This window comes from Benincasa hispida, chromosome 9, assembly GCF_027475165.1.
Source record: "Benincasa hispida cultivar pf3 chromosome 9, pf3_genome.v1.1, whole genome shotgun sequence".
Lineage (NCBI taxonomy): Eukaryota > Viridiplantae > Streptophyta > Magnoliopsida > Cucurbitales > Cucurbitaceae > Benincasa > Benincasa hispida.
In genome coordinates, this window is record NC_143486.1 from 85,900,644 (window position 1) to 85,972,732 (window position 72,089).

A 72,089-nucleotide genomic window follows, 5' to 3' on the forward strand; every position below is an offset into this window, starting at 1 on the left:
AGTAAGAAAACATGCAACGAAAGTATCAAGGATCCATAAGCATTCAATTTCACTAATTTTGGCAGAAACTAAAGCATGCACTTCTAAAAATGGGTTTTAAGATCATACCTTTGAAAAACTCTTCAATAACTTGATCGATCTGCAACAGTCTTCACCAAAGATCACCGTGAACCACCTCAAAATCTTCCCCACTATCCTTTTGGATCTTTAGACCAAGTTGTGGGACTCAAGAATAGCTTGAAACGATAAATAACAGAGAGATACACACAGCAACTCACTTTGAAGAACTCTTTCTTCTCACTGAAATTTTCTCTCAAAATTTCCTTATTATGCATCTCTTCAATTCACTCCAATCTTCTTTATTTATTGCAGATGAATATATAAAGAAGAGAAATGTATGGCTTGCATCTCATGCTTGGAGTATTAATGAAGAGAAGGAAGTGGGTTTTGTGTGAGCGTGAAGAAGATGATATTGGAAAATCAACATTTTCCATTTTGTCAATGCAAAACAAATTTCCAATTTTCTTTTAAAATCAAATTTTGATTTCAAAAACCATTTTGATTTATAAAACTAAAAAATAATTTTCTAAAATTAATTTAAAATATTAATTAATTTAATATTAAATATTAAATTAATTTTTTGCACAATAACCATCTTCATATACTTAAATCATATTTAAATATATATTCTCCTATTCCGTCTAATTTGAACGTTTTAAATTAATTTCTCAAGCTGCTCTAAAGCTTAACCATTTACGAGCTAGTAGGAGGACCTCATAGACCTATAGATCATGGACTCCAACGATTCGAGATTAATCGACTAAACTCATTAGTCCAATCTAACTCCCATTCGTTAATTAATGGAACACTCCACTATAGCCCATAGTTGAAATCCCCTCACTCTAGATATATTATGTCCATTTAATAACCATAATCAGTAAGTTGATCCTTCACAAGTTGTTCGTAATCACAGCTAGGTCAGTTGATCCTTCACAAGTTGTTCGTAATCACAGCTAGGTCAAAATTACCGTTTTACCCCTGTGAATACATATTGTTCCTTAAGTTCTTACTGACCCTCAAATGAATAATTCTGATTCATAATCTTTATGAATCAAATCCTTTCTCTATCATGAGAAGGCGGGGCCCTGATTATTCAAGATTCGGAATCAGTACTTTAGAGAACAATCTATCTACTAACCCTAAATAGGGTAGGAGTGAATTTCATCTTGCAAGGCGTCTCCAGCTATTCATACAGTATTATCCCAAAATGGGAAGCTTATTGAGCAGTGCTGTTGAACTACTCTCACCGTTTGTAGATCAAAGAATAATCCCAAATAAACAGGAATTCATAGCCAACTCAAGATTAAGATTGGGTTAACCTAGGTTATTTGATAAATGAAATAGTCAGTTTTAACAATCGAAAAGTGACTATTTTCATGGTCCAGTCTATATGCAAACTCATTGCATAGGATGCCTCCACTCACATGTCTCAATATGAACGATTTGTGGATCACATCGTTTGTAGCACTTTACAACTTCTTGTAACAATTACAAAGTGGGTCGCATCCAATAGTGTTATCGGGATGACATACCAAAATTCATCCATATACTTATTAGACCATTTAGGCTATATACTGTCAAGTTGATCCTATTTATGTCACTACATAAAGTTACAGTACTCAGACTATAGCCAAGGATACGTTTATTGGATTTTCATAATAAGATGCTAATTCAACAAGATTGATAAATAGAATGTTTAACACGAACTGAGAGTTCTAAGACATTCCCAACAGTCAATACTAGATCTGTCGCCCATAACCATTCCGCTTTGCTGCTTGTCACTCCTTTTGTCGAACCTCTACCAAATCTACATCTATCTATTGTCGATTAGAATCCCTCATTGGTACCTGCCTTCCCTCTGCCGCTGGTAACAGATCCACCATCATGGATCTTCATTGCTCATTGTTGAGAAAATACCCGAAATTTGATGTGAAGGGTGTGGGATCCCGTCTTCACGCACGTAAAGGTCCTCTAAAACAAGCATCTTTTATCTGTAGGAAAACAGAAAGAGCTTAAAAAGAGAAAGAATGGGAGAAAGGGGGAAAGAAAGACGGAAAATCGAAAGGTAAGAGAGAAGGAAGTAAAATAAACTAAATAAAAAGGGGAATACGTTTTTTTAGATTGCCATCGTCGTCTCTTTCGGTTGCCTGCCTTTTCAAATTTAGTATTTTTTTTTTCTTTCGATTTCATATATTCAAAGGCTATAAAAAGACCTTTTTCTTGTAGTGTTAGTTCAAGTGTATCAAGTGTGTATCAGATGTATCAATTGTGTATCAAATGTGTCACATGTATCAGATGTATCACGTGTATAAAGTATGTATTGGGTGTATCAGTTATATTCGTACATTTTCTATATTTTCTGTTTTAAATTATGGGTTGAACTTCTTTTTTTTGCTATTTTTGCAAAACTAAAAAGTCTGGTTACGGACCTAATATTAAGAACTTAAATTGTTCATTTCATAGCTAGTCCATATACATAATATATGAATACAAGGATGAAGAATATTTATATATGAGTACACACTACATAGGTAGCACTAGCACTCAATTATATGTTGCAACCATTTGATTCCATAATTGAATTTCAAGCCCACCCTCACATTTTGTATGTTTTTTTTATTACAATAGGATAAGAGAGAATCAAATCACTAACCTTTTAATTGTTAACATATAATATATATCAAGTTATGTTTACTTTAACTTTTTCTCGATACACGTTAGTCTACATAAAAATATGACTCGATTTATACTATTTTAAATTTTAGCTATATAAATTAACTTCATAAAAACATTACCATAACATTAATAATTAGAAAAGTGAATGGGATTGAGCTAAAGATGCCTTGCAAGGTTAGAGAGCCACTCGAGTCAATCTTTGTCGTCCCCTCCCCTAGGATCTTGGAAGTTAAATTAGACGTTTGGTTTTAAGATTATAATAGCGGTAGTATCAGTTTGGAGGACTCAAATAGATCTCCTATATGCATCGGGTTTAAAAGAAGATATTCAAATTGACTGATCAAATAGTTGGAGCTGTGAATGTGGGTTTTCATTAATGTATTTTCACTCTTGTGATATGGCGAGCAAATTTGTGTTGGGAATGTAATCAAAGTCTTACATTGGTTAAATAAAGAGATTATCATGGATATAAAAGTGAAGACAATTATCTTCAATGGTAATGAGACCTTTTGAGGTGATACAAAAAATAAAGTCACGCGGGTTTATGTCAAATATGAACAATATCATACTCTTGTTTGTGTGAAAGACAATGAAGACTCTTTTTTTTTTTTTTTTTTGGCACTTCTTCGAATTGGATTTCTTTCTTCTTCTTTTTTTGGCAATGAGAACTTTAGGTGTTTTTATTGTAGTGGTTGACCGTTATATCGAAAATGTGAATCTCCCACCTATCCCTTGTTCGCTACTTTCTTTGAAAATATTTTTTTTGTCCAATCCACCAATTTTCTTATTCCTAGCTATAAAACACGTACAATACACATAACTAAATATCATGAAATTTCAGTAACAAACTAATATAAATTTTATTAAATCTATATAATAAATATCTTACATAAAAATTAAAAATAATAAAATAGTTAATAGCCAATACCATATATATATGGAAAAGTACAAAATTAGGAAAGAAAAGTTAAAAAATATCAAAAAAAAAACTCTAAATAGTACAAATAAAATGGTTTTTTTAATTATAGATGAGTATGAGTATAATTTATACTTAAATTTAAAAAGAAAAAGGCATACATACTTAATGGGAAGGATATAATGGATATTTAATTTTTTTTAAAAAATGACAAAATGGAGAGCGAAAGATTCCCCAAAACAGAGAGAAATAGAGATAATTGGTAAACTTTTTTTAATTATTTATCTTAAATATTTTTTAGTTTTAAAGTATAATGCAGAAAGACGATAAATAAAGCACAAAATGTACCAATCCTTGTTTCTTTTCTGTTCTTCCAAAATGAACTATTTGGCCTTGGCCCCATCCATAGCGAGTCTCCATGACCTTATTAAAAAGAATAATATAATAACAATTAAGTTAATTTTAAATAATAACTTAAAATTGAAATTTCTAGATTATATTAATACTCCACTTGGTACAATCCTAACAAAAATCATATTCATCAAAATCTAATAGTGAGTATTGATTTTGTCACTCAAATTCGATATTAATTTTTTTAAAAAAAATGAAAAACTTCCAAACTTCGAGGATTGGTTGTTTTGATTCCATTCATTTATTACGTTTGAAGAATCTTCAATCCGAAAAATGAGTTTCGTCACAAATTCTTTTCCTCAATTTCGTCGTTGCTCAAAGTCTGCCGTTGATCCTCCTTCCCATTCTCTAACAACCGCGGCGTTCCCGGAGCCTTTTCTACCTCCGTCGCCGCCGCCATCTCAATCTGAGAAACCCTAATGGCGCCGATTAATCTCTCCGGCAACTCATCCTCCGTCACTGCTTCCACCACAAATCCCATGTCGATCGTAACGGAATCTACGTAATGCAATGTCAATCGCAAAATCGCGCTCGCCAAAGCCGAGCTTCCGATGTCCACGTCGATCTCAAAGTAATTTGAACCTCTGTGATAACTACACGTTAATGATTTTCCGAGCAAACAGGCGCTGTAATTTCCGACGGTTTTCTTCACAATCCACGGTCCTTTTTCGATCCGGTTCACGATCTTGAAGCGCTGGTTTCTGAAGGAATCATCGCCATGAATAAACCGGTGGAGAAGAGAACCGGCCGGGATCGGATCTTCCGCAGCGAAATAGATCACGGCGCTGTATTGATCCTTGTTAGGGATTTGAAGATTAACGGCGAAAACAAAGCTCTTCGACGATTTTCCTGCGGATTGTGCTTTACGGAGAGATGAAGAGACGCGATTGTCTTCACGCGCCATAACGTTTTCAAGTTTAGAAGTGGATTTCAGCCAGTCCATACCGGCGGGGAAAAGCAAGTAATCGCCAGCGGGAGATTTCTGATGTTTCGTGAAATACTCTGTGGAACGGACGGAGAAAAGGTCGCCGGGGGGTGAAGCCCAGCCGTTGGTTCCGGTTTGAAGATCGACGTGGCGTAAGGATCCGCCATTGATGGATTCGGAGATCCAATCGTCGGCGGAGGAGAGTTCTGTCCGGTGGTTCTGAGAAACGGGAAGCATTTTGTTTTAATAGAAATGGGTGAAATGGATTTTGTTGTGAAGAGGAAAAGGCAAAATAGGAGAAACGAAGGAAGCCTTGGCTTCAAGCAAAAAACGGGATTCTGATTTTCTTTTCTTTCTTTCTTTTTCCATTTTTTTTTTTTTTTTTTTAAATATCCCTCGGCTTTTTATCTCCATTTTTCCTTTATTTATTTATTTATTTATTATTTTTGTTTTTATTTAATTATGATGGATTATTTTACTTAGTAATTGTAGGTAGATTAGAGCTGTAATTAAGAGTTGGATAGCCAAAGTAATGTAGTATTTATGGGAAATTAAATGTGATTTGAACAGCTCTTGCTAATTTACAAATTGGTCAAGTTTAGAAGCATTAGCTTTAACCCTCCACACAAGAAAAAGAAAAAAATAGAAAAGAAAAGAAAGAAACAAAGTTATAAGGTTTCAAATCGTTCTTTATTTATAATACTATATATGAAAAAGAAAAATCGTTTAAACCTAATTTAAGTGATTATCTAATGTATTTAACTTGTTCAAGAAGTTATAATTTTTTTAAGTTAAATCAGTACCACTTAGCTAAATTCTCTTTGATCAAGAGATTATAATTTTAATGTAAAAATAAATAAATAAAATGCTACATTCTTAAAAAATTAAATTGTTAATATTAACTCCCATTAAATATTTTGTAAAAATGTTGCCATAATTGTTTTTATTTGAAAGATCTTAGAAAACACTTTTCCTTTCTATACTTTCATAAAAGTAGCAATTAAGCCTTTAAACTTTGATTTGTAAATATTCAAATCAAATATTTTTATTCTGGTAACAATTTAATTTTCATCATGAAAAATCAAATCACAATCATGCCAATCTTTTTGAGAAAATTGCAACTTATACCCTAATGTATGGGGATAATTTTAATTACACTCTCAAATTTTTAATTGTAAAAATTGAACTATCAAACTTGTGCAAGTGTCGAAATTAGATTTTGTCAAGTCCATGTATCTTCTTACCGAAATGAAATTGGTTTAGTGGTATTGGCATGACTTCTGTTCCAAGAGGTCAGATGTTTAATCTCCCTCTTATTTCCAATTTCCCTTCATCCCATATCAGTACTTGTTGTTCATTCATGATTTTTATATTAAACATAGTTTGAGTACTTATTTTTTACATCTTTAAATGTTTGAAGTTCTATTTTTTACAACTAAAAGTTTAATGGTGTAATTGTTACCATCATCATAATTTATGGGTTTTTTTTTTTTTTTTTTTTTTTTTTTTGCAATTTTCCCATTTTTTATGAGGTAAGATCTCATTCTTGTACAAACCAATTTATCAATGATCCCATCAAAAATTAATAGTGCATTTTCACATAATCTAAATCAAGACAAATTTTGAATGCATACTAAATTGTTACAAAATTGAATATGTGTGGATTTCTTTGGCTTAACTTTCTAAGTGCAAGTTTATAACTTTCTAGGAATAATACGCATATCTTAAATACTTAAAAAGTTAATCCAAACAGATGTTAAATCATTACAAATTAAAATTAAAATTTAAGAACAAAAAATGTTTTCTGACTTTAATTTTATTTTCAAAGTAATGCATGACATGATCTTGTTCATTGTCTTTTGCTTGTTAAATTTGAGATGCCAATGAATGTTGGAAATTTATGCGAGATATAAATAAGTGCGGAATAAACTAAATTATATCTCAAACTCCCACTTCATATATTAGAATCAAATAAGTAATTAATCATAAAATTGTAAATAAAATTGTAAATAAAAAGGATGGAAAAAGAGAACGAGACCAAAATATATTGGTTCACTCTAAATTCAGGACTCCGTCCAGTTTTCTACAATTGGAGGTTCTACTATGATGGAGATTGTAAAATACCCAATACTCATGTTACAAATCTCTCCAACAAGCACTATTTGAATACACAAATCGGTAACTTAGTATAAATAATATGAGAAACCTTCAACCTAAACAAAAAATAATATTTTCTGTATTTTTTCTTTTCTCACTGCCACACTAAAATGAGACACTGGAATCCTTCGGGTGTATTTTGTTCTCTTCATCGGGAAGAAGACCCCACGACCACCTTCAGTGCAATCTTTTCTTAATATATAAATACATATATGTGTGTTTCTGCCAACTAATGGGCCAAGCCCATGAACCTTCAAGAAAAAATAAGGATTTTTATATAAGAAGTTGGCCATATATTTTCATAAATATTTTAAATTTGATTTTTTATTTTTAGACAGATTTACCCTTTTTATATTTATTTATATTTTTTCCTTATTTTCGAAGCTATTTAATGATAGAGAGAAAATACATTTATTATAAAGAGAAAAAATGTATTTAATATAACTTTTCTCATTTATCAATTGGAGAGAGAAAATTCGTTTATTTTAATTTTTTCTATTTCTTAATTTGAAAAAAATGTATTTAATAAAGTTTTATTTTCTATTTACGTTGGTTTTCAAATATCTATTTATATGATTTTTTTTAACGGATTAATGGTTATTTTAAATATACCTCAAAACATTGTTAGATATTTTAAAATATCTAACCAATATATGAAATATACTACAATTTATAAATTAGAGATTGACTCGGTGTTTGACATAAATCACAATATAAACCAATATGTAAAATATACACAGTATATATCATAAATTTCATTTACACCCGTATATATATCATAATACAATAAGTCTAAATAAAAAATACTTGTTTATATTAAATAAAGGAATACATATACCACAGTATATATCAAATTTCTTACAAAAGTTAAAAAAAAGTACATATATATCACAGTATATATTAAAAAAATGATAAAAATGAAGTCCATCTTCATATGGGAGCTTATAATACATAATTCTCCATCTTCATCTCTTCTCCTTCCTCAGCCATAGCCACCATAGATCTCTCTCCCATCGTCGTCGATCGGATTTGCTCACCCTATCATGTTGTCGATTGAATCTACTCAATCCGTCACCATCGATTCGTCCAACGCCGTCCGCACCATCAATTCATCCTAAGCCATTTGTGTAATCTCGTGTCAAACCATCAATTCGCCCCACACCGTCATCTACCTCCTACAACTCACATTGCCAAAAGGAGAAAAAAGAGGGAAGAGGAAGAAATGGTTGTGAATTATGAGGGGAGAATATATAAAATATATTATTGAGAAGAAAGAATATATGTATGAAAGAGAGAGAATATGTATGGGAGAGAGAATAAATATATATATAAAATGTAGGTGAGAACTTTAAATATTCAAGTGATATAGTGAAAATAGGAGGACCAATCATTTTTTTTAAAAAAAAATAAACGTTCAAGAAGACCTCCAATTTTATCTTCCACCGACTCATTTTCTTCTTTACAAAAACACCTCCAATTTTAACCAATCAAAAACCATCTTACTCACCTCTATAATTACCCAATTAAATTATTTCTTATGGCTTAAGTAAAAATGAAGAAATGGGCTTTTGGAATTTGGGTTTTGTCTCCATTTTTCTAACAATGAATGCAATATCTATTAAATTATGATTTAGTAATATCGTTTATCATTGTTATCATGAAATATGGCATTGAGAATTAATAGTTGAGTGAATATATTTATACAACTTTAGGTTGGCAACCCTATTGTAAGCTAAGGATATAAAAACTAAAATTCCACGAAATCTAAATATACAATCAATCCTAAGGGAATTCTTACGTATTTAATGTGAACTTTGTCGATTTGGACCGAAATTAATCCTCTAAATAATTACTTGTATTATTATGTATTTTATTTTCCACTTACACAATGGCCACAATTTGCATTTTCATTCCTTGAATAAACAAATCATAGAACTTAAGAACGTGAATATTAAATAAATCATAAGCAGTTAATTATATAACTAATATGCAACCAATCCAAAGACATCCTTGTGTTAATTACTATGAATCCATTAACATTCAACATAAACTTGAATTATAAAAAGTTTAAATCATTAAACTCTAGTCGAAACAATATTTAATGGGCAAACCTAACTTAATGTAATTGGTCAAGACATTAATGCATCTACTATCTAGCATGTTTGAAACCCCACCTACACATCATTGATTAAAAACATAAATAAATAAATTCTCACCTCCAATATTGATTTGATTTTGTATTCCTAAAAAGCTCGATTGGATCAACATTTGATAAGAATTTTATCATTGACATTCGTAAAAACAATGCTTAAAGCATAAAATTGATAATCCAATGGTATGGATATACTTGTGTAGTATTGAATGGATGCTACTCATCCACTGAACTTAAAATAACCACTTTGATTCAATTGCCTATTGCAGGTTTTGGGGCCATCAATAAGTCAGCTAATGAAAATTAAAGCCACAACAGAGAGAATCAACCCAGAGGCTTGGAATTACAAAAATTTGATTATATATAGCTAACACAAAGCAAAAGATTACATGTTAAAAGTCATTTAAGGCCTTAGTTTGGTAGGTAACCATTTGATTTTTTGTTTTTGATATTTGTGTAGAAGAAAGAAAAGTCCAAGAAGCATACTCCCAAATTTACACTTGTGGTGGGGGCTCGTTGTTGGGAGGTTGCGGTGTTGCTGGTAGCGCCTCTTGAAAGTACGACTGATGCAAATGATTGGGTACCATGGGCCCATGAAGGTAAGCAGTCGGGAAGTTGAAGTATTCATGGTTGCATTCAGTTAGTTGTTGTTGGTTCTGGCGAATGGAGAAAATGTTGCGTTGTATATTGACACCATTGCCTGGCGCAGAACATCATTGCTAGCGTGCAACTCCGCAAGCGATTGGTGGAAGGAGGAAAGTTCATGGGAGAGGAGGCCTCGCATCTTATCGACTGTAGCAACTAGGGATGTGATGGATGAGTGATGGGGGAAGATGCCTTCGATGTCTCACCAACGTCGTTTTGGGGCTGATTTGAGGGGTCATCAGCACGAGACAAGGTACGCGATAAAGAATGGGTTGGTGATTGTTGGCTGGATGAAGTTGCTGGTGATGGGGGATCCGAGTCTGTGATGAGGAGGAGATTTGTAAGAGTTTCAGGGAGAAGGGAAGGAGGGATAATGGGGTTGGGAGGGAGGATGACCAAAGGTGAAGGCTAATCAATGGGCTCATCAGGTTGATTGCAATAAGAGCAACCCTACACAACTTCCTTCCCTTTGTCATTTCTGCGCTGCCTTTTAGGTTGAGGAGGTTGCAACGCATTCAAATCAATGTTGGGTCGTTTTGGTGGAGGTTATGGGCAGTGTGGCGAATCTTTCAACAAAATCCTTAGAATCTTAATGTTGATCAGGTCGTGGACCTCTGCCATGGGCTCGTCTTCAATACCATAGCCCACTGAAGGGCGTAGACTGGAGACTGTCCACGGGAAGAAGAATTGTCCTCGAATCCTACCAACATAGCCCCTTATCTACCTTGCAATCAATTTTCCAACATCGATAAGAATGTCGCGCACAATACAATATGCGGCCATAACTCTATCCCTTGAGATGGTTTTATCGTGTGTTGTCGGGAGGAGTCTCTTCTTCACTAGATAAACCCAAAGGCACGCTTCAGGCAGCAAACGATTGGAGGCAAGTGTTAAAATGCCGGCCAGGGAGACGGTCCATGTGGTGCCCGATTGCGCCAATATTTTCAAAGCATCCTCCAAATGCTCATCTTCTGGCTTATCGATCAACATGTTGCCTGGTGCCTCTGGAAAGTCTTTTAACTTGTAAAGTTGGTGGCACCTTTTGAAAGTACAACGACTGATGCAAATGATTGGGTACCATGGACCCATGAAGGTAAGCAGTCAGGAAGTTGAAGTATTCATGGTTGTGTTCAACTAGTTGTCGTCGGTTCTGGCGAATGGAGAAAATGTTGCGTTGTATATTGATCATTGCCTGGCGCAGCACATCATTGCTAGCGTGCAACTCCGCAAGCGATTGGCGGGAGGAAAGCTCATGGGAGAGGAGGCCTCACATCTCATCGACTACAGCAACTAGGGATGCGATGGATGAGTGATGGAGGGAAGATGCCTTCGATGTCTCACCAGCATCGTTTTGGGGCTGATTTGAAGGGTCAGCACCCAAATCGTGTAGGTCATCAACACGAGGTAAGGTACACGGTGAAGAATGGGTTGGTGATTGTAGGCTGGATGAAGTTGTTGGTGATGGGGGATCCGAGTTTGGGATGAGGAGGAGATTTGTAAGAGTTTCAGGAAGAGGGGATAGAGGGATAATGGGGTTGGGAGGGAGGATGACCAAAGGTGAAGGCTATTCAATGGGCTCATCAAGTTGATTGCATTCAGAGCAGCCGTGCACAACTTCCTTCCCTTTGTCATTTCTGCACTACCTTTTCGAGGTTGCAACGCATTCAAATCAATGTTGGGTCGTTTTGGGCAGTGTGGCGAATCTTTCAACAAAATCCTTAGAATCTTTATGTTGATCAATTCGGGGACCTCCGGCATGGGGTCGTCTTCAATACCATAGCCCATTGAAAGGCATAGACTGGAGACTGTCCACAGGAAGAAGAATTGTCCTCGAATCCTACCAATATAGCCCCTTATCTATCTTGCAATCAATCTTCCAACATCGATGGGAATGTTGCACGCAATACAATATGCGGCCATGACTCTATCCCTTGAGATGGTTTTATCATGCGTTGTCGGGAGGAGTCTCTTCTTCACCAGATAAACCCAAAGGCGCGCTTCAGGCAGCAAACAGTTAGAGGCAAGTGTTCAAATACCGGTCAGGGAGACGCTCTATGTGGTGCCCGGTTGTGCCAATATTCTCAAAGCATCTTCCAAATGCTCGTCTTCGGGCTTATCAATCAACATGTTGTCTGGTGCCTTTGGAAAGTCTTTTAACTTGTAAAATTAGTTGATATCCTAGACGCTGAACGATACGACCCTCCCGTCGACGATTACCGCATCCTTCGTTTCGTGTAGGCTGCCTTGGTAGAAGGCCCTCACTACCTTTGGAATGACTATAGATGGAATGACTTGAATTGGGTCGAATTTTGGACCCGAGCAATTTTAAATACTCAACCCAATCCAATTTAAGATTCAAAGCCCAATCGGTCATCCAGCCGAATTTATCGATCGTGGTCTACGTTTTACCACCTTTTAAGTTGATAAGCTCATTACTGTGATCAAATGATCAAATAGAGGACACGTGACATTTTGTGATTGGACGAAATTTCTTCTCCAACACCCAAACTTTCCCCTAATATTTTAAATCAACCAACAAGTTATGTAACAAATTTTGCAATAACAACAAAGTACAACAACCAATTTAAAGGTTTTAAAATATATAGAATTACTAAAGCCTAACGAATCAAAATAGCAAGATGATAAAAATTTATTTTTGTCCATATAAATCAGATGGTTTTCTCATTATGCCCTCATCATAGATGCTAAGCAAAAAGTGCAATATCCACCGCATAGGTCCATATCATAGACAGACTTCACCATAGGATGCAACGCTGAAAAAATAGACCAACGGTATATGTCTAATGGATCAATTTATTAAAATTTCAAACAAAATTCTACCAGATATATGATTAACTTAGCCAATTCTAAGAAGTATGGACACTTTAATTTAGCTAGCGTGTCCATATCCGATAGGATTAGCAACGGGACAGAGCGATACCAGAGATGCACTCTCCATCTCCGTCCCCACGGGGATTTTTAATCCTCATCCCCACCCCATTCTCCGTCTTAAGGAATATGGGTCTTAAGGAATCGGGGTTTAGGTTGGAGAATCTTCGTTCAGAAATCGAGTCTTCGCGAGAAAAAATTCTTCGTCTATTATTTTTTATTTTTAATTATTTTTATTTAAAATCAATAATTTTTTGTATTTATATTGAAAGGATACTTTTTAGGTAACATGTTGGTATTATTATTATTTTATTTATTTAAATTAATAATAAAAATATTTTAATATTTCTTTATTTTAAAATTTAATAAGAAGTTAAAAATTAATTATATTATGAAATGAAATAAAAAAAAGTAAAATAAGAAAAAAAAAACAAGAAAAAAACAAAAACAAAATCAGGAGCTTTAAAGCTAAGCTACTGTTATATGTATATATGTATATATATGTATGTATGTATTAAAAAAATTATTCGGGGTGGGGATACCCTCCCCATCCTCGCCCCGTCCCTACTAGTCCCGATTTGACCCCACCTTCTATCGGGGCGGGTACTCACGGGAATTTTTGCCAACATTAGTGTCCAACACTTGGATACTTCAACACTTATTGAACACGTATCGGATACTTGAAAGTGCAATACATGTGTTAGACACTAGTTGTACAAATTCAAAACAGGATCAATATTTGATAGACATGTATCAAAGACTTCTTACATATACTAAGTCAACACATGTATGACAAAAATAAGAAAATTTGAGAGTGAAACACATCAAACTAATCTTTTAAGCATAGAAATAAATAAACTCACCGACTTTGAATTTCCTTCTAGGTTAAAAATGATATATATTTTAATAAAAATGTCTTTGTCGTGTTCTTGTCCTAAATTTTTAAAAAATAGTGTCTTTGTGTCGGTGTCGTATCTTATTTATGTCTCGTATCCGTATCCGTACTTCTTAGAGTCAATCCAAAGAATCAGATGGATATGGAAATTAAAAATGGATCCTAACAAGACATTTAAGATACTGAAAGAAAACTAGAATAGAATAAGCAAGCCATAACAAGAAGATTGGTATTCGTTTTCTTACCATCCCTACAAGAAACAACACTTAATCGATGTTTTAAAGAGTGCTTCAATTAAATTATTTTGAATATTTTATTGCTTCTGTGAGTTTTTATAAAGCCTATATGAATTCTCCTACTGGCCAACTATAAACTCTACATCAGATACTTCTGGAAAGGGAAACCAACAAAGCATTGATCCTCTATACGGTCGAATATACCGATATGTAGTACACACTAATCTATTGAATGTAACAGCAACAGAGAAATATGAACTGATATTCATTTACGTACTAGGAAACATATTCAAGCTAGAACACTATGACAAAAGAGCCAATAGCAGAGGGTATATCATATCTAAGAGCTCTAAGGCAACCTTGTGCTTCTTGGGCAAAAATAAGCGAATATTCAGATGAATTGGCATTATTTCAAAACGTTAAATCACCACTCGACTCAAAAGGTTAAGTTGATTGATTACGGTAAATTTTTAATACTTCAATATTCTCCTCACTTGTGAATTTGGAAATTTGTATAATGTCCTAACAAGTGGAAAACGATATTAATTGGGAAGGAAGTGACATCAGAGAGAAACACAAAACATCCTCCTTTGATACTATGTTAAACAACCACCCAATCTAAAAGCTTAAGCTAATGAATTACGAGAAATTTAATTATATCAATACACCAACCACTAGAAGGAACCTGAGAAATGCTAGATGTGCGAGTGAGAGAGAACTATGTGCGTCAATGGGATCTATTAGTTACATTCCAGCTTCAGTTTTACAATTCCCTTGAAATTGAATAGTTAATTATAATCATTCATTGAATATCGCAACCTTTATTTACGATTATGAGTTTCTAACATTGCTCCTACAGATGCACACTGTGTTCGCTGTCACTTTACTGTAGGCTATTGACAACTAGAAATTGAAGAAACGGTTTGATATCTCTACAAAACCATGGCGAAAAGCTAGAGAATCAGCTATAAGTAAACTGATCAATCAGATCAAATGATGAACACTTGAACAGAGGAGGCAACCTAATTCGATCGACATTAAAGAAAGGATCTGTTATATATCATTCTCAACTATTAGGTACAGTAACCAGTAATAAAAATGGTACCAAACACGTTTTTCTATTAGCAATGTAGCTACGAGCTTCAGAAACATTCAACGAATTAGGGTTCCACTAACCTTCTTATTTTCCGTCAAGTAAATCAAACTGTTCTTCAATGTGCTTTCCTCCTTTGAGGCCTGTTATCCGTTGCTAATCTGTAAATCCAGTAGACCTAAAACAAAAACTCCAAGATCAAATGATGAATTTCACACTTCAAGCGGCCGTGTAATAGAATGGAAAAGTGGAGGTTGAAGTTGAGATTTAAGTACCAAAGCGAGAACATGTGCGGCAATTAGAATAACAACGATAAAAGGGACGACATCGAGAATCCACGGCCTTGAATCAACCTGTTGCTGGTTCGCCATTGTAGAAGGAGATCGATCACGATTACGATACCTCCTGGCTTGCAAACGAAAAGTTCATATTCACTTGATTTGCTTGCCAGAAAGAGAAAGTAAAGCTAGTGAGAAATGAAAATTGGAGCTGTAATGAACAGACCGTGGTGAAGAAGATGCAAGGTGGATTTGGATCTTCGTTAATGGAGTCCGATCGGCCCGAGCAAAGGCCACATGTTGTCTATGCGATAATCCACGGTCGAAGAAGCTCCATTGAAACCATGGATTTGGACGCCCTCGTGTGGCCCAAGCAAAAAGCAATTTCGGCCTGATTCATTTACCGTCAATATTGATTAGTGATTTTTACAATAAACATCCCCACATATTTCAAATATGTCATTTTTTTTAAGAAACGTTTTTAGTATTGCTTTTGGACAAGTTTACCCTTTTTATTCTTTTTATTCCCCATTTTTATATATACTAATAAAAAATCACGTGATAGTGTTAGTTGAAAATTCATTTTTTCAATTGTGGATCATGTCAATTTATCCTTACAAAGTATTTTATTAACCACGAACTTGACTAAAAAATCATTTTCATAATTATTTAATTTAAAAGATGTTAATTATTTTTAAATTATTTGTGTGTATGTTATTTGTTGCTATTAATGAAATCCTAATTTTAAAATTATATCATAGTTTGTTCATGAATAAAAAAAATAATGTAATTTTTAAAATCAAATGGCTCAATCACTCTAATATATTAGAATATAGTCATTCACTATATAAAGATGATATTGGACATACTAAAAAAATGACTATTGGGCTAGTTATTACTATTATTATTTTAATTTCAAATATTTTTTTAACTAAATTTTTTGTAGGTTTTATATGTTAAAAATATACCCAAAAAATTAAGATCTCGTTTGGTAACTATTTGGATTTTTGTTTTTGAAAATTAAGTCTGTTTTATTCACATTAACTTTCTTTCAATTGTTGTATTCTTATCCAAATTAAAAAAACAAACAACTTTTTTTAAAAAAAAAAATTTAATTCTCAAAATTTGACTTGATTTTTCAAATCATTAACTTAATTTTCAAAAATAAAACTGTTACTAAACGGGGATCTGAGTTTTTTAAAAGATTTTTTTTATCATAGCCAATTTTTTTGACAAAAATTTTGTTATTATTTTATATTTAAAATATAAAATAGATGTTTTTTTAAAACAAGTAAAATAGATACTTCATTTATATAATTTTTAAATAAAACGTTAAACATATTTTTCTTTTCCAAAATAAGTTAGTTAAAATAAATTTGATTGAAGATGTCTATAAATTAGATTACTTTATTAGTGGGGATCATCATATCTAAATGGATTGCAATTGGATAAAGAAAAAAAAACAATTAAATGAATATAAGTTCATAGCAATTAGATACAAATAAATTAAAATAATGAAAATCGAGTCAAACAAATTAGATAATCTAAGAGACCATGGAAAGAAAGAAGATGCACATTTTTTAAAAACGAATGAGATTGAATTTAAAAATAAGAATTACGAAATTATGATTAAAAGAATCAAATCAATTTCTATATGCTATTCACTTGAAGTTCTAACCTCTCTCACTATATACTTCTATTCTCTAAAAAATTCTTTTATATTAAAAGTAAACCTATAATGATAAAATTGTTATCATCAATCGATCAAAATCCATTTTGCTCTCTGATTGATATTGTCTCAAGAAAAATTTGTCACGGCCTTAAAACAATGTTTATTTGAGGTACGTATTTTGCTTCTTATTTTGTTGAATAATTTCACTTCCTTTGAAAATTTGTCTTCCTCCTCACTTCGGAAATGAACAAATGACTAATTAAGTTGTGAAACACTTTGTACAATTTATTTAGCAATTATTTTTCATTCAAATATTCTATTTGTTTTTTTTTTATATGGAATAATATCTTGAAAGCAAACCTTTTCCTTCATAAACTTCCTTGAAACAATTCAGTGGTAAAAATAAATCTTTTAAATAAATGTTGCGTTAAATTTTGATAACTCAAATTTATTGATATATTGATAAAACATTGGTCGAACAAACATTTAAGTAAATAAAAAATGATCGAATTTATTTAAATCAATAAATAAGTTTTATATTTTCATAATTTCACTTATGATAGCTAATGGATGATATTTGTATGCATTCGTAATATTTGAATAAAATATAAAAAAAATCGATTAGTCTCTGACATTAATATTGAATGGTTCAATTCGTAAATATATTAATAGATATATGGACATTTCGACATAATTTTACTGTAGTATAAAAAAAACAAAATTTAAAATTGACAGTTATTAATACTAAATCAAAACGAATCCAAACAATCTACAAATACAATTTGATAACAAGGGGAAAACACGATTTTTTATGTCCAAGTTTCTTTGGTTTATCTTGTAACCATTTCGGTTTCGTCAGGTAATTATCTTTTTTTTTTTTTTCAAAAAAATAAGTCTATAAACACGACCTTCACTTTTAAATTTATTTATTTGTTATCTAAATTTCATCAATGATTTAAAAAACTAAGTCAAATTTTGAGAACTAAAAAAGGTAGATTTCAAAAAGTTGTTTTTGTTTTTAGAATTTGGCTAAGAACTCAACAATTGTATCTAAGAAAGATTCATCTGTAAAAAAATGTGGATGAAATATGTTTAATTTTAAAAAACAAAAACAAAAAACAAAATGTCTACCATATGATCCTTTTGTTTTTTTGTTTTTGTTTTTTGAAAACGAAATCTATTTCCTCTCTATTTTTTACAACAATTTGCATATTTCTTAAGTACAATTGTTGAATTATTAACTAAATTCCAAAAATAAATATACAAGTTTTTAAAAACTACTTTTTTTTTTTAATTTTTAAATTTTGACTTGATTTTTTGATCCTTTGATAACACGTAGATAACGGATGAATAAATTTGAAGATGAAAATAATGTTTATATGAATTTTCAAAAAAAAAAATCCAAAATGGTTTTCGAGTTTGATATTTATTTGGTGCTCAAATTTTACTATTCTACACTTTTACCTATGAGCAATCCATTTTGATCTTTAACACTAACTTCCAATTAATTAAATAAAAATATTATGAAGTGAAACTCTATAGTTAGTTTTTTTAATACAAAGTGGGAGATTGAACTTTTCAATTGTACAAAGGTTATGCCAATAGCATTGAATCAAATTTAGTTAAATTTTAATTGTGATGGAAAGTCATAACTAATTAATATGAAAATAAATATGAACATTAAAGATCAAAAGTATATATTTAGGGAAAGAAAATCAAGCTTTAAGTGAAAATTTTGAAATTTAAGACATTTTTTAAAATTTAAGGAGAAAATTAAAACTAGAGATATTTTTCAAAATAAATGTGGGATTTCGACATAAAAGGCCTTAAAATAGGAGTTATATTATACTAATATCTTGAATATTTCATTTTTTTTTAAAAAAAAAAAAAAAAAAAAAAAAAAAAAAAAAAAAAAAAATTGAATTTTGTTTTTCCACCAATATCAGTAGCTATTTACAACTTAGGTCTTGATCCCACATACAAATAAATTGTAAATATCTGAGGTCTAAGTTTTTTACACTAATAAATATTTGTATTTAGTTAACTAGAAAGTTAGTGTTAAAGATCAAAGTGGGTTGCTCATAGGTAAAAGTGTAAATTATTAAATTTTGAGTACCAAATAAATACTAAACTTGAAAACCATTTTGGATTTTTTTTTTTTTTTTTTTTTTTAAAATTAAGCATATAGACATTATTTCTATATTCAAATTTATTTATTTGTTTTCTACTTTTTACCATGAGATTAAAAAATCAAGCCAAATTTTGAAAATTAAAAAAAAGTAGTTTTTAAATATTTGTGTGTTTATTTTTAGAATTTAGCTAAGAATTCAACAATAGTACTTAAGAAATTGAGAGGAAATAGATTTCATTTTCAAAAACAAGAAACAAAAAATGAAAGCCTCGTTTGGTAACTATTTTGGTTTTTTAAAAATTAAGTCTATTTCATCTACATTTCCTTAACCCGTTGGCTCCAAAACCGGTGGAAGTTCCTCACGTCGACCCCAAACGTGAAGCACTTCGAAATGCCATTTACACTTTGATTCCTTAGCAAGTTCGGGAACATTGTGAGAAGGGGGAACGGCGAAGTTCACTTTCCAGAAAATGGCAGAAATTGATTCCAATGTCACAGAGAACATGATGTCTCGCGATCTGGAAATATCTCTGGAGATGGATACTAAACCCCTCTGTAGATGAGTGGAGAAGAGAAAGGAGAACTCTAATCTTTCTTAAATACAATAGTTGAGTCATTAGTCAAATTCTAAAGATAAAAACAACTTTTTGAAATTTATTTTTTTTAGTTCTCAAAATTTTACTTGGTTTTTTGAACCATGGATAAAATTTAGATAACAAAAGAATCAATTTGAAAATGAAAATAGTATTTATAGGCCTAATTTTCGGAAAAAACAAATAATAATTACTAGACGGAACCGAAATGGTTACAAAATAAACCAAAGAAACTTGGACATAAAAAAACTGTGTTTTCCCCTTGTTATCAAATTGTATTTATAGTTTGTTTGGTTTCGTTTTGATTTAGTGTTAATAACTGTCAATTTTAAATTTTGTTTTCTTATAGTACAGTAAAATTATGTCGAAATATCCATATATATCTATGAATATAATTACGAATTGAACTATTCCATATTAATGTTAGAGATTAATTGATGTTTTTGATATTTTATTCAAATATTACGAAAACATACAAATATCATCCATTAGCTATCATAAATGAAATTATGAAAATATAAAATTTATTTATTGATTTAAATAAATTCGATCATTTTTTAAATGTTTGTCAATACTAATGTTTTATCAATATATATCCATAAAATTGACTTATCGTAGCATTCATATTCTAACTCTTTCCTTAAAATTAAAGTTTAAAATGTTGACGTAAGATGTTAGTCTTAACAAATGTATCATTATAGTCTTTTCATTACTTACACTACTAACATTTCATTGTTTCTCTGTTATATTTCAAAATTTATATACAATGTATCAAATGTTAGAATCCCTTAATATCGAAAAAAATATGGACATGTCTGCTAAAAGTTAATAACTCCCAAACCACACAACTCCAACTTTTTCCATAAACCTTCACCACACTTGGTTAATTCATAATATTTCTTTGCACTTTTTTAAAAATTAAGCGTTTGTTTGTTTTTAATTTTTTTTTTTAAAAAAAAGTATGGATTCCTAGTCTTGTTTGAAAAAAATGTAAGGATTTCCAATCTCATTCATTTATTAAAGTTGAATGATTATGAATGTATTTGGATTACATCTTCAAGTGTTTAACTGAAAAATAAGTCATTTTGAAATAAATTGAAATGTTTGGCAACCACTCAAAATAGTTTTTTAAATATATTTTAATCTATTTTTATTAAAAATATTTAAATAAGAATATAAATTTAATTAAAAACTTTTTTTTTTCTGAAGCCAATCCAAACCAACTATTATCTCAGGCATGATACTTGAACTAAGAAATATATAGGTAAAAGTCTTGCTTTATTTTGACTTCTTTCTCGTATAGAATTCATAACACTTATTTTCTTTTTTAAATAAATATTTTAATTTGACAAAGAAAAAAGTATTTCGTGCATACTATAGTACGTTGGCATGTTCCTACTTGGGCCTAATCAGAAATATATTCAATATATACAAATAAATGAGAGATATATTATATCATCAGCTAAATATATAACTAGTAACCACGATTATCTCTTCAAAATTTGAAAATAAAATGCAGATGTTAAGATTTCATAAATTAAAATTAAATAATTTTAAACTGAGAAAAAAATAGGGTTTTATTTCATATAAAACTTGAGTTAAATTAACTTGTTAAGGTATTATATATTTTACCTACAAGATAAATGAACAAAACCTGTAACCTCACATATTCTTTGAATAAAAATGAGAGTGAAAAATTAAACCAACAATCTCAAATGAACAAGTTGATGCTTTTCACCAACTTAAAAAAAACTAAACCAATCCAAAATTCAAAACACATATTCTCAATCAAAATGTACGATAATATTCGAATCTATCACCCCTATAAATATTTAAATTGAAAAACATTGAAATATTAATTGAATACTTACTTTTAGTACAACAAGTATAATATAGAAAATTGAACTTTCGATGTTTATGGACAAGATATTAATTCGTAAGCTATGCTCGTGATATTATTAAAAAAAATTGAATTTAGTTTTTTCAAATAGTAAATTTGTCTGTAAGCTAAAATTTAAATTTAATTACAAAATCAATTCTTCAATTTCAAGAATGGGTCTCTTTAGTTTCCAACTTTCATAATTACAGCTTTTAAATTTTTTAAAACCCACAAGTCTGATAGACATAAGTCGGGAGTCTAAATTAAAATTTTAATTTTTTTTAACTAATCAAAGATTTATTAGATACATAATTGAATCTTCAAGAAATTGAAAGTTTATATATCTATTAAATATTGTTACAAATTTAAGACTAAATAGACACAAACTTTAAAATTTAAGAACATACTTTGTAATTTAACCTAAAATTTAGAATAATGGTAATGTATAGCACTTTTAGAACTGATAATTAAATATATAACAATATTTTTTAAAGGATTATAAATATAACAAAATCTATTTGTTACGAAATTGACAATTAAAGAATACAAAAAGGAACGTAGAGATAAAGAAGATCAACACATAGATATACATGGTTCACTAACAGTATATTAGCTACGTCCACGGACAGAGAAAGAACAGTATTATTAGGGAAAATATTTTTAGAAAATCACATCAAACAGCGTAGAGAGTTTATATAGCACACTACTCTAAACCCTAGAGTCATAATCGTAAATAACTACAAATAAATAAATATGCTCAATACGAATTCTGAATAGGTTTTGGGGGCGTACTTGGTTGTTCGAAGCGCCAAACAAACAAATTCAAGACATTCCAACATTATTAATGATATAGCGCTTATCACTAATAGATTCTAAAATCTAGATCTAAAGTTTGTTGTATTTGCAAATTCTTTTGCATTGTGTACTAATATTTTGATGTGATCGCTATATTTACAATTGTTTTTAGAATTTAGGCTAAATTATAAAAAATGCCCCTGAACTTTTCATTTTATCTCAAAATTTTTTTTGAAGTTTCAAACGTTTCAAAAATACCTCGAAACTTCCAAAATGAGTTAAAAAATACCATTACCGCTAGTTTTGGATGGAAATCGTTAAATTTTTTTTAAAAAAATACTCACGAGCTTTAAAATTTTTTTTAAAATACCCTTAAACTTTAATTAAAAAAATTAAAAATATCCTTCATGTTATATGAACAAAAGTTATCAATACCGTTTTACCTCTCTATTTTTCATCTTTTTCTCTCCTCCCTTTTCATTACACTCTTACTCCCATTATTATTAACTATTTGACACTTGTTTATCTAAAATAAATAAATAAAATTGCACACATTCATTACACTATATGAACTATAATAAGAATAAATATAATAAATAAAGGACCAAATAATTTTAAGTCTTGCATATTTAACAAAATTGTACAATAGTAGTTGTGTGTGTTAATAGTCAAATAGTTATTTTATTTGACTATTTATCATTTTTGGTATTTTAAGAGGAAATTTTGATTTTGGAATTTTGTGAAATTTTGTAAGATTATGTGGGATTTTATATTAAATTTTGGTTTTTATTTTAGTTGTTGGGAACATTGATATAAGCTAAGAATTGAAAAATTAAGAGAAATATGAGAATGTCTATATTTAAAAGTAAGTATATCTATATAATTTGTTTTAAAATTAATTCTTTTTTAATTTATTTTTTAAAAAAATAAATTGATCACCATATTAATGTTACCCGCATCTTTTAAAATTTTAGAAGCATTTTTCTTAAAGTTGAGGGATATTTTTTATAATTTAACATAAAATTTAATATACTTAGGTGTACCGGTGCCAGAGGTCCATCAAGCTTCCCTTCCCATACGTAAGTCGGTCGATCAGTAGGAGTAGCCACGTGGCACGTGGGTCGGTTCGGGTATTTCGAAATTATGAGATCCTTTCCTGGTTGGTTGACACGTTGACTTGAACGCCCCGTTTCCGTGGGCGGAGGACTTATGATATTTTTATCAATTTACCAACGTGCCCCAAAGAAACAGCGTGGCCGAAAATAATATATCAAAACTATGGACCCCATGACAAAATTACTTAATTTTATAGGGAAATGGAGGAAAATCTTTTTGTGCCATTTGGCTGCAAATTGTAGAGAGGAAAATGAGGAGTTTCAGTTCGTGTGGAAGAATTAATAAAATAATAATAATGATAATAAGTCTTGGTTTTGCATTTATTGCAAAGAAAAGTGTAAAATAAATATTAAATGCGATTGCGTAGTTGGTAAAACAATCAGCGGTTTTGACTGGATCAAGTGGAGCATGCGGACATAATATGCTTAACGCCAACCAATTGAGCTTTTTATATTTTATTTAATAATACTTATAATGGAAAATCTTCCAGATAAATAGAATAAATTTCATGTTATTTAAATTATGTTAGAAAAATGACGTATATGACTTAAAATAAGAAGTCCAATGAAAAATTAGTACTTTTTCTAAAGTGGCCTTATATTTATATCATCATATAGGTAAAACTATCACTTTAATTCTAAATGTATTATTATTCTAAATGTATTATTATATTTTGGACTCATAGAATATTAAGTATCAAGTATCTGGTATCGAGTATCGAGTTTCTAGTATCTAATATCTAGATCAAGAAAACTTATGAATCGCGCACTCAGATTAGATAGGTTATAGAGTCGATTTATTCTTTTTACAGGATGCTGACATGAGTAGAAAGCCATATTTTCTTTTAAATTTGAACCTCTAAAAAGAAGTCATCCATACAAGAACCCCAAACAATGTTTATATCAATGGGCTTTATAAATTATTATAAATATAATTTATATTGTTATTAATTTGATAAAATACACCACTGTCTTTTATGTAAAGGGAACAAAGTAAAATAACCCACAAGTATATTCATTATTTTATATATATCTCCTAAGTTGAGACAAATTGTCCCCATCTATTTCTCCACTCGAATCAATTATGTTGATTTCGAGCTCAATCAGAAATTGAACCAAAGTTTTTTTTTTTTTTTTTAATCATTGCAAATGAATAATTGAACCAAAGTCCAATTAGGAGATCCTAATAATATGGTTTCTTCTTGATTTTGGAGAAGTAATAGCATGAACCAATAAGTCTCCGGACCCTATTGTTAAGAATAGTTAATTACTGATAGGACAATGCTTTGACCGATTGAACTACAATCCCAGGAAAATTAGGTGTACAGCTTAAACTTCTCAGAAGCAACCTTTCGCGCAGCAGCTCTGTTTAATTTTCTTATATACACTTTTTATGAAAAAAAAAAAGACAATGAAATGAGGTTGTTACGACTGTATGATGAAGAATGCAATTGAGATGAAGACATGATACTGTTATGATAGTCAACAAAGATGAAAAGAAGTCGATTCCTAGATGGAGAGATAAAGAATATAGAAAATTCAAATTGTCAAAGATGAAACATAAAGTAGACTAACTTTGTCATCTACTATTGTAGAGTTTTAAATTTAATATTTGAAAAAGAAAATATTTTTCGATTCTAAAATTAGTTTATGGTTAATTTATAATTATACCTATTTAAGGAGCACTATCGAGCATTTTAATAATTTTTCAAATTACACAATTTTTTAGTTTGTTTTATCCATTCATCATGTAAGGGGAACACAACCAATATATATAGAGATATTAAAATTGATCACAAATTATAGAAACACGACAATATAATTTTCCTCCAAAGTTTGAGGAAGAGAGGGTATTTTCGATTGGTATCTACCTCGACTTTGTAATGGAATTTCGACACATACATACAAAAGTTTTCAAAGTCAAACTTATTCCGTTGGTCTTTCAATAAATAAATAAAATAAAATAGAACTTTTTAAATTGAAGTGAAAGTGAGAAAACGAGAAAATATTGATTGAGGCTAAGAAAGACTCCTCTCTTTGAGGGCATGGAAAAAAAATCAAGGCAAAGAAGCGATTCGATGGGCATAGACTTTTCTATGGGTTGTCCACTAGGTAAAGCACACGTGTACATCAACGCTATCTTTTTATATTAAGAAATTTAGAATAATAATAAACTTTAAGACGTTAGAAAATAGTTTTCATCCCCTAAATTTTAGTAGAATAACCATTTGTAATAATTTAGTTTATCCACTTTTAATTTTGTAGTAATTTAATCTATGAATTTTGATAAATAGTAATTTATTCACTACAGTTTAAAATTCGTGACAATTTAAACTCTAGCATGAAAATATTTCCTCAAAATCAAGTGTCAAGTTTTATTAGGCATTGACTTTGTTTTTATAATTTATATAAAAAAAATATATTAAAATATTATTTTAATCCTATATGTTGAAAGTTGTTCAATTTTAGTATGTATATTTTCAATTGTCTAATTTTAGTCATTGTACTTAAAAAAAATCTTAAATTTAGTTCGTTATGCTAGTTTATTGCTTTTTTTTTTCCCTTTGTTATCTATCATAATTTTACTATAAATTTTAGAAACATATTCACATATTATATTTCCTGAATAAAAATTATTATTATTATATAAACAATTTTCGTAAAAATTAACTTCGAGATACTAAATTCAAGATTTATTAAAAGTACAGAGGCTAAAATGGAACAATTAAAATTATAAAGACTAAAATTAAATAAACTTCAAAGTATGAAGACCAGAATGATATTTTAATCTAAGAAGTATAATTCTCTATTAGTTTTATCGATCTGCGATATGTGTAACAAATTTCTTTAAATCTTAATAACATTTTTCACAATAAGAACTAAATCATTATACGTCATGAAGTAAGGGACTAAATTTTTGTTTATTACAAATTTAAAAGTAAAACGACTAAATTCTTACCACTAAGGTTTATGGATTAAATTCTTACGTTTATGAAAGTTAACGACGAAAAGGATAATTAGTTTATATAGGTATTTTTCACATTTTGTAAATCAACTGTTAGTAAAAAGGGTAACTTGTTGAATATGATAAAGCTACCTAAGAAATGTGCAATTAACTCTAACTTTGGAGACGTGTGCTTGAGGTGTAAGCATTCTAATGCTGTTCTAATGGTTTCATGCTTGCTTCTAAGTAATCACGTGTAATTCGATTAAGCAATCTAATCACAATTAATGAAAGGTCTAAGAGCTGATTAATTTTGATAACTAACTTCATTTACTTATCCTTTTTAGACTTAATTACCGACTTAGTCAGATTTCTGTCCATCATTTAAACCATTAAAATCAATAAGAGAAGTGCAAATTTGATGGGGAGAAAATCCATCATTATAATCGATAAGAGATTAAATTATAAGTTTAGTCTCTAAGATATTTTATTAATTGTGATTAGATTTGGAGTCCTTAAACCATGTTCCTTTTAGTTACTTCAGAGCTAGATAAATCTGGTCCTTAACTTTTAAAAATTTATTGACTATGGAAAATTTTAATAGAAGTTTAATAGATAGATTGGATGCTTTAAACTCAAAATGTTTAGGTGAAGAAATGTGTATAATTGTTATATCTTGTTGAACAATATGGAATGATATAAATAATTTTAGAGTTGGCAAGCCAATTCCGAATCATACTTTGAGGAGTAGGTAGATTTTGAATTATTTTGAGGAATTTCAATCAAAACAAGATGCTAGATCGATATTTTCTCCCTTTCAAGTGCTTCCATCTTCCTATCATAAGAAATGGTGGTCTTGTCCCCTTCGACTCTCTGTCAAATTAAACACCGATGCATCTTGATCAAATAGTTCTTATACTATCGGTCTCAGTGCAATTCTGAGAGATTCAAATGACTTTTTAATTGCAGCAGAATCTTACGCTATCAATATTGCACTTGAAGCTCTCCTTTAAGAGATTTTTGCAATTCGTGGAGGAATCTATTTTGCCTTGTCGTTCCCAATCTCTAATTTGATTGTAGAATTTGATATTCTTCAAGCAATAAATCTCCTATATGGAAAGTCTTCCATAGTGAAAGAAGATTTTTGCTAGATTGAAGATATTAAAGATATGATGGAACAATTTGAATACCATTTGTTTGTCTTGTGCTCACGATTGTGTAATACTGTGGCTGATAACCTAGCAAAATTAGCAAGAAATGTTGATTGTAGAATTACTTGGTTGCCCCCATTCCTTGATGGGTTATATAATCAGATTAATTTAGATAATTGTAATGATTTAGCCCACGTGGCATTTTAATAATTTAATTAGGCTTTTCCAGTTTTAAAAACGACGTAGTAGGATCTTAAATATTCAAACTTGCATAGAATAGATTCTTGAGTTTTTGAATTTGGTTTCTAATAGGTCATTGGTTTATTTGATCTACTAGGTTCAGACATAAATTTAATTTTATATCTAATAAATAAATAAATTTTTAATTTTTTAAAAAAATATAACAAAGATCAAATAGACATGAAATTGAAAATTCATAATCTATTAAATACTTCTAAAATTTATGAGTTAAATAGACTCAAATCGAAGTAAAAGATTTGTTCAATATTTTAAACTAATTAGACTAAACTTGTAAATAATTTAATATTTAAATAAGTATTAATAATTTATAAAATTAGAAAGCATTTTGAGTGGAAATGAGAATTTTTACTAACTAATATAATAAAACAACACACCTTTAAAAGTGTCATCATTTAGAACTTTATAAAAATGGTTTAACTCTATACTTTTCCCCTAACAAAATATTACGTAAACTTGTAATATACGCGGAGTTAAAAGTAATAAAAAGACATCTATTCAAATCATAAAATTATTTATAGAGTGATAGAAATCAATTGAACCACGTTTCTCTTAAATAATTACTTATTCTCATTGAGCTTATGCCAACAACCAAAAACAGGAAGTGAAACCAAAAGCTTTTGTTATTTCACTCCAAACCGCTCTAAGTCATTGTTATTTTTTAAAACAAATAAAATATTTGTAAGAAACACTTTTTAGAAAGAAAAAAACTAAGAATATTATAAAACGCTTATGTAAAGTCAAGAATAATATTACAAAATTTGAAAGAATAATATATTTTAAGAATAAAAGGAAAAGGTAGAGGGTACTTTATATATATATAAATATAATTTGAACTAAATTGATATACATTTTAGCATATAAAAATAAAGGGGACTTTTGGGACAATGAATTAATTATTATAGTCCTAAATTATTTAATTAGGTCATGATAGTTTGTGTTTGAGTATAATAATATGTGTCTGAGGTGTAAACTATTTTAGTTTGAGAAGAAAATAGTAAACATTGTAGCAAATAATAAAAAAATGATGAATGTAAAATAGTAAAAGCTATAGTGAATAGTAAATACTGTAACAAATTGGGATTTTGAAATAATGTTGATCATAGCTAATTAGACGTTTTGAAATAATTTTTAGGTGGTTATTATAATTTGATGATAACCCTTATCCCAAACGTCTCAAATATTTTTAAATACAAAACTATTTGAAAGTTTACAAATATAATAATTCAGATGAAACCCGAATTATTGGTATGTATAAAACACAATATAAAATTTCACTAGTTATATCAAAAAATAAAACGAAAAAGACGTGACAATTTCTAAAATACATATTAAATTGATGCTATCCAGTGGAAAATAGCTTGGCAATATAGATTAGCAGCTTATGTCTCTGTGACTAGTTTATATTATAAATTTCCATATTTTATAAATAAAGATATAAATGTAACAGTATCATAGCGTGACTTACATATACATTCTCTACCCTAAATTTTAAGGTTGTGTTTATTTAGGCTTGTTTGTTAATAATTTCATTTTTTTTTTTTTTGAAATCAAGTCTATTTCATCCATATTTCTTATAATAATTTGTATATTTCTTAAGTACAATGGTTGAATTTTTAGTCAAATTCAAAAAATAAAGCCAATTTTTGGAAAACTATTTTTTTAATTTTCAAAATTTGGCTGGATTTTTTGAACTATTGGTGAAAAGTAGATAGAAGGCATTTGGAGGTGAAAATAGCATCCATAGACTTAATTTTTAAAAAACAAAATAACTACCAAACAATATCTTAATCTTTTGTCTTTAAATCACATGACTATTAAGTTTCTAAAAATTTATAATTATGTAACGAATTTATAAATTTTTAATCTTGTGTTTAATTAATTTATAACATATTAAAAAAGTTTAAAGATTAACTAACCTATTAAATAACAAAATTTCAATTTATTTAATAGGTATGTAAATTGTTTTAATAAGGTTAAATAAGTAAAATACTTATTTAAGATAAAATTGTAAATTTAGAGGTTATTAGAGACAAAATTGAAAAGGAGATAAACTTTATGGTCTAGAGTTGAAATTTAACCAAAAGTTAAGATAAATTCCATACATATATCACATGACCGCACGGAAGCAACACAAAAAAAAAAAAAAAAAAAAAAAAAAAAAAAAAACAACTTTAAACTTAAAAAAGAAAAAAGAAAATAAAAAATAAATAAAAAAGAGAATAAATTTGAAGTTAATGGAAAATGTAGGGATGTGGTTGAGGCTCACGAAAAGAGTGGTGTACCGTTGTTGCATGTGTGCCACGTCTGTGGTGTGGGCCCGAGAAATCCGGCCATTCAAACCGCTCTTCGAAATCTCTCACGGTGGCATTGACTCAGTCCTACCGTAAGCTCACCTCTTCCTACGGCGACGCGTAAATCTATGACCCCTTCCCTCCTTTTCAGTGCTACCAAAGAACAAAACTCCTTTTATTATTTTTTTCATTAAATTTTTATTAGTACTATTTTTTTTTCCTCTTCTCTTCTCTTCTTTTCATTTTTTGTTTTCAAATTCAAACCACACGTTTTTTACCGCTAAAATATTAGTAAATTCACTTATATTCGTTTTGACATAAATAACAACCAAGAAAATATCAATTTTGATCCTAAATTATATCGATTTAGATTTTAAATTTTTAATTTTATAAATTTGACCTTAGTTTATTGTAATTTTAATCATTGATTCAATTTTAACTAATTTACCTATTAATTTTAACAAATAAAAAAGTATAATTTTTCATAAATTTATCAAATTAAACAACTGAACTAAATAATATTTTCAAAATTCATAAATATTTATTTTTTTTAAAAAAAGTAGTTTAAATGTTGTTTTTACTTTTTTTTTTTTTTAATTTGATTTCAGTTCATTAAATGCATAAGATAATTTTTTTTAATATACGTGGAGTGAGAACTTAATGTTGAACTACTTTTAAAAAAATTTAAGATTAAAATTGCAACATTAGTTTAAATTTATAATTAAAATCGATTGGAATTGAAGATTTAAATTTAAAATTGATACAACCTCACAAAATTGGTTTAAAATCGATTTTTTTCCTTTTAAAAAATATCCTTTCTTATTTATCCTGATATTCAAATTTATTTTCCAAAAAAAAAAAATAATAAATTAATTTTAATTAATTATTTCCCCTTAGTTGCCTAACAAACCAAAGACCCAAAAATTGCAACAGAATCCTCCCCTGTTTTTCCCATTCCTTGTCGACTCGTCGTTTTCTCCTTTAAACGCTCCTTAAGCTGTCCCCCCCTTTTCCTTTTCCTTTTTCCTTTCATTTCCATTTCCCCTTCTATTCTTCCTTCCTTCTTCTTCTCCTTCTTCTTCTTCGTCTTCCACCAGGTACTCTCTCGTTCTAGAATCTCATCTCTCGAAGACTTCTTCTATTTATCTTCACTTTTGTTGGTCTTACTTTTTGATTCATTCGCCATATGGTTGTAATTATTGCTCCAATTATCATAATCGCTATCTGAAATTTTCGCCGATTTTTTTCGGTTTCACTTGGCGTAGCTTGTTCTTGGAAATAATAAGATCTGTGTTATTGCATCATTTTTGCGGCTTCTCTCTCTTTATTGTATAGTCTGAAATCGGAGATTTGTGGTTGTGGATATAATTGCAGGTTCCCGTCAACTTGGGCAGTTGAGCACCTCCACGGGCATGCGAGGAACGGCTTATTCCTTCCACTTCTGTAACCATAGCTACTAGATATTGTTTGTTAGTTTTCTTTTTCCTTTCTTCCATTTTGACCGAAGAGATTGGAGCTGGGCATTTTCAGAGCCTACACGATATGGGCTATCTGAATTCAGTCTTATCTTGCTCGAGCCAGATTCATGCTGCCGAGGAGGCACCTGTAAGCGGCGGAGGATTAAGGTAGATTCGTTGTTTCATGTTCGTAAATCTGTCTGGTGGATTCATAGATGGTTAGATTGATTAATATATTATTCTGTGGATTTGTGGTTTTGTTTCAATTTCGATGTTGAAAGAACAGAATCTTTTTAAAGTTTGGCCGTGCTTTCTGAGTAATATTATTCCTTATTGTGTGATCGATTGGGTTTGTAATTTATCGATGTTTATTTAAAGTGCCTTTAATTTGAGATTCCTTGATGATTATCTTCGTCTCTGAAACTTATGCGTAGTCCCTTCGTCAATTCAAGTATGCGATTGACTGGCAAGGATAATGTTGATTTGAAGTACCCCTGGCTCCGGTTGAAGGAATAAATCTCAATTTCAGGACGGTGGAGGTTGAAGTTTTTTCTGATGGTTTTATTGTTCATAACGAAGTTGATTGTGCTGATAGATGGTTTTGCTTGTAGGGCGTTATTGGATTGTTGCTTTTCTCTACATATCTAAGAATTTGATTGTTTCTTCTTTCTGATTAATTTTCATTATGAGCTGTTAGAAGTATACTGAAAATATCTTTTTACTTGATGCAGTCAGAATGGAAAGTTCAGCTACGGATATGCTAGCTCTCCAGGGAAGAGATCTTCGATGGAAGATTTTTATGAGACACGAATTGATGGTGTGGAAGGAGAAATAGTTGGTCTATTTGGTGTTTTCGATGGTACGGCAAATTTCTGCTCGCTCATCAATGTTTATATCTAATATGTATTGCAGCTTCGGTGGTTTCTGGTGATATACAGCTATGTCGTGATGTGTATTAAATCTATCACTTGAGGCTGCTCTTATATCTGGTAATTTCAAGGAAAAACTCTAAATTTTGCCCTTTTGTGGTCTCAGGTCATGGTGGAGCACGAGCTGCGGAGTATGTTAAGCACAATCTTTTTAGTAATTTGATCAGCCATCCAAAGTTCATTTCAGATACCAAATCCGCTATAGGTATGCGCCTTATTTTTCTCTTACTTTAATCCTAAGCTTCTTTCATTTGCTTGCCTAATCAAATGTTTGTTTTATCTCTAATCAAATGACTTCTTGCGCAGCTGATGCATACAACCACACAGACACAGAATTTCTGAAGTCGGAAAATAACCAAAACAGAGATGCTGGATCAACTGCTTCCACTGCCATCCTAGTTGGGGACCGCTTACTTGTTGCAAATGTGGGCGATTCTAGAGCAGTTATTTGCCGGGGTGGCACTGGTGAGAATTTCCATTCATTTCCATGTTTTCCTGAGGGTTTCCTGACCCTCTCCTCTTTTAAAGTTCGGTTGATCATAGTTTGTAAACTAGTTGGTGCAAATTTTATGACTCAATGTTCCTTTTTAATTCATATTTTGGTAGACCTGTTCAGTTATTGGAATTTTCTCTTTTAAGCAATGTGATCCAATTTTTTATTCTTTAAAACGTTGGAATGAATTTGGCATAGGTGTTATAAGTTAAAGAAAAGAATTATTGCGTTGCAGTTTTAGTATAGATGCAATACCAGATCTGATTGCTTCAATGATACGTTTACATGCGGATTAGAGGCTATCCTTATTCTTTCCGAGTAATAATGGGAACATTGAACATGTTTGAACTTTGAAGGAGGAAAGTCCCTTGATCATTCTCCCTGCCTCACTCTCTGGCAATGGAAGCAAACACTCTTCTCTTCCATGGGAGTGTTCTTAAAGTTGATAAAAACAAATTGTTGTTTTTAATATATCAAAGATAGGTCCCCTTCCTGCCGTCTTCATTACCTTAACCAATAATACAGTTGATAATACATTGCTGACGTGTTTCTGCAACTTCCTCCCTTTTTCTTTTCTGTTGCAATTTTTGGATTAGTATACGATAATTTTTTAACTTTCCATGTATATAGAAATTGAAGTAGACTATTTTACATATATGGTACTATCATATGACACTTCTTATCTCAATCCCGGTCTAGGTTTTGTTGAACTCGAACAATTAAATGCTTGTAACTCTTTTAATCTTTTCCCTCAGTTTTAATTATTTGATCCTAATATCATTTATTTTGTATAGCCATTGCTGTCTCTCGAGATCATAAGCCTGACCAAACTGATGAGCGACGACGGATTGAGGATGCAGGAGGATTTGTGATGTGGGCTGGTGAGGTTATCTTATCCTCTAGCATAACTTTTAAATAACGACACTCATCACATTATAATCATTAGAAGCTCAATAAACAGGAACTTGGAGAGTTGGAGGTGTTCTTGCTGTTTCACGTGCATTTGGTGATAGGTTGTTAAAGCAATATGTTGTTGCTGACCCTGAAATTCAGGTACATTTCAAGTTGTCCTAATTCCTCAATATGTAGAGTAAATTGGTTTGACTATTCATAAAGTGACTGTTGCTTAATTACATTATATGATGAAAAGAAAGAAATTGATATCGGGCAATTACTGCAGTAGCTGTGCCGACATTGCAATTTTGAATTAGTTGGTTTTTTATTGACCCAGAGAATATACACCAAAACTAAGTTGTATTACATGCATCATGTACGACGTGCATGTTCATGGATGGGGGGGTGCATGGACATGGGGTACATCCGCATCTTACGTGAGAACTGTATCTTGTTTAATGAAAATGCAGTTCTATTCTGTTGTTTTAGATGGAACTTTTTTCTTCAGGTATATATATACAAATATAACGGAGGACATTAACAATCCTACACAATATTCCAAACAAAACATTTGGGTTGTACTTAAAATTTGCTTTAGTTTATTTAGAGCAGAGTTCGCTCAGTTATGACCCCTTTCACATTACATTTTCTTTCACGTCCATTTCTGTAGTTTGAGAAAAACAGATACGCTGAGATATAGAAGAAGACTAAATATTAATCTTCCATACAAATATGGCACTGATGGGAGGCTCAAATTTTTAAATGATAAAAACTTGTGCAATTTCTGAGGTCTTGTTTGAAAGAGTCCAATTGTTGTTCCTGGTTGATTCGGACTCCAAATCTTTTTTCCGACTTGCAACTTGTATTGGTATTTTATAAATCTTCTATTGTGGGAAGGTGGTCGTATCTCTAAATCTAATATTCTGATTCATTAGGGTCCCGAGTCTAAATTGTTTATATTCCATGAATTGACTTACAGGAGGAAAAGATTGATAGCTCTCTCGAGTTTCTTATACTTGCCAGTGATGGACTGTGGGATGTCGTCTCTAATGAGGTTTGCTAGTCCATTCATTTCATCCAGAGTCAATTTACAACTCTCATTTTTTACGTCAAATTGCAAGTGTTAGAGAACATCCACGATTCCTTGTGGTCTGGATGGTCGGAGCCTCATATTGAACCGTGAAGTTGACCAAATGTTCTATTCATTCCTCCTTCAGGAAGCTGTTGCTATGACTAAACCAATTCAGGACCCCGAAGAGGCGGCGAAGAGGTTGATGCAAGAAGCATATCAGAGAGGCAGTGCAGATAACATTACTTGCGTCGTCGTTCGTTTCTTGGCAAATCAAGGAAGTCCCTCTCGTGGAACATCTGGGTAAGACAAACTGTTTTTCCTAGCTTTTCGCCCTCTGGTTCTGACTCGTCCAAAAGTCTCGACTGAACTGCAGTAACATTCGGTGGTTCATAGTCATAGGAAATTCCAGTAACATTGATGATTGTACTTATAAAAAAAAAAAAGAAATAGTAGACATAACGAGAAGTTGTCAGGTTGGTTTTTTGTGCAATACGGTGTCTGAGTTGCTGCCTACATAGTCTTTAGCTTCCTGCCTGGAGGTTGTAGAAATGTGCATTGGTTTAATTTGTAAAGAGTCTTTAATGGAATTGTTATTGTTTGTGTTGTCTTCAACCCTTCCTAAGGTGATTGGCTTTTTCTCCTTTTGGTTAGGTGTGATTTTTTTCCTTTTTTTCCCCTTCTAATAGTATAACCTGGGAATACAGTGTATCAACTTCTTCTGGTTGAGGGAATTTTATCCCACGAATTTTAAGGAAGGTACTGATATCTTTACTCGTTGAGTTGAGTTTGCTTTGTACAAGTTATTATCTTTATTAGTATGGTTGCTGTTATTATTGTTATGTTTTTCTTTACAACTTTGGTTGGTCACCTAGAAGAATATAATTGGACTTCAAGTTTTTAAGAATATGTGCATATGGTCCATATTGTTATAGATTGAACATTTTAGTTTCGAATTTTTAAGAATAGGGTTAAAGGATGCCGAGTTCCCTTGCGTCGACTTGGACTTGGACTAAAACTGGATGGCCCTCTCCATAATGTTGTGACAAACCCCATAGGCACCTTGCAAGCTCCCTTAAAGGGTCGATATGGCCTAACAAGGCAGCGCTAGCAGAAAGGACCACACCGTTTAAATCCTTATCGTTCTTTGAGCCACCGCTGCTGTTGAACTGTCTGACAGCGAGTGAGTATAGTGTTTTGCCGCCTTTGCTTCTTGGCGCGTGGGAGCCAATCACCGCCTTTGCTTCTTGACGCATGGGAGCCAATCGCCGCCTTTGCCATTGAAGTTCTAGACAGTAAAATAAAACATAAAAAGGGGAAGGAAAAAAAAGAACCATTCAAAGACTCAAAACAGAAAAGCGGGGAAATTTTCAATTCCCTTTTAATCCTATTACCATGCCAAGAATGTAACTTTCAGTTCCCTTTTAATCAACGTTGCCGGCGTCAATGCACTGTTCGAGGAACCGGCGGGCAGATTCCAACCAATTTTTGGCAAAGAGAAGAGAAGTAATAAGAATAAGATGGAGAGGGTGGAGAGAGAACAAAATAGAAGATGGGGATCATAAAAACTAAAAAAATTTCTTTCCTAACTCATCTAGTCACATCATCCATTTAGACAGTTTTTGATAGTTATATTAGTAGATAGATTTTTTAACTTATTATTGAATAATCGAGGACTAAAATAGTCATTTTAAAATATTAGAAATCAAATGGACACATTCTTAGAAACTGAGGGACCAAAAAGACTTAAAATTTTCATATATGCTGTGACAAAATTGTTATGATCGTTACATTTGAGGGTTTTTTTTTTTTTTTTTTCTGTCCAATTTAGTTCATGTTTTGTGAACATTTTCAATTGGATCTTCATTGGTGAATTTTTAAATTGGTTGATAAAAAACTTAGTGAAAATGGTGATTGAAAAATAAAATTAAAAAAAGAAAAAAAGAAAAAAAGACATCCATTTTGGTTTGGAATTTAAATGGAAATAAAACTCTTCATTCATAATTTATAAACTTACACCTGAGAATTGAGATGATATTCAATGAGTTGATAGAAATGAGATGATGTTGAGTGGGTTTATAGAAATTCATTTTAGAGAAAAAAGAAAAAAAAAAGTTTTGTCCACCAAAGAGATTAGTGAGAAGAAGGAAATTGTTTATAAATGGATGATAAGTAAGAAAAGAAAAGTACTTTTGACAAGGAAGCGAGAAGGAATCAGATGTACAATACGGGGAGATGGTTAAAAACAAAAGCATTTTGTTTGAAAGTGCTTTTACAAAATATACAAAATTCCGATTTCGATTTCAAAATTTTAATTCTACGAATATATCCATAAATAGATAGATATATAAATAAAACATGGATATTGATGTAAATAAAAAGTTAATAAAATTTATCTAACTCAATAGTTAAGTTGTTTTTACATTCAAGCTAAGTTATAGATTTTATTATGAATGCAAATCTCCATATTGAACGTAATAGATACACAATTTTATGTTTTATGCAAACTTATCAAATATATCAATTAATTTTATTATCAATTATATCGTCCAAAAACATTTTAATATATAGATATTAGCAAAAGAGAAAGACATTAGTTTGAGATAAAATATTCTCTAGAAGGAGAGGTTTGCAAGGGAAAAAAAGTATTTTCGAAAAGAAGGTTGAGAAGGGATCATAAATCAATTTATTTTAGAAATTGTTAAATTGATTGTTCCAAAGATTTTTCTACGATATTTCAGATAGATATTTAATATTATTGTGTGTTTCACATAAATTCAGTTTTTAAAATCTAATATATTATTGAATTTTTTAATATCCTACGAATGTGAGACTTTTATGTCTGGCAAATGACTAGTAAAAATATAACTTAACTAATTAATGAATCAATATCAATTACACATTATTATTAATTTTAATTGATTATTATATATAAATATATTAATTAGATTCAATAAACTTATACTAATATCTTTACCATTAATACTTATGTTATCTTAACTATTTAATATAAATTATTATTAGGATGATTATCAATATTCGAATTAATTTATAATAATTGAATTTTTTTTTAGTAATTATTTTAAATTAATTAATTACGTTTAATAAAGATTTAAAATAAAAGTATTCATATATTTTTATTTTTATTAATTAAATAATGCTGAATTTATTTAATGACCACAATAATTATCTCTATTTAGCGTAACAAGAATGAATTTCTTGATTGTGGTGCCCCTTCTTTCCATGGTTCCTTCCTTCATTTGTCTGTGCTCCATCTCTACCAATGATGAAATCAAAATGAGGTTTGTTAAGGAATTATTTAATTTTACTTTCTATATACAAAATTGGTAAATTAAACACATATATTTAACGACATTAATTATCATGCATATCCTAACACTAACCTCAATTATCAAAGATATTTAAAATCCAATCATTCAAATCTAATATATTTAATATGTATATGCGTGAAACAATGTCTGCAGTCTAAATGGATGGTAAAGATATAAATAATTTTTAGATTTTTCTTTTTGATTTCAAATCATTTTCAAATCTGTATTTGTAAAAAGTAAGCTCATGTGAGATTTTCTTTTTTCTTTTCCCTTTTCGTGAAAGATACATTTTAGCCTCTAGGTTTTTAATCTACTTTTTATTTAGTTCTTAAGTTTTGATTTTGCATTTTAATCTTTAAGTTTCAAAATATTGTAATTTTATCATTTCGTGCTAGGTTTTATAATTTACACTTTTAACTTTAATTTTTCATGAATGAAGTGGACTTTAGAATTAATTTTAGTAGCGATGTTAGTGAAATTTAAACCATACTTTTTTAAATAACCATTTGGTTTTTTGTTTTTGAAGATTAAAATCTTATAATCATTACTTTCACAGATTCATTGTTAAATTCATTTTTTTAGAATTTGATTAAAAATTCAAGTGTTTTTAAAAATCATGATATAAAATTTAGAGAAAAAAAAAAAGCAAAAATTTCAAAACCTTAACACTAAAAGCAAAACCATTAACATAAAGTCGAAATGATTATCAAATGAATCTAAAAAATTAGAAAGAAAGGAGAACTCAGAAGGAGAAAAATGCAATGTCTCGACAAGGCAGATTTGCCCTTACGCACGACGAGCGAACCGAAAGCATTTTTTTCATCACCGTCCTCCACTTCTTGTTCAGTAATATTTTCAAAAGGAAAAATGTCACATATTAAAAAAAGTCAAACTATCTATAAATAGTAAAAAAATACGAATATATTAATGAGTTTTTATCAACATCTATTAATGATGGACTTCTATCAACTTCTATAAAAGAATACTAAAATTCTGTATAAATAGTTTATTTTCAAATTTTCAAAATTTATATAAAGAATTAAAAAAAAAAAAGAATAAGAAGTAGGGGAAGAAAGAGGGAAAAAAAACATCTCCTCAGAAAATAGAGAGAGAGGTAAGATGGTTGATGGGTTGAGGGCCTGAGGCCAATGGAAGAAGCTCTTAGGCTTTTAAAGCTGCAAAAGTTGATAATTATTTAATATTTAAATTAAAAAAATGATGTAATAAACTTCATTTTAGTGGGTAGATAGGGGATTTATTAATTTAATTTTCTTCAACGTGCTGGCCAAGGCATATTGTTTAATTGGATAAAATCTGAAGTCGTCTGACAACCGATTGGGATGAGCTGGTCATTGTCTTTCAACAATATAAATAAATACAATAAATATATAATAATAATAATAATAGTAATTATTTTATTTTAAAAGTATAAAAGGACAGAAGGAATCCACTTTTGGGTGGAAATGAAAATATTGAAAGATCTCGTTCATATTTGGTAGGTGGCCTTACTTTCGTTATCGGATCGACCCGACCCGTCCCGACTTAATCCTAAAAAGACTCGGTTGGGTCGACCCAACTTTTAATACTTAAGTTTGGTTATGGTCCAATCTTTGAGTTTGGTTCATTAGATCAAAATTTGGGCCGAGTCTGGATTGTAATTGGGTCAGCCCATTGAACACTAGTTATTTAACAATTTTTCATATAGAGGTAAATAATTATCTTTAGATCATCATTTTCAAAAATCTCTTTTCTTTTGTAATTTTCGTAGACAGATTTACTTTAAAAAAAAAAAAAAAAAATTCGTGCATAATTTTTTTTTGGTATAATAATTATTTTTTTTATTTTCGTTTTTTCTCATTGAATTAATGATGGAAAGAGAAACTGCATTTACGACGGAGAGAAAAAATGCATTTAATATGATTTTTTAACGTTTTCAAATGGAGAAGAAAAAATTTGAATTTTTTTCCTTTATTTAATTTAATTGGAGAGAGAAAATGCATGTAATGATTTTTTATTTTCTGTTTTCGTTGGTTTCTTGTATTTTTTTTTTTTTTTTTGGATTCATGGTCATTTAAAATATACCTCAGAACATTTTGTTAAGTATTTGAAAATATTCTAACAAATATATGAAATATACTCCAGTATATAAATTAGAGATTGATTCAGTTCTTAACATAAATCCCCATTTTGTTTTCTATGTTGATATTTTATATTATGTGATTGATTCATGTTTGTTCACTTGTACATGTAATATATTCCATTATTTATTTGGAGACATTCAAAAAAAATAATGAACTATACTGGTAAATATATTTTATATCTACTCAAATATTCATGGTTATTTTTAAATATACCTTGAACTCAAATACTTTTTGATATGTATGTCAATATATTTTATTGTTTATTTGTTGTATATATCCCAAGTATTATGATATATATGCACTTCTAATTAGGTATCGATATTTTGTTGCTTTGTTGCTTTGTTGTGTATGTCTCTATTTCGAACATCATTTTAGATGTTTGCAAATATTCAAACCAATGTATGAAATATACTAATAAAATGGTAAACATTTTATAATATACCAACGTATTTTTAAATATACTAGTAAAATGATTTTTTTTATTATATATATATACCATAGTTTAGATTCATGGTTATTTTTAAATATATGTTAGAACATTTGCCTTAGATCTTTGTAAATATTGTAAACAATATATGAAATATACCAGTAAGATTGGAAACAAATATATATAAATCACAAATGAACTTAATGTTCAATATATATTAGTGTATATATCATAATAAAGAAAGTCTCAATAAAAAATCGAAGATATATATCACAGCATATATTGAAAAATCACCTTATATATCGGAAAGGAATATATATATATATATATATATAATATATATATATATATATATATATATATATATAAACCACACTATATATTGAAAACGAAAAATCACCATATGACAGTATATATATATATATAAAACCCCACATGACAGTATATATCATAGTATATATTACAAAAGTTTGAGTCAACTGGTTCGAACAGGTGAACCGGGTCTTGAATCGCTCACCTTGAAGCCTCGTCACTTGATCGTGTAACAAATCCTCTGATCGTCGAGCAAGAGCGACGAGTGTAAATGATCGTGTAGCAACGATCGCGTAGCTTAGGACTATGCGATGAGCATGAAAGACCATGCCATCAAGCAGCGCGCTTCAAGTAATGCATGGCATGCGATCGTGAAGCTAACGACTATGCAATGAGCATGATAGTCTACATGATCGAGTAACAAGCGTTGAGTATCATATACTATGCGATCGTGTAGCTAATGACTATGCGATGAGCATGATAGCCTACACGATCGTTTAGCTCGCATGCCTTGCGTCAAGTATTGATGCATTGTAAATGGTGATACGATTATGATATGAATTTGCGGTGATGTGTTATGCATTGCACATGCAAGTTTTCCTAATAAGACTCAAGTATAAGCCTCACTAGGTTTCCTGGTAAGTCCAGGGTCGAACACAGGCACTACTGAGTAAATATGCGACAACTAATTTTGATTCTCTTACGGTAGTGAAAGCAAATAAGTTGGATGGTGTTTTAATTAAGTATATTTCCTATGCGACGAAATTCGAATAAAGAGTTGATGAAATCGAGAATTACAATGAGTATGCGATGAAAGGGTTAAGAAGGGGTTTAGCTAACACTTCCTAAGATTGCGTACAAGTTATGCGATCATGCTACACATAAACAACAGCATGTCATCTCTCAATGAAAATGCCATAATTCCTATTTCTAGGATGTATGCTATGTATACGAAAATGTCATAGGACTTATGTCTAAGCATCTATTCTTGTCTATGCGATGATGAATGATGCACATGTACACAAGGTGACCGCATACTATCATATCCTATTTCTAGGGTACATGCGATGTGTAATAGCAAATAGAACTCATGTCTAAGTTTCTATATCTTGCTTATGCGGTTCTAATCTGACTCTCTCAAGCTTAGATTTTAATCTGACTCTCTTAAGTCTAGATTCTTTCTTTAGATTACTCTCTCAAGTATCTCTAAAGGGTGAATGACGCATACATAAGACAAGATGATCGCATAAAATGTAAATCTTAGGTCATGCTAGCTAAGTACTTCTCAATCCATTCGAAAATTTAGCTACTCATACGAAGTATAGAGAGATTGAACATAAGTTGAAATGAGATTTCCATTTTCTATAAATAAATGCAGAATACAAAATAGTAATGGAATATAGAGATAAGAAGCCCGGTAGCAATATCTTGCTTCCCGTGGCCTTTTACACTGTCTTGTTCACTCCAACTTTGTCCAGATGAATATCCTTGCTTTTGCAAGTGTCGGCCCTTTCTCCCTTTGTAGCACTTCTCGGCAATCTCTCGATCTGCCCGGGAATGATCTTTCGGCTTCTTTGTCTCTTAGCTCGTCTCTGTCTTCTAAGTATAAGTATGAATATGAATAGACTAACGACTCTCTATCTTGTATATGACTAACTTGTTAACCTCTTTTACAATGGTGGCCTCCGGTATTTATAGAGCTCAAGGTGAAGTAGCCTTTCTCTCTAATGATTGCAATGATGGGCGATATTAAATCTCCTGCTCTGATGCGCCGATTAATGGTCACCAAAAGTTGAGTGTACTTGCTACAGTGTGGCTTTAACAGCTTGTCAACTAAATTCGGATTCGACTGTCATCAGCTTTCCATCCCATCATGATTTATTATGCTGTCACCTTGATGCGTAGTCTTTATGCGGCCACCTTCTTGAGTAACTTCTCACGATTGCATACGATCGCATGACTTTGTGATCGCAATCTTTCAATGCGCGCGGATGTCTAATTCCCTGGATCGTAATTTTACTTGCGCCAATGCATTTTTCTTGCACAAAATAAGTAAATTAACTGCTTTTATGCGATGGACGCATGCGATCACAATTTTCTCAGTTTAACACTTTTGGACATGATATTGTTTGTTTTTACCGTCGCATTCCCTCATTGTTTTACTTATTTGCGCTGTAATAACATGCATTTCTACCCGTTATCAAGTATCAAATACCGTGCGAGCGTTTACTCTCGAGCATCTATGTGATCATGCAGCCAACGCAACACGATCGAGTAAACACTTTACATGATTGCGTAGCATTAGCTATGCGATCGTTTAGCAAATGTTACACGATCACGCAGAACAATTCTACATGAACACATAGCCAAATCTAAATGATAGTCTAACTTAAGCTACACGATGCGACCACGTTTTGTCTTCTCCATCGAAGTGAACTGCAACTCTTGCGTCTAAAGCTTCTTCACGAACGACTCAAAAACTTAAATGAATATATACTCAATTGCAAGAAATTATGCCAGAAAACACAGGGGCCCTTACAATTAACTTTTGTAAAAGTAAATTGAAAGCATAAAAAAAGACAATTATCCCGAATTTATCCATCAACAACATCCACAAATATTTAACAGTTAAATGCATTGCAGAAACTTAAAACCAACCAAGCTGTAAACGAAATTCAATACACCAAATGGAATTTGGAAATCAGAACACAACCTTGCTCTGATACCAATTGAAGGAACTCTTTTGATAGAGAACCTTTGAGCGGAAGCGGATCGTCCAAATCCTATTTCGATTTAATGCATACATTTACAGTCAACAAGAACAAATTATGCATAAAACTAAATTACAACATGCTTTTTAAATAAAAACAAAGGATTAAAAGATTACACCCTTGAATAACTATTCTTAAATTTAATCCCTTGGTCGTACTCGTTCACGAACACATCGAACAAGTCACGAACTCTCGTTGAACAGCAGCAAACAGCAACGAGAACTCAAACCAACAGGACACTACCACTTAGTGGCCTTGGTATTCTCGGTATGAGAATCCAGGAGTGGTGGGCTCTGGCTATTTTTTGTTAGAGGAGAGTTTGGAGTTAGAGGAGGAAGACAATCGAGGAAGTAAAGCTATCCCATAAGAAGAAGTCTCAATCGTTTAGGCGATGAGACTATCGTATAGTCTCTCAAAGTCTATCGTCCAGAAGATCTCTTACTCGATCATAAATTCTGATTAGTTGGAATAATCAAAATCACATTTTCATTTATCCCACATTTTCCATAAAACCAAATAACTCCCTCCTAAGGGTGGTTATGGAGAAAAAGAATTTAATTATCAAATAATTAATAATTATAAATAAATATGATAACTAACTTATCATATTATATCCATAACATATAGTTTTAATATTGTATCATATAAAATATATAAATCATAGTTCTTTTTCTCTATTTTATGACATTTAATATAAATCATATTTATATTAAATTTAACAACTATGAATCTAATTCATAGAAAATATATTTGAATCATATTCAAATATTAGCTCCTCCAATCAAACAATAATGTATTAAATACATTACATCATAAATAATTAAATTCCATCGTATTAATTTGAACATTTAAATAATCCAAAAACTGATTCTCAACTTAAATCCATTGAGCTACCAAGGATACCTTATGGACCTGTAGCTTGAAGCTCCAACGGTACGTGAATAACTGATTAAACTCTTTAATCACATTATCCACCATCCGTTAACTACTAGGCACTCCACTAAAGACTGATAGCTGCACTCTTTGCACTACAGATATATTTCTGTGTCCATTGAATATAACCAATCAACGGTACGATACCCCTTCACAAATCGTTCGTAAGTATAGTTGGGCCAAATTACCGTTTTGCCCCTGTAGCTACATCTAACTCCTTAAGTACCACGGATCCCTCTAATGAATAATAGATTATAGTCCCACTATGACTAAACCCTTCTCGGGCCAGAAAAGAGTGTGACGCCGCATTGTTCAAGACCCGAAATTAGCTCTTGATGGAGCAATTTATCTACTTACCCCTACTTCGAGGAAGGAGTGGATTCCATCTTGTGTAGTTGAGTTCCCAGCTCCATAATCAGATGAATCCCCAAAATGGTAGGCTTGTTGAGTCGGCGATCTGACCACTCTTACCCATGCAAATCAAAGGACCGCCCTCATAGGCAGGAGTTCACAACTCATTCAGGATTAATGTCATGTTACTTATGATCATCCTAGCGAAATGAAAGTCTCAATTATGAACGACGTTATATAACGAGACTAAACATTTCGTGGTCCGGTCTTATACAAACTCCTATGTATAGAATATTCCTGCTCGCATGTCTAATACATGAATGATTAGGATCAAATCATTTGTAGTACTTTACAACATTTGTAACACTTACAAAGTAGGCTACACTTATATTGTCACTAGGATAAGGTACCCAGCATTATCCATATACTACAGACCATTTAGGTTATCCTTTAAACACAATCCACTTATATGTCTCCACATATATGTTTAAGTTACAACGATAACCTTGGATGTTAGTTCATTAGTTTGTGGTTAATGCAACTAAAATATCATATATTTTATAGACAATGTGAATAAAATATCATATATTATAAATCACTGAAATGTTTGTTCATACAAGGTTTTCAAAATACAGGACCCTACGAGATTTAGGGCATCAACCCCAACAATAATATACCCAAAATTAATTATTTTTGCAACAATACTATAGTGAGTCAGAATAAGTGCTACCAAGGGGCAGTCAAATACTCATGCACTAAAGCAAAACATTCTTGACTAAATACTATCTCCAGAATAACTCATATTCCAGTAGTCATTTAGTAATTCCATAAGTGTAACCCTCCATTTTCAGACCTCAGAGGTCGGCCCCAATGATGCTATCGAATTGGAAAGTCAAGGTTGGAAAATGACCTAAGAAATCCTATCCATTTCTAGAGTTTGAGTTGTTTCGAATCCTATGTTACAACCCTCCGAGTGGATAGTTGTCGTTAAACGACTAGCAAGGTCGACTTAAAGACAACAAACAGGCGCAACATAGGAACCTCACGGTCCAAACAAACGGAAGAGACCGCAAGACATGTTGACACATATCCTTCACCTATTTACTATGAACTACTTCCCCCATTCACCTTAATATTGATCCATACAAACACTTTCCGAATGAAGGTCATTCTCAATGTGACACAAAACGTCATATGAATCTCACGGTGTGAACTTTCTAGGGACGTGAGAGTTGAAATTAATATATCATATATTTGATTTTACATTGAACAACTTCCCTTCATTTGCCTTGATCTTGACTCATGCAAACACTTTTCGAATGAAGGTCACTCTCAGGGTGACACAAAGTGTCGTATGAATCTCACGGTGTGAAATGCTTTAGGATGTGGAATGAAAATCAAAGCATCACTTAATTTTACTGTGAACAACTTCCCTTATTCACCATGATTTTGATTCATGTAAACATTTTTTGAATGAAGGTCATTCCCTGGGTGACACGAAGAAAAACATGAATTTCGATTGTGAACTCTCAAGAACGTGAGAGCTAAAAATAACGTATCCTATATGTTATTAATCTCTCACTAAAGCATTCTTAAATTCCCACTGAAGTGTTTCGAATAACATATCATATATACTATTAAACTCACACTGAAGTGTCCTAATGTTTTTTTTTTTTTGGGTATATACTTACTTAGGAATGTTCCGGCTAGTTAAACAACCTAAGTCTAGGTGTTTATGAAGGAAATCGAACACGAGGATTTTCATGAGTAGTGGAAAGATCATTCCAAATTACAATCGTATATGAACTTTACAATTACAATCTCAAACAGAAACATACGATTATGCATTAATTACAGAAATTACAACAGGATAAACAAAAGATCAAGGACAAACACTACACACTTTTGTAGACTCATCACAATGCTCTTGATCACGAACGCTCGATCACAGCAACACAGCAACCACGAACGTTCGTCCAACACGACCGCTACACAACACGAAAACCATGCACTTGAACTCAGCAATCGCCTAGGTCACGAACACCCCGAACAACACAAACGACCTCCACAGAACCTCGACATCGAGTAGATCACATCCACCTAATAAATGAGATTTTGAGTTAGATATCTCCTGATCAGTTGTTCATTTTGCATAAAACACTCCACAGAACCTCGACATCGAGTAGATCACATCCACCTAATAAATGAGATTTTGAGTTAGATATCTCCTGATCAGTTGTTCATTTTGCATAAAACCTCAATTTAGGTAGTCCTCCATGTTGTCCTGTTCGTTTATATAAATAAAGTACCTTACCCTCTCCCTATCGGTCGACCTCTACTCAATTACATCGATCCTCTCCTTTCAGTCGACTAAGCGAAGGACACCACCAAGAAAGCTACCTTGGTATTCTCGGTGTGAGAATCCAGAGGGTGAGCTCTGTGTGGATTTGGTTTGAAGCCGAAGACCGGAGGAAATACAAGCGTGTAAATGATTGAGCAAGTGGGAAAAGGAAAGAACCTATTTTATAGGTCGATGCCCAATCATTTAGAAAAAATTAAGCAATCGTCTAGTAAAAACTACGCAATCGTTTAACTCATCACTTAGCTGAGTGTCTGTCGCTTACTAACACTCCATGATCGTTTACTTCATCCAAGCTATCACTTAGTAAATCCTATTTGTTTGAAAACTTCCGTGAGAATATTTTCGAGAGAGGAAATCTCAAATTCACAAAATCTCAAGCTTATTAAAATTAGGAAAACATTTTTCCTTTTATCTCACGGTTACCATGAAACCACCAATAACCTCTCACTTAATTGGTTATTAGAGAAAAAGAGTTAATTATCCAATAACTAATATTATTATAAATATAAATGATAACTAACTTACCATATTATATTTATAACCTATAGTTTTAATATTTCATCTCATAAAACATATAAACCATATCTCTTTTTCTATTCCATGGTACTTAATGTAAATCTCATTTACATTAATCCTCCACTAGATGTATCTCATACACCATATCGTCATATCATATATAATCGAATTACCTCTTGTTAATTTGAACATTTCAAATCAATACCAAGAACTGATCCTCACCTGAATCCATTGAACTATCAAGGGGACCTTATGAACTTGTAGCTCGAAGCTCCAACGGTACGTGAATACTCTTTAGTCACGGGATCCACCATCCATTAACTGTCAGGCACTCCACTAAATATTGATAGCTGAACTCTTCTTACCACAGATATATTATGTGTCCATCTTAAACAATCAGCAGTGCGACAACCTTGAAGGAACTCTTATTCAAGAGTACCTAGGAGCGGAAGCGGATCTTTCCAATTCACTGTGAAAGAATTACTGCATATACATACAAACATACTTTCATAATGCTAAAGGGATCAAGAAATCATACCAGATGACGATTTCTCGAGTCTGAAGCCCAACCGTCTACCTCGAACAGAAGGAATTGGAGAAGACAATACCACTTAGAGCCCTTAGTATTCTTAGAGTGGGAATCTAAAGTGTGGGCTTTGTTTGGATTTGGTAGAGGGAAGGAGGAAGAGTGACCGTACACAACGATCAAGCAAGTGGGAGATACGGTCTTCTATCGCATAGACAATATGCTTGATCGTTTAGGAAAAGTGTATGATCGTGTAGTAAAAGTAAGTGATCGTCTAAACGATCGTGTAGGAAAAGGTAAACGATTGTCTATACGATTGTGTAGAAAAAGGGTGAGCGATCGACCAAAACGATCGCATAGGAAAAACTAAACGATCGTCTATACGATTGTTTAGTAAATACCCGGAGCTAAACGATCGCTTAGTAAAAAGGTAAACAGTCGTTTAGATAATAGCACGCGACGGTGTAATTGGTATGCGATCGCTTTGCAATATCGTATATATAAGCGATCGTGCAGTCCTATCGTATCGGCACTGATTTTCTAAACGATAACACTATTTTTCTCACAATACCCGCATACACCGAGATCAACATACTGTCTGCTATTTATCATGCACTCATCCGTTATTTTAAACGAAGAGGCGCCTTCCCATTTCCTTTATAACCGTCCAATTAATGTGATCTTATCACATTCATAACTTATAAATTAATATCAAATATTAATTATAATATTTTTTCCTCTACTAGATATGAATCATATTTATATCCAATTTCCTCTAAATTAATGTATCTTATACATAAAGTTAATTATATCATATTTAATTAACTCGTTCAATTATATCATATATAATCGAACTCCCTCTTGTCAATTTGAACATTTAAAATTGACCCAAAAACTGACTCTCAACTTGTATCCAAGCTACCAAGGGGACCTTATGAACTTATGGCTCGAAACTCCAACGGTACGTAAATAGCTGACTAAACTCTTTAGTCACGATATCCATCATCCGTTAATTGTCAGGCATTCCATTAAAGACCGACAGTTGAACTCTTCTTGCCATAGATATATTTCTATGTCCATTGGATATAACCAATTATCAATACGATGACCCTTCATAGATGCTCGTAATTACAGCAGACCAATTTACCATTTTTCCCCTGTAATTACATCTTCCTTCTTAAGTACCACTGATTCCTCTAATGAACAAAACAACATAGACCTACTATGTGTGAACACCTCTCAGCCCATGAGAAGGTGCATGGCACCACATCGTTCAAGCCCTGGAATCAACCGTTAAAAGAGTTATATATCTACTTGCCCCTGCCTCGGGGAAAGAGTGAATTCCATTTTGTGTAGCTGAGTTCCCAGCTCCCAAATCAAACGAATCCTCAAAATTGTAGGTTTGAGTCGGCCTTCTGGCCACTCGCACCTATGCAAATTAAATGACCACTCTCAATGGCAGGAGTTCCCAACTCACTCAGGATTGAGGTCATGTTACATATGGTCATCCTAGTGAAGTGAAGTCTCAATTATGAACGATGTTATATAACGAGATGTTAACACTTCGTGGTTAGGTCTTATACAAACTCTTTGTATAGGACACCCTCACTCACATGTCCCCTACACGAATGATCAAGATCAGATCATCCGTGACAAGTCACAACACTTGTGACCATTTCACAAAGCGGGCCGCATCTGTAGCGTTACCAGGATAAGGTTTCCCTCCTATATCCATATATTACAGACCATTTTGGTTATCACTCAAGACATGATCCACTTGTATGTCACCACATACATGATTGAGCCACATACAGATAACCAGGGATTTTATGTTTAATGGTTTATGGTAAAATCTAAATGTGCAAAGTCAAGTAGTGAAGTAAATATCATTTATATTATACATCACAAGTGTTCGTATAAAGTTGTTTACAAACTACTGAACACAAGACTTTAGGACACAAACCAAACAATCTCCCACTTGTCCTAAAGCGAAGTGGGAGTACAAGTAAATAGGCACAAAACAATAAACTAGGGCATAAAAACCCACAATTGCAACAAAATCTCCCACTTGCCCTAGTCTAGCTAAGGGCGGTCCTATAGACCCATACTTTGAAGGTGACTCTCAAACACTCTAGCCGTGAGAGCCTTTCTAAATGAATCAACAACGTTTTTCTCCAAGGCGATCTTCGTGACGATCACGTCACCTCGATGCACTATCATGCTGATCGACTTTAACATGGCAATAGATGAGAAAGTCTCCTCATAGTCAACTCCCTCCACCTGGGTATAACCTTTTGCCACAAGTCGAGTCTTGAAGGTTTGCACATTCCCATTAGCACCCCGTTTGCGCTTGTAGATCCATTTACAATCTATAGGTCTTACCTCATCAGGCTAATCTACAAGATCCCATACCGAGTTGAAGTTCATCAACTCCATCTCGAGATTCATGGCTTTGACCCATTCATCCCGGTCAACATCCTCCATTTCCTTTTTATAGGACAACGGATCCTCAACGTCGCCATCTATCACCATAGCTAGAATTTTCGTGAAACCCAAATAGCGATCAGGCGGGTTTGTTACCCTCCCACTGCGTCGAGGTTCTCTCAACTCTTAAGGTGGAACCGACCTACCAGATAAACTATTATCAACAATTCTGGTTGATGAAGCATGTCTTTCAACAACTCTTGTTGAAGCTTTAGTAGTTTCTTTGGAAAGCTCACTTAACACGTCTTTACTACGTGGATTGTGCTCCCTGTTATGATCCTCCTCCAGAAAAGTAGCGTTCATGGAAACAAACACCTGGATTTCGGACAGATCATAAAAGTAACCTCCTCGTGTACCTTTTGGGGTAGCCTACAAAGAGGCACAACCTTGATCGTGATTTCAACTTCTTGGGATTTGCCTCAAGCACATGTGCTGGGCAACCCCATATGCGGAAGTGACGTAAACTAGCTTTACGTCCGTTCCACAGCTCCAGAGATATTCTTGCAACACTCTTAAAAGGAACACAATTGAGAATGTATACCACAGTCTCCACTGCGAAACCCCAAAACGAGTCCGGTAAAGAAGCGTAACTCATCATCGAACGAACCATGTCCAACAAGGTTCTGGAGAAATTCGTTAGCATTTAGATTGAGTTAGGCAGATTTAAACATCTTTATGTGGGAACTTACGGCTAAAGGTCTTAGCACATACAAGTTATTTTCCAGTTTAGCTGTACAAATTGCGATACTTTCCTTACGAATAAATGCTTTATTCAATTTAAAAGAAATGGTGTAATTTTATTGTAACATACACTTTACAGAAATAAGGTTCCTTTATAGTTCAGGAACAACAAAAACATCATTTAATATAAGAAACCTATTATGTAAAGTAAACTGGATGTCTCCCACTGGCACAGTTGAGATGACGTGTCTGGTACCTACTCGCATCATCATCTCACCAGCCTCCAACTGTTGTCAGGATCTAATCCTCTTTTTATGCCTTGGCAACCTTCTTTTCCTCCAGATAACGAGGACAATTCTTCTTCCAGTGTCTGTCTAGGTTATAATAGAAACATTTTCCTTTTCCAACCGATAGTAGACGCTTCTTCTGGGCGACAGGTGGTGGGTTAGCAGGCACATTCCCTTTCCTTTTACCACCCTTCTTCTTCTTCTTCTTTTCAGAGTTAGAAGTTGAAGGTGCAGACTTTGTTCCTGAGGTTGAACCTCGATAGAACTTTTTAGAGGACGAAACAATATTTGCCTCACCTTCCTTTTCAGCAAGGATTGGTATATCTGTAACTTTTTGAAGAGAATGGTAAGGGAGTAGTCCACTTTGTTAAGAATCGTATTGCTAACAAAGTGGATGAAGCTCTACGGTAATGAATGCAAGATAATGCTAACCTGACTGCCTTCATCGATTTTAGATCCATTCATCTCTGCCACATTAAAGTGAACCATCATTTTTAGCACATGTTCATAAACAGAGGTGCCTTCCCCTATTTTGGAGCTGAAGATGCGTTTCAGAGCCTCATGTTTGAGCTGTCTAGAAGGCTGTCCGAACATTCCCCGTAGGGACTCCATGATCTCACGTACTGACACTATGGACTCATGTTTCTTGGCTAACACATCACTAAGATTGGCCAGAATATAGGCTTGGGCCTTCTCGTTTGCCCGTGTCTAACGCTCGTACGCCACCCGAACATTTCGAGTAGCATCCTGAGGTGGAGTAGGAGGACATTCCTCCGTTAGGACAAACTTGAGATCCTCGATGATAAGTATCGTTGTGAGCATATGATTCCAACTTGAATAGTCGAGGCCATTCAGTTTTTTGGCGCTTAGTTAATTGATAGTGGCTGAAGCCATTAAAAACGTTGCTAGAAAAAAAAACGAATAACCTTTTATAAGACTTTGCAAAAACCACATTTTAATCAACCAATTAATTTTTAGCAAAACAGATTCCAAGTACCCTAAGTGAAAAGACTTCTATTTTGCAATGATGCCCCAAGTGAGGCAGGATAAACGTCACCGGTGGGGTGATCGGATGGCCCTTCACTAGGATGAGACATTCTCAACCACTAGGCAGAACCAACTCTTGGAACTAAACCTAATACCTACCATTTGTTCGGTCCAGAAGAGTTAACCCTTAACAATCCTGCATAAGTGTAACCCCTCATTTTCGTCCCCAGAGTCCCGCCCTAATCTGCTTACCGTAGGGTAAAGACAGATTAGGATAAGAGATTAAGTAACCTTATCCTCTTACAGGAGATCAAATAAAGAAACACGCAAAATAACCATCCTATAAGGGGACACACCCAGTGTGCCACGAAGCGATACGCAGAAACTTTATTCAATCCAACGAGGGAGATCGAGGGATATGCTGTCGCACTTCCCGCTCCCACTTACTATGAACACCCTTTCCATCCACCTTAATATTGACCTACCCAAATACCATCCATTGGGGGGACACGCCAAAGGTGCCTCGAGGCCGAGGGTAGATCTCACGATGTGAACTATGAGGGAGAAACGCGAGAGGAGAAAATGAAGCATCAAATGCCCCGAGAACCTCCCACTGAATGTTCTACCTAGGGGTTTACCTAGACAATCCGGCTACTTATCATGATCTAAGTCATTTATAAAGTTTGCTAAAAAAAAACTTTTGTCTTTGAAATAAAAAAATCCGAATAGTCACATTAAATTTTTTAATGGACTGGCCTTAGTTTGTATGCATCAAATCTATCTAAATTACCTTTTCAGGTAGGTTCTCAGGTAGAGGTGTTCCGTTGCCGTCATCTTAAATACCCCAACATAGACAGAACCCGCCTTCGATAAAAGGTCTACTATAGATAGACTTGCTACATATTGATCTTTTATTAATTATTTTAGTTCGAATTTCATTTTATAACCATTTATAAAATAAACAACTAAAACACTCATCCCACATAAAGAAGTATTTATAACGCTTATAAATATAACGAAAATAAATAAATAAAGCATACATAAATATAACCCTTATATTATATGATGCATGAGCATGCATTTATGTAAATTAAAACATGCTTATCTAAATTATAACACTTATAATAAAGAAAATATGGATGACCTAAGGTGGGGTTTATCTATATGTGCATGCCATATGACATATTAAAAAACATACATCGCATGTAAAAAATAAAGGATTTATGGACCGGGATGAGTCTTTACAAAATTGGAAAGAAATAACCCTATCTATGACATTTTTTATCGAGCAAACCGGTTCACAGGTGAACCAGGTCTTGAACCGCCAGGAGGACTCCATCGTGTAGTAAATGCCGTAGGTAGACGATCGTTCAGCGCGCACTAGACGATAAGGCATAATTAAACGATCGCATAAACGATGACGTTGCGTTATTGCGATGAAATCATGGTGTAGAATGCGATGGTGGAATATGCGTTGTGCATACAAGTTTTCTAAGCAAGACCCAAGTATAAATCCTAATGAGTTGCCTAATAAGCCCATAGTCGAACACAGGGACTAAGGAAACAATATGCGAATGGTAATTTTAGATCTCTTTGTGGTGGCAAATAAAACAATGCGTTGGTTGATATGTGTTTGAAGTATAAAATCTATGTGGCGGATTTGAGAAGAGAGTTAATAATACGAAAGATGCGATGAGTATGTGGGGGAACAGGTTGAAAAGAGGTTTAGCTAACACTTCTTAGGATTGCGTTCATGTTATGAGATCATGCTACATGCATACAACAACAAGTCCTCTCTCAATGCAAATACTACGACTTCTAGTTTTAGAACGCATGCGATGTATGCGATGATGTCTATAGGACTTACATCTAAACCTCTATTCTTGTCTATGCGATGATGAATGGCACACACATACACAAGGCGACCGCATACTACCATAACCTATCTCTAGGGTGCATGTGATGCATGTTGGCAAATAGAGCTTATCTCTAAGTCTCTATCTCTAGCTTATGCAGATCTAATCTTGCTCTCTCGAGTTTAGATTCTAACCTAGCTCTCTCAAGTCTTAGGTTCTTTCTTTAGACTATCTCTCGAGTAGTTTTAAAGGGTGATGAGCGCAACATAAGACAAGGTGATCGCATGCAATGAAGATCCTAGGTCATGTTAGCTAAGTACTTCTCAACCTATTCAACAGTTTAGTTACTCATGCGTATTGTATAAAGAGTGAACAGATGTAGAAATGCAAGTTCCATTCTATATATGAAATCAAAATACAGAATGACAATGTGAAAGAAAGATAAAGAGTCTGATAGCAATTTCTTACTTCCCAAGGCTTTTACACTGTTCTTCTCTACTCTACTCAAAAGATATTCTTGCTCTCGCAAGAGTCAGCTCGCTCTCTATTTTTCACGCTCCCTGGCACTCTCTCGAGCTGACAAGGACGATCTTTCGGCGTCTTTTCCCTTTCCTCGCTTTCGCCTTCTAAGTATAAGAAAACTAAGAACAGGGCTAACTATCGTCTATATGGTGAACTCTCTGAACTGAACGAACTGAACGAACTATCCGAACTCCTTAAACGAAGATGGCCTTCGGTATTTATAGAGCTTCAGGGTGAAAATCTTTTTCTCTTGAATGATTGCACTGATGGGATGACATTAATTCTCTGTCTTATGCGCCGAATATTTGTCACCGAAAAGTTGAGTGTACTTGCTACAGTATGTCATTAATGGCTTGTCAACTTAATTTTGAATCGACCGTCATTAGCTTTGTGATTTATTAAGCTTTCACCTTGATGCGCTGGTTTTAAGCGGCCACCTTCTTGAGTAGATTTTCGCGAGCGCATATGATCGCATAGCCTTGCGGTCGCAATCTCTTATACGCTCGAACACTAATTTCCTTTTATCGCAATTTTGCCTTGCGTCAACGCATTTTCCTGCATAAAATACATAAGTTAGTTGTTTTTAATGCGATGGACGCATGCGATCTCAATGTTGTAAACTTAATGCTTTTGGGCGCAATATTATATATTTTTACCGCCGCAATCCAAATTGTTTTATAACTTTGCGCTGTAATAACGTGCATTTCTGCCCGTTATCACGAGGCTGCGAAGCCTGATTGTCTATGCGATCGCGTAGTGCAATGACAGGTAAACAATTTACTTTGCATTACTAAGCGATCGTTTAGTCATTTACTAAGCGATAAAGCTTGCTGACCTAAACGATCGTCCAGTGCACACGCACGTTAAACGATATGCGAGCATCTCATTGTCTAACCGATGCGTGCAACTAGGTAAACGATTTACCTTGCGTTACTGAGCTATCATTTAGTCATTTACTAGGCGATGAAGCTTGCTGACCTAAACGATCGTCCAGTGCGCGCGCGCGTTAAACAATACACAAGCATCTCATCGTCTAACCGATGCGTGCAACCAGGTAAACAATTTACCTTGCGTTACTAAGCGATCGTTTAGTCGGTTACTAAGAGATGAAGCTTGCTGACCTAAACGATCGATCAGGCACGAGCGTTAAGCGATACGCGAGCATCACCTTGTCTACACGACCCGATACTCAGTGATCACGTAACCGATCTTCAACACGATGCGATCAACCCTTGATCGTTTATCCGATCATCTACACAATGCTATCATCAGCGATCGCGTACCCCATCGAATGCACGATGCAATCAACACTTGATCGCATACCTCATCGTTTAACCGATGTGATCAACAGCGATCGTGTACCCCATCATCAAACCGTTGCGATCAACAGCGATCACGTACTCCATTAACTGCACGATGCGAACAACACTTGATCGCATTCCCATCGTATGCACGATGCGATCAGCACTTGATCACATACCTTCCCGGAAAAACCATAACGCTTGCTCCGATCTTCTTCACAAACGATTCAAAACTCATACAGACTCTGAATACAGACTCGATAACGATTATTAATGCCCGAAAACGCAGAGGCCTTTACAAACAACCTCAAATGTAAAAGAATTAAAACAAACCGAGGCTAACATCCACGAAAACATCCATAAATCTTCACATCCATAACAATTTAACGATTAAACAGTGTAGAAATACACCCACCAAAAACGTATTTACAATTCTTTTGCATCAATGAATTGGAATATCAGAAAACTGGTTGCTCCGATACCAATTGAAGGAACTCTTATGCAAGAGTACCTACGAGTGGAAGGGGATCTTCCAATTCACTGTGACAGAATTACCGCATATACATTCAAACATACTTTCATAATGCTAAAGGGATCAAGAAATCATACCAGATGAAGATTTCTCGAGTCTAAAGCCCAATCGTCTACCTCGAATAGTCACCACTCGAACAGAAGGAATCGGAGAAGATAACACCACATAGAGCCCTTAGTATTCTTGGAGTGAGAATCCAAAATGTGGGCTTTGTTTGGATTTGGTAGAAGGAAAGAGGAAGAGCGACCGTACACAACGATCAAGCAAGTGAGAGATGCGGTCGTCTATCGCGTAGACAATATGTTTGATCATTTAGGTAAAGTATATGATCGCGTAGTAAAAGTAAGCGATCGTCCAAATGATCGTGTAGGAATAGGTAAACGATCATCTATACGACCGTGTAGGAAAAGGGTGAGAGATCATCCAAAACGATCGCGTAGAAAAAACTAAGCGATCGTCTATACGATTGTTTAGTAAATACCGGGAGCTAAACGATCGCTTAGTAAAAAGGTAAACATTCGTTTAGATAATAGCACGCGACGGTGTAATTGGTATGAGATTGCTTAGCAATATCGTATATGTAAGTAATCATGCAGTTCTATCGTATAGGCACTGATTTTCTAAACAATGACACTATCTTTTTCACAATACCTGCGCACACCGAGATCAACATACCATCTGCTATTTATAATGCACTCATTTGTTATTTTAAATGAAGAGACGCATTCCCATTTCCTTTATAACCGTTCAATTAATGTGATCTTATCACATTCATAACTTATAAATTAATATCAAATATTAATTATCATATTTTTTCCTCTACTAGATATAAATCATATTTATATCCAATTTCCTCCAAATTAATGTATCATATATAATCGAACTCCCTCTTGTCAATTTGAACATTTCAAATTGACCAAAAAACTGACTCTCAACTTGTATCCAAGCTACCAAGGGGACCTTATGGACCTACGGCTCGAAGCTTCAACGGTACGTGAATAGTTGACTAAACTCTTTAGTCACGATATTCACCATCCGTTAACTGCCAGACATTCCATTAAAGATCGACAGTTGAACTCTTCTTGCCATAGATATATCCATTGGATATAACCAATCATCAGTACGATGACCCTTCACAGATGCTAGTAATTACAACAGGCCAATTTACCATTTTGCCCCTGTAATTACATCTTCCTCTTTAAGTACCACTAATCCTTCTAATGAACAATAGAACATAGTCCTACTATGTGTGAACACCTCTCGGGTCATGAGAAGTGCGTGGCACCACATCATTCAAGCCCTAGAATCAGCCCTGAAGAGAGCTATCTATCTACTTGCCTCTGCCTCGGGGAAGGAGTGAATTCCATCTTGTGTAGATGAGTTCCCAGCTCCCAAATCAAATAAATCTCCAAAATGGTAGGTTTGAGTCGACATTCTGGCCACTCGCACCCATGCAAATCAAAGGACAGCCCTCAATAGCAGAAGTTCCCAACTCACTCAGGATTGAGGTCATGTTACCTATGGTCATCCTAGTGAAGTGAAGTCTCAGTTATGAATGGTGTTATATAACAAGACGTTAACACTTCGTGGTCAGGTCTTATACAAACTCTTTGTATAGCACGCCCCCGCTCACATGTACCCTATATGAATGATCAGGATCAGATCATCTGTGACAAGTCACAACATGAATCCCTAAAATGGTAGGTGAAATGTAAGTCTCTAGTATCAACGACGTTATATATAGAGTCTAGTCATCTCGTGGTCTGATCTTATATAAATTCTTTGTATAGGATACCCCCGCTCGCACGTCTCCACTTGAATGGTCAGGATCTACCATCTGTTGTAGTTTACAACACTTGAAAACCTCTACAAAGCGGGCCGTATCCGTAGTGTCACCAGGATAAGGTATCCCACCTTAATCCTTATACTATAGACTTATTTAGGTTATCACTTAAAGCATGATCCACTTGTATATCATATATACATGCTTAAGTTTACATAAGATAACCATGGAGCTTTGTTTATTGGATATGAGTAAACGCCAGAATGAAATAACAGTTATTTTATTCATAAAACAATGTGTATCATTACAAACAACGAAACTCCAGGAGAATTAGAACATCAATCCCAACAGTTTATCCAAGTATAACATTTATATTTGGATTTAACATACGATGTCTTGGTGATAAAATGGTTGTAAAACCTCACACTGCTCACATATTGCTCATAAAATTGGTTAACAATGCAATTATTCGGCCATAATCTCCAGGTAGGAGGTATTCCATAGACTGTAAACTTAAGAACCCCCAACCTTAGACAGGATAATATACCGGTTGAGTTTGTAACCATATTTTACAAGATTTAACCTATTTTAACTATTAAAACAGGTGGTTAACTTACGTGAGTATGCAACTTATCTTTGTTATGGATTTTAAATGTCTAACCTAATTTTATAAAAACTTACAAAATTTTAGACACGCTAAGAATCCATAACATACATCAAAAGCATTCAACATTTAATATAACATTTATATTAAAATATTTGAAACCCTATACATGCATACTATATATTATAACACATTATAACAAACTTTCAATGCATGTAGCATGCTTCCTATGGTGGGATTTAAAATCTACATGGCATACTTTATGCACATACAAGATTTATTTATTATAACATACATCACATGCATAAATAATTAAACATAAATTTATATGGTTTTTGTTTTAGCATTTTCAAGCAAACAAAGGCCTAATTATTACAAAATTTAGCAAAAACCGGTTTCAAAACACTTCTGTATTACATAAACCATCTTGAATCGAACCTGAACCTCTCGAACTGGACCTCCAATGCTCAAAATTGGGTTGAATCGGGCAAAAAGCATTGAGTGCCATCAAGCATCGAGTATGCCATCGAGCATCGAGTATTTCACAAAATACCATCGAGTACTATCGAGTATGGCATTATGCATCGAGTATTTCACAAAATACCATTGAGTACCATCGAGTATGGCATCATGCATCGAGTATTTCACAAAATACCATAGAGAATGAGCATCAAGTACCATCGAGTATAACATTCGTGGATCGAGTATTTCACAAAAGACCATCGAGTATGGCATCGTGCATCGAGTATTTCACAAAATACCATCAAGTTGCTCATTGAGTATGGCATTGTACATCGAGCATCGAGTATTGGGCAGTGGCTGAAAGTCTAGTTCCTTCTGCTCGACCTTCTTCACTTCTTTCTTCAATTACATCCTAATTGCAACTCTAATGACTCCAATCAAATTATAGACACTTAAACATAGATTAAGAACCATCAAACAAGAGTCAATTACAAGAATTACAACATAATTGAAGAGAAAACAATGTCAAAACTAAAAAAAAACCATATCAGTAAATCATTTTCATACAACTTATGAAAAAACACCCACCAAGCCAGAATTAAACCGAATTGAATGCTTAAATTATGCTCTATATCAATTTTTGGAATACAGAAACAAGTAGCGGAAGAAAAACAGGATCATTAAGCATTCTAATTCATTAATTTTTGCTTCTAATTCAGTATGCTCATAAACTAAAAAGAGAGTTTCAACACTAACCTTTGAAGTACCTCTTGAATCAAGATCTTCAGGTGCAATTTCCTTTTTCTTTGATTGTGAACCACCACAAGGTCTTCCCTACTATTCTCTTGAAGCCTTAGATTGAGTTGTGGGACTCAAAACAAAATTGTAAATGAACTAAAAAAGAAGAGGACCTTGAGTGGAAGAAAAATTGACCTAAATCTCATTTTTCATTGAATGTAAATTTTATAGTAAATCAGTAACAAGATATGCATTTACATAAACTACAACATGCTATATAGTTAGGTTTTAGAAACCTTACCTTTGAAGAATTTTCTTCAAGAATCCCTCAAACAGTACACAAACGCCTTGAAGACTTTCTTCAAAAAAACCTCGATCAAGAACGTGAACACAACCACAATGGTTTCCTTGGTTATTCTCAGGTAGATAACCCAAGAGTGTTGGGCTCTGACTATTTTGGAATGAGGAAATTTAGATTTGAGTAGAGAGGAGGAAGAGTAGAGATTGTTCGCCAACAACTCAAACTTACAGAAGTCTTCTATTGTTTTTTTTTTTAAAAAAAAAAAAACGAAGAAGAAGAAACTCTCTTTTTCAACATGTCAAATATAACAACCACCCATGTAAAATAGAGAGAAGAGAGTTGTAACTCCCTTCCTTATTTAAAAAAGATCACACACACATATACATACATACATATATATATATATAAAACTATATGTTATATCAAATATAACATATATCCTATAGTTTTAATATTGTATCACATATAATATAACCTATAGTTTCTTTTCTCTCTTATATGATATTTAATATAAATCATATTTATATTAAATTTAACAACTATGAATCCAATTCATATTAATAATATTTGAATCTTATTCAAATATTTATTTCCTCCCAATTAAGCTATAATGTATAAAATACATTATAATAATAATTATAACACATATAATTAAAATATCTTAATTATATCAGATATAATTAAATCTCTCTATTAATTTGAATAATTCAAATTAATCCAAAAGCTGATTCTCATTTAATCCTATTGAGCTACCAAGGGGACCTCATGGACATGTAGCTTGAAGCTCCAACAGTACATGAGTTATTAATCAAACTCTTTAATTAAATTACTCATCATCCGTTAACTATCGAGTACTCCACTAAAGACCGACAGTTGCACTCTTCACACTACAGACATATTTATGTGTCCATTGGATATAACCAATCAACAGTACGATGACCCTTCACAAATTTCTTGTAAGTACAGTTGGGCCAAAATTACTATTTTGCCCCTGTAGTTACATTCAACTCTTTAAGTACCATTGATTCCTCTAAAGAATAATAGATCATAGTTCAACTATGACTAAATTGTTGGGGTTTGTGTCTTAAAGTCTCGTGTCCTGTAGTTTGTAAACAACTTTGTACGAACATTTGTGATGTATAATATATATGATATTTACTTCACTTTTTGACTTTGCACATTTAGATTTTTTTTTTCCCCACAAACTAATAACTTAATATTCCTGGTTGTCTTTATGTAACTTAAGTATATATGTAGTGACACACAAATGGATCATGTCTTAAGTGATAATTAAAATAGTCTATAGTATATGGATATGGGAGGGAAACCTTATCTTGGTTACAAATGTTATGACTTATCACAGATGGTCTGATCCTGATCATTCGTGTAGTGGACATGCGAGGGGGGGCGTCCTATACAAAGAGTTTATGTAAGACCTGACCTCAAAGTGTTAATGTCTTGTCATATAACTCTGTTCATGACTGGACTTCACTTCACTAGGATGATCATAGGTAACATGACCTTAATCCTGAGTGAGTTGGGAACTCTTGTAATTGAGGATGGTCCTTTGATTTGCATGGGTGCGAGTGGCCAGAGCGCCGATTCAAACCTACCATTTTGGGGATTCGTCTGATTTGGGAGCTGGGAACTCAGATTCACAAGATGGAGTTCACTCTTTCCCCAAGTAGGGGTAAGTAGATAGATTGCTCTCTTAAGGGCTGATCCCGGGGCTTGAACGATGTGGCGCCACGCACCTTCTCATGGCCCGAAAGGTGTTCACACATAGTAGGACTATGTTGTATTATTCATTAGAGGGATCAGTGGTACTTAAGGAGAAAGATGTAATTACAGGGGCAAAACGATGAATTGGCCCGCTATAATTACGAGCATCTGTAAAGGGTTATCGTACTGACGATTGGTTATATCCAATGGACATAGAAATATATCTTTGGCAAGAAGAGTTCAATTATCAGTCTTTAGTGGAATGCCTGACAGTTAACGAATGGTGGATATCGTGACTAAAGAGTTTAGTCAGCTATTTACGTACCGTTGGAGCTTCGAGCCTTAGGTTCATAAGGTCCCTTTGGTAGCTTGGATACAAGTTGAGAGTCAAGTTTTGGGTCAGTTTGAAATGTTTAAATTGATAATAGGGAGTTCGATTATATATGATATAATTGAACTAGTTAATTATATATGATATAATTAATTTTATGTATGAGATATATTAATTTGGAGGAAATTGGATATAAATATGATTTATATCTAGTGGAGGAAAAATACTATAATTAATATATGATATTAATTAATATGTTATGAATATGATGAGATCATATTCATCGGACAGTTAAAAGAAAAATGGGACGGCATCTCTTATGTTCTAAAAATGGATGAGCGTGTTAAAAGATTACTTTGAGATGCAAAAATAGCTCACAGTATGCTATGCATGAGATGTGCAGACATTTTGTTAAAGAGCGTGTCATCGCTTAGAAAATCAGTGCCTATACGATAGTGCCTGCACACTTGCTTACCTATACGATATTTCTAAGCGATCCCTTACCGATTACACCTTCACGCGCTATTTACTAAATAATCATTTACCTTTTCCTAAACGATCAATTAGCTTTCGATATTTACTAAACAATCGTATAGATGATCGCTTAGTTTTTCCTACACGATAGTTTACACGATTGCTCACCCTTTTCCTACATGATCGTTTAGAAGATCGCTTACTCTTTCCTACACGATCATTGAGACGATCGCTTACTTTTTCTTACACGATTGTATACTTCACCTAAACGATCAAGCATCTTGTCTATGCGATAGACGACCTCATCTCCCACTTGCTTGATCGTTGTGTACGGTCTCTCTTCCTCCTCCCCTGTACTAAATCTGAACAAAGCCCACACTTTGGATTCTCACTACAAGAATACTGAGGGCTCTGAATGGTAAGCTTGTTGAATCTACGATCTGGCCACTCTCACCCGTACAAATCAAATGACCGCCCTCATAGGCAAGATTTCACAACTCACTCAAGATTCAGGTCATGTTACCTATGGTCATCTTGGTGAAATGGAACTCTTTGTTATGAACAGTGTTATATAATGAGACTAAACATTTTGTGGTCCGGTCTTATATAAACTTCTTTGTATAGAATATCCCCGCTCACATGTCTATACATGAATGATTATGATCATACCATTTATAGCATTTTACAACAATTGTAACCCCTACGAAGTGGGTCATACTCGTAGTGTCACAAGGATAAGGTACTCAGCCTTATCCATCTACTACAGACCATTTAGGTTATCACTTAAACATGATCCACCCGTATGTCTCTACATACATGTTTAAGTTACTAGATAATCTTGGATATTAGTTTATTGGTTTGTGGTTAATGTAAATAAAATATCATATATTTTATTAAATAGACAATGAGTTTGAATAAAATATCATATATTTTATTAAATAAACAATGAGTTTGTTCAATATATTTACAAACTATAGAACCCTATGAGATTTAGGGCATCAACTCCAATAGCTTGAATTAGGAAAAATGGAGGTGAAGAACTGGTTTTTCAGTAGTGTGAAGAACACTTCTTCAAACATTTTTTTTTCAGCAGAAATCAACTACTTGCATGCCTCATTTCCACTCAGAACTGAAGTTTATATTACATTACTTTCAAGCAACATTTCAAGCAACAAATCTTATGCATGAATTCCAGCTCAAGCTTGAGAATTTGAGTTGTAAAATTAGTGGAACCATGAATGAGCTACTAGGTTGAAGAAGTGGGAAAATCCCAAGATTTTTCTCATTTTCTTCATTTTCCATTTAATTTTGAAACTATTTACAAAATTAAATTTCAATTTCAGTTTTTAATCTTAAAATTAAAACTGAAATTAATTTTACAAAAATCAATATAAAATTAATTTTCTAATAATTAATTAAACAATTTAATTAATTCTAATTAATTTAATGTCAAATCTTAAAGTAATTCAACACTAATTCCACCACCATGAATCCCTATTCATGGATTTAATATTTAAATCATATTTAAATATTAACCAATTCTCCAATTTCGTTTAATTTCAAAATTAAGCGTGTAATTATACCACATATAATTACTAATTCCCTTAATTCGTATTCGAACGATTCAAATTAACTTATCACATTATTCTAAGGCTTATCTGTTTGTGAGCTATAGGAGAACCTAATGGACCTATAGATCATGGATCCCAACGATTCGAAATTAATTGGCTAAACTCTTTACACTCGATATATTGTAGTTGCATTCCCTCACTGTAGATATATTGTGTCCACTCGATATAACATGATTAGTAAGTTAACCCTTCACAGGTTGTTTGTAATAACGGTTGGTTCAAAAGGCTGTTTTACCTCCGAGATTACTTCTTGTTCCTTAAGTCCCACTGATCCTCTAATGAACAATTGGTTTGTGATCCGATCATTAAATCAAGTCCTTCTCGGGCCAATGAGAGGGTGGGGCCCCTTGTTCAAGACCCGAAGTAAGCACTTAAAGGAACAACCTCTCTACTATCCCTAAAAGCAGGTAGGAATAAATTTCATCTTGCACCCTATGTCCCCAGCTATCTACCCGGTCTTACCCCTGAAGTAGGAGGTTTATTGAGTCGGCGCTGTTGAGCCAACCCTCACATATGAAAATCTAAGGATAATCCCAAATAAACAGGAGTTCATAGTTAGCTCAGGATTAAGGTTAAGTTACCTAAGTCATCGTTTTGAAATTGTTAGTCTTAAACAATAAACAATGTTATAAAGTAAAAGTGACTTATTTCTTGGTCCGATCTTGCGCAAACTCATTGCACAGGACACCACCACTCCTCATGTCACTACATGTACGAATCAAGATCACTTCGTCTGTAGCACTTTACAACTCCTTGTAACAACTACAAAGTGGGTCGCACCCGATAGTATTACCAAAATAAGGCACCCAAACTTATTCATATACTATAGATCATTTAGACTATTTACTTGAACTTGATCCACTCTTATGTCTCTACATTAAGTTCAAGTACTCATGTAAGAAATAGTCATGGATCTTTTAGTTTATTGGATTTAATTCTAAAACGAAATAAACAATTCATATATTCAATACAACTTTATTGAATCAAACTTCAATAACAATTTTATTGATTTACATAATGAGTTTATTGTTTACAAACTACGAGTTTTAGGACATCAAATCCAATAGTTCTAACTATATTATTACTTAAAGCGTGCACTTATGCTCATATTAATTAGATTAATTGATCCAAATATGGCCTAAAGGGGCTAACGCAACAAAAATGATCTATATCCAATCCAATAAATAAATGAAAGAGGAATTGGAATATGTAATCACAATTTAGATATCAGTTGGAAAAATGCCAAAACCGAAAAAATAATAAGATTTTTGGCAAATCACGTGTATGTTTTTTTCATAATTCTTTTTTGATCCATAATGGGGCTGCTAGTTTTGTGGTTCATGTTTTAACATTGTAATTGTTGAAGTTGAAGTAAGGATATAGTTATGGCTACAATGTAATTGCTAAGGCTTCACCAGATTACAATCTAATCCATTCAATAAAATGACAATTAATGGCCCCTTCCTGATTCTTCTCAGCAGATTTGAATTTGAAATTTATTTTATATTAGTAAATTAGATTCTATATAACTACTTTTTGAATTAATTTTAGGAGTATATCAACAAGCAGCGAAAGCAACAATATTCAATAAGCACTTTAATTCATTAATTTTGGTAGTAACTAAAGCATGCTCATACAATAACAAGAGGGTTTCAAACCATACCTTTGTAAAACTTCTTGAAATCTTGATTCTCAGCTGCAAACTTCTCCAAATATTGTTGTAGACCACCTCAAGATCTTCCCCGCTATTCTCTTGGAGCTTTAGATTGAGTTGTGAGACTTAATATAAGCTTGAATGAAGGGAACTTGGAGATAACTCACACCAACAACCCCACTTAAGAACAACTTCTTCAACTCGAATTTTTCAGCAAAAACTCTATAGATGCATGCCTCAATTCCACTCCAATCTTCTCTATATATTGCAGACTTTTCATGCAAAGAAGATGGTTGCATGAGATGTAACTCATGCTTGGAGTTATTGAGGCCAAATTTAGGTGGGTTTTGTGTGAGCTAGTTGAAAGTGTTATTGGGAAATACCATAATTCTATTTTGTGTTTCAAACTTTTCAATTTTTACCAAAATGATTTCTAAAATTGAAAATATTATTATTTTTTTAAAATTAATTTCATAAATTATTTTTTCTAATAAAATTAGCAACTAATTGTTTAAACAATTTAATTAATTTTAATTAATTTAATATCAAATATTAAATTAATTTTACACAAATCCACCTTCATATATTTAAATCATATTTAAATATTAATTCTCCTATTCTATTTAATTCTTAAAATTAAACGTGTAATTATATATCATATAATTACTAATCCATTTAATTCTAATTTGAACGTTTCAAATTAACTTATCACACTGCTTTAAAGCTAAACCATTTACGAGCTAGTAGGGGGACCTCGCGGACCTATAGATCATGGGCTCCAAAGATCCAAGATTAATTGGCTAAACTCATTACACCGAATTAACCCTATTCATTAACTAATGGGTCACTCCACTAAAGCCCATAGTTGAACTCTCCTCATCGTAGATATTATGTTCACTTGATATAACCATGATTAGTAAGTTAACCCTTCACAGGTTGTTCGTAATAACGGTTGGGTCAAATGTTTGTTTAACCCCCGAGATTACCTCTTGTTCCTTAAGTCCCGCTGATCCTCTAATGAACAATTGATTTGTGATCCAATCATAAAACCGAGTCCCTTTCAGGCGAATGAGAGGGTAGGGCCCCTTGTTCAAGACCCGAAGTCAGCACTTAAGGGAACAACCTCTCTACTATCCCTAAAAGAGAGTAGGAGTGAATTTCTTCTTGCACCCTATGTCCCCAGCTACCTACCCAGTCTTACCCCTGAAATGGAGGTTTATTGAGTGGGCGTTGTTGAGTCAACCCTTACCTATGCAAATTTAAGGATAATCCCGAATAAATAGGAGTTCACAATTAGCTCAAGATTAAGGTCAAGTTACCTAAGTCATCGCTTTGAAATAGTCAGTCTTAAACAGTAAACAACATTATAAAGTAATAGTGACTGATTTCGTGGTCCGATCTTGTACAAACCCATTCGCACAGGATGCACCTACTCTTCATGTCATAACATGTACAAATTAGGATCACTTTGTTTGTAGTACTTTACAACTTTTTCTAACAACTACAGAGTATGTCGCATCCAATAGTGTTACCAGAACAAGGCACCCAACCTTATTCATATACTATAGATCATTTTAACTATTTACTCGAACCTGATCCACTTTTATGTCTCCACATAAATTTTAAAGTACTCATGTAATAGTCATGGGTCTTTTAGGTTTATTGGATTTCTAATAAGCAAAACATATATTCAATAACATCTTATTGAATTTTCAGAATAAGTTTTATTGTTTACAAACCACGAGTTTTAGGACATAAAACCCAACATTAATGACCCTTTTCATGCTTTTTTCTATAGTTATTGTTTTTTCTACAACGAATTAGGCTTATATTTTATGGTACATGGGATGGAATTTCTCATTATCATGATTTTCAGGTTGTTAAGGCGTATATTCCGTCAAACTCATCATTTCGACAATTTGTGGAACATATCTAAGGTAAACTTTTTCCCTTTGACAATCTAACCAGCAATTCAAATCTCATTATGATTGATGAAGATAAGGGTATTTTGTGGTTGATGTCGGTTTTATCAGTCTGCCCCCAATATGATATATTTGTAGTTGTTAAGCATGTATTTGCTGTTGATCGAGTTCTAAAAATACACTGTATTTGAAGAATGAGTTAGCAGGAACGAAGTGATGGCCCTTTGCTTCCTTGTCTTTTCCCCTAATTATTCTAGTAGCTCCCAATCTTTCACTGATTCTTGTTATTCTTTCATATTTTTGTTCTTTTATCACTTTAATCCTTCTTCGAATGCATTTGAATGGTTGATTATATTTTAAATTTATGTGTTAAAAGTTGGTTATAAATAGATGTATAATTTGTTTATGTTTTGGAATTCTAAAAAGTAGAGGATAATATTTTATATATAAAAGATTTATTTAATTTCTCTCAAGATTACAATTAGTTTAAAAACACAATTTGATTCCTATATTTTAAAAAACAAGTAGGTAAACCTTTATTTATATTTGAAAAAAAATAAAGAAACTCTCTATATATCATATCTAAAAAATTTGGTTTATCACTTTGTTCATACCAAAGAAGGGGAAAAATATGTGCAAAACATATGATAGTGAATGTACATAAAGAAAGATTGGGGAAATTTTAGCTTTGCTTACCTGTGGAAAAGGTTGTGGATATTGTCGATGTTGTGATTTGGCTATAGAGATAGGTTAGATTTGCCCTTCTTCTCAGAAACAATCAACAAAGAAGTGTCTTTAATGAGAAAACGAGTTTTAGAGAAGATTATAGTTGATCATGCAAAAGATTGGGGTTAGATTACCTATTGACAAGGCATTTTCTGGTAGATTTTGGGGGCATCGGAATGGAAAAAATCTTCCTAACCTCAATTTTTTGTTGTGGTCAATGGAAAAGATGGATTTTTTCCACCACGTTGATGGTCGATTGGGTTACTGGATGAGAGGGATGTGGAGCGTCATTTATCTTTTGATTTGGGAAAGAGATTAGATTTTGGGGTTTTATTTTTGTTTTTATTGTTCTAAATGCATGCCTTGTTTAGTATGATAATGATTCATTATAAGATTCATTTTTTAGCATGGTAATTGTTTACATACAGTGTATTATTTTTTTTTTTTAAGGATTAAGTCCAAAAATAATGTAATTTTTGAAAGTATTGACAAAAATAGTGTATATAGGAAAGAAATTACAAAACTAAGGTGGATGAGAAACATATTGACAAAAATAGGGTAGTAAAATCGTGTACTTGGTACACGATTATTGTTGTGGCCTCCATGTCAGCATATGACTTGGTCAATGAAGACCAAACTCGTGGACGGGATCCATGATTTTCCATTTTTATTTTTTTAATTGTTTTCATAATTTCCTATTTAATAAGTTTCCATATAAAAAAATGGAGACAAAATTCGTGGATGGGGTCCACAATTTCCATATTTTTATTTTTTTAAATTATTTTCATGATTTCCCATATTAATAAGTTACCATATAAAAAAATTCGAGAAAATTTTGAATTAATTACATGTTGCTATTATATTAATTTCTATACTGAATGAAATTTTAACGAAAGGTATATATAAGTATATATTTCTTTTTTTAATGAAAAAATCTTGAGGTCAAATTTTGGAATATACAAAAGATTTTTTTTTTTCAAGTCGATAAATTAAAATTTGCTTCATCCAACGAATTTGTTAATGTAACATTATATTCAGGTTCTCACTAAAAAGAAAAAAAAAAAACTCGACTTCAGGTTAATGGTAGCAGTTTATTTTTTTAAAAATAAAATGAAAGGATTTGCTTTCAAAATCCATAAATATTAAAACCAACTCTATTTTTGTCAATATTTTCATACCAACTTTATTTTTGTCAATAAATATTAACATAACATTATCTAAAAAAAAAAAAATCCCAAAATTAAGTTCAAGTCAAATGTAATGTTTATCTTTAATTCATAATTCATGAATTTTCTAAAAAAAATGCATAAGTAGATATCGTCAAAAAAACAATCTCATAAATAAATTTTAAATTTAATTGGTATATATAATGTCATTAGTAATAGAATATAGAAATCAATCTTTTTAAATTCTATAACAAAAAAATTCCTAATCTTTAATGATCAAACATTTTGTTTAAAAAAATTGTCAAACATCAATGTTCCTTCAATTTATTTCTTTTTATTCTTGTAAATAGTCAAACATTAATGTCCTTACCAAAATAATCAAACCTTATTCATGGTATAGTCTTAAATCTTTACTTGGCATGTGGTTGGAAAATTGTGGACCCCATCCACAATTTAGCCTTAAATCGTAGATCGGGTACACGATTTATATGCTGAGTCGACACTCGTGGACTCCGTCCACGATTTCACAACCCTATTTTTTTTAATATTTTCAAACCAATTCTATTTTTGTTAATAAATATTAAAATAACATTATTTAAAAAAAATCAGAAAGAACGGTAAGAGTAAGCTAGAAGAAGATTTTTGAAACATTTGATTTTGAGAAATTGGTTTAAATGTCATTTGACGACGGTACAAGCACCAAAATTATTTTCCAACTTAAATCTAATATAATATACAAAGAGAGAGGTAATTGTTTTAAATGGTAAATTTGAGATATTTTTAAGTATAGTAAAATGTTATATCAGTAATAGATCGCGATAGACATCTATCATCGTAGTCTATCACTAATAGATAGTAAAATTTTGCTATTAAAATTATTGCTTGGTTAAATGCAAGTTATATTTTTTAAAATGTCATCTTGGTCCTTACATTTTAAAATTTATTCAATTTTAGTCTCTATATTTTTTATTGTTCAATTATTTTCAATCAATTTTAAATTTAGTATCTACTAATTTATTATTTGTTTTTTAAAAGAAAAACCATTATCTATTAGTATTTTTACTACAAAATTTGACACCAATTACAGTGAAATTTGATTTTAAGGGACTAAATTTAACATTTACTTAATGACTAAAATTATATTGTGCAATTAAAAGTACAATAAATAAAACTGAAGGCATCAAAATAGTATTTTAATTTTTTTTCTTAACTTTACAAAATCATGTGGCTTAAGCTTAATTAGTTTA

General features: G+C 32.5%; 3 protein-coding genes and 1 long non-coding RNA gene across 8 annotated transcripts; 1 reads left to right on the plus strand and 3 right to left on the minus strand.

Moving 5' to 3' along the window:
• Positions 1–4,108: 4,108 nt before the first annotated feature.
• LOC120086846 (protein ENHANCED DISEASE RESISTANCE 2-like) lies at positions 4,109–5,516 on the minus strand. Its single transcript, XM_039043659.2, has one exon. It carries the CDS (start codon positions 5,223–5,225, stop codon positions 4,347–4,349), a length of 879 nt encoding a protein of 292 aa, XP_038899587.1. The 5' UTR covers positions 5,226–5,516; the 3' UTR covers positions 4,109–4,346.
• A 2,373-nt stretch (positions 5,517–7,889) lies between these two features.
• LOC120085991 (uncharacterized) lies at positions 7,890–15,741 on the minus strand. Of its 4 annotated transcripts, none has more exons than XM_090317531.1 (4): positions 15,560–15,741; positions 15,331–15,460; positions 15,139–15,233; positions 7,890–8,320 (listed from the first exon to the last, which is right to left on the minus strand). In XM_090317531.1, exons 2-3 carry the CDS (start codon positions 15,424–15,426, stop codon positions 15,174–15,176), a joined length of 156 nt encoding a protein of 51 aa, XP_090173657.1. In that variant the 5' UTR covers positions 15,427–15,460; positions 15,560–15,741; the 3' UTR covers positions 7,890–8,320; positions 15,139–15,173. The 4 variants fall into 4 exon arrangements, with proteins under 4 accessions (XP_090173657.1, XP_090173658.1, XP_090173660.1 ...); XM_090317532.1 differs by having other exon boundaries at positions 15,331–15,464; positions 15,560–15,731; XM_090317534.1 differs by lacking the exon at positions 7,890–8,320 and adding an exon at positions 12,427–12,716.
• Positions 15,742–31,071: 15,330 nt separating this feature from the next.
• Positions 31,072–35,789, plus strand: LOC120086384 (putative protein phosphatase 2C 59). 2 transcript variants are annotated; one of them, XM_039043004.2, is made up of 9 exons: positions 31,072–31,262; positions 31,540–31,790; positions 32,354–32,481; positions 32,658–32,756; positions 32,858–33,016; positions 33,839–33,925; positions 34,006–34,097; positions 34,918–34,992; positions 35,156–35,789. In XM_039043004.2, exons 2-9 carry the CDS (start codon positions 31,708–31,710, stop codon positions 35,312–35,314), a joined length of 882 nt encoding a protein of 293 aa, XP_038898932.1. In that variant the 5' UTR covers positions 31,072–31,262; positions 31,540–31,707; the 3' UTR covers positions 35,315–35,789. The 2 variants fall into 2 exon arrangements, with proteins under 2 accessions (XP_038898932.1, XP_090173411.1); XM_090317285.1 differs by having other exon boundaries at positions 31,261–31,357.
• A 115-nt stretch (positions 35,790–35,904) lies between these two features.
• Positions 35,905–39,480, minus strand: LOC120086385 (uncharacterized). Its single transcript, XR_005484193.2, has 2 exons — positions 36,402–39,480; positions 35,905–36,295 (listed from the first exon to the last, which is right to left on the minus strand). It is a non-coding gene; the product is annotated as an uncharacterized LOC120086385 (long non-coding RNA).
• Between the last annotated feature and the right edge of the window lie 32,609 nt (positions 39,481–72,089).

Excerpts from the sequence above, each read along its gene's own strand:
- LOC120086846 (XM_039043659.2), bottom strand. The coding sequence starts at position 5,225 with ATGCTTCCCGTTTCTCAGAACCACCGGACAGAACTCTCCTCCGCCGAC.
- LOC120085991 (XM_090317531.1), bottom strand. The coding sequence starts at position 15,426 with ATGGCGAACCAGCAACAGGTTGATTCAAGGCCGTGGATTCTCGATGTC. Across the intron at positions 15,234-15,330 it reads CCGCACATGTTCTCGCTTTG|GTCTACTGGATTTACAGATT; the intron begins GTACTTAAATCT and ends TTTTTGTTTTAG.
- LOC120086384 (XM_039043004.2), top strand. The coding sequence starts at position 31,708 with ATGGGCTATCTGAATTCAGTCTTATCTTGCTCGAGCCAGATTCATGCT. Across the intron at positions 33,926-34,005 it reads AGGATTTGTGATGTGGGCTG|GAACTTGGAGAGTTGGAGGT; the intron begins GTGAGGTTATCT and ends CTCAATAAACAG. Across the intron at positions 34,098-34,917 it reads TTGCTGACCCTGAAATTCAG|GAGGAAAAGATTGATAGCTC; the intron begins GTACATTTCAAG and ends ATTGACTTACAG.